The 72,089-nt window shown below is 45.6% G+C and overlaps 1 protein-coding gene and 1 non-coding gene across 2 annotated transcripts; both read right to left on the reverse strand.

Moving 5' to 3' along the window:
• Window positions 1–3,414: 3,414 nt before the first annotated feature.
• Window positions 3,415–3,518, reverse strand: LOC128585287 (small nucleolar RNA U13). Its single transcript, XR_008380004.1, has one exon. It is a non-coding gene; the product is annotated as a small nucleolar RNA U13 (small nucleolar RNA).
• A 33,222-nt stretch (window positions 3,519–36,740) lies between these two features.
• Window positions 36,741–37,772, reverse strand: LOC128584174 (serine/threonine-protein kinase pim-1-like). Its single transcript, XM_053589122.1, is given in 1 exon segment — window positions 36,741–37,772. A coding segment is annotated over 1 exon segment (939 nt). The 5' UTR covers window positions 37,680–37,772.
• Window positions 37,773–72,089: the final 34,317 nt, after the last annotated feature.

The following is a 72,089-nucleotide window of genomic DNA, read 5'->3' on the forward strand; positions in this document are numbered from 1 at the left end:
GTGGAAATCCTCACTCTGGATCTCACTGTGGGCTACCAGCACAGTTTGCTACAGTTGCTGGAAGTAACAGACACTTATTTAAAGTCAAGTGTTTGCCAAAAGATAATAGCTTTCAATGTAAAATTACAAATCGTTAAGGGTAATGTGATACAAATGGCAAGAGAAGCATTAGCAGTGTTTTACTTTGATTTCATTTTTGCTTGCCTTTCATGCCAGCCTTGTCCGAAGTTGCTGCTGGGGACATCCCTTTTTTTTTTTTTTTAATTATTTTGAGACAGAGTCTCACCTTGTTGCCCTTGGTAGAGTGCTATGGTGTCATAGCTCACAGCAACCTCCAACTCCTGCACTCAAGTGATCCTCTTGCCTCAGCCTCCCAAGTAGCTGGGACTACAGGCACCTGCCACAATACCAAGCTAGTTTTAGAGACGGGGGTCTTGCTCTTGCTCGGGCTGGTGTCGAACTCCTGAGCTCAGGCGATCCACTTGCCTCCACCTCCCAGAGTGCTGGGATTATAGGTATGAGCCACTGCACCCAGCCGGAACACCTCAATCACACACGCTTCGCCCTTCAGCTACGACACTGACATTGTCCACTCATGACATGAGTGGAGGCCCAGGAAGCCCCTCCACACAAACCGTGGTTATTTCTAGGAAACCCAGGTCTAATTTTTTCAACATCAGTTTCTTCATATACCCTCCAGGCAGTGCATGGAAATATTCATTTTCCTTTGGGAATTGGAAGTCAATATTAATGGTTACTCCAAAAAGCCTCCCTCATCAAATGCTTAAGGCAGGCTTGTAAGAAACCAGTTGGAAGGATTTGTTTCCTTTACTATCTATGGGTCTCTGTTGGAGGAGGGAAGACTTGGAAACACTTGGTCCTTAAAAAGCCCAACCCCAAGTGTTATGTCCTTTCTTCCCAAGGGATGTGGGAAAATTGGAAAGTGGTCATTTCTCAACTGCTTCCATTTATAGCCACAGGGAGGCAGATATTGTGGGATATCTGTCACTAAGCAGCAAAACCAGAAAAGAAAGGAACAAACAGCAAAAAATGCAGAAGTGTTAAAATGCTCTTCAAGTGTTTTATCTCAAACTTCTTAAAAGGAAGGAGGCTCAAATTGGTAGACCATTCAGTCACTGAAAAGACCCTTACCAACAGAAGCCCAAAGACAGCGGTTGTCTCCAAGGGGTCACTGCTGAGAGGATTTTTGATAAAAGCTTTAGTCACTTAAAAGCGTGTGGGGCTAGGGAGGTGGTGCTCTACTTGGAATCCATCCAACTTTACAACTTGCAAGCAGCATTTTTGGGAGATTTCTTTCTGTTTTTAAGCATACGTAGGTTCCTAGATGTCAGGAGTTAAGGGATGATCCTTTGGTGTCAGCTGAGAACAGTCTCCACAGTTTCCAGCTGACAACTGTCTTCTCGGGGCTGTGTGGCTCTTGTTTCGTCTTCCTCTTTTTCAGCTCCTTTGTGGTGACCTGTTTCCGAGGAGTTTAGTACTCCTAATGACAAGGAAAACCCAGAGACTAAAAATAGAGCTTATTTCCCAGAATCTCAGGTACTGAGAGGGGAGAGGGTGGGGACTTCTTGGACATGAGCTCACATTAGCTGATGAAACGCCACTGCCCTGCGCCCCACAGCTCTGTCCAGTGCCTGGTGACAGGGAAGAAAGCCATTCTGCTGGACAACACCGCAGAGGTTTTTGTGGAAAGGCTTGAGCTTCCACACTCTGGCACCATGGGCCAGACCGAAATGAACCTGTTGCTGAGGCCTACTTTTACTAATGAATGTGCTCCATCAATCCCCAGCCAAGGGAGCTGCATTAGGTCAGTAGCCCCAGAATTCCCACTTTGATGTTTGTTACCTGAGCACTGGAGGTCATCTGTGAGCAAAGTCTGCCAGCCCAGGCATCTCTTCCCAAGACCACTGACGTCTGAAGCACATTTCACATTGGTGTGAAACTTCTCATTTTGAAGAAAGATTTGTAACTTGGCCAGATGATCCTTAGCTTATCATGTTATTACTGTAAACAATCCAGAAGCAAGGTGATCCTAGCTACTAACACTGTTCACAGTCTGGGTGAGGTGAACACTTATAATCCCAGCATTTTGGGAAGTCAAGGCAGGAGAATCACTTGAGGCAACATAGCAAGATCCTGTCCCTCCCCTCCCCAAATTAACCAAGTATGGTGGCATGTTCCTATAGTCCCAGCTACTCAGGAGGCTGAGTCAGGAGGATTGTCTAAGCCCAGAATCTGAAGATATAGTGAGCTATGGTTGGACCACAGCATTCCAGCCTGGGCAATAGGCTGAGGCTCTGTCTTTAAAATAAAAGTTAAAAATTAAAAAACCTGTTCACAGCATCTCTCAGTCAGGACGTTTTCCCCAGCTTCTTTGCTCAGGGACACTGACCTCCCCAAAATAATAATAGCAAACATTATGCATTTGTTCGTCCTTGTTGTGTATTAAATAACCCAGAAACGTAACCACTTAATAATAAACATGTATTATCTTGAACATTTTCTGTGGGTCAGTAAATCAGGAGTCACTTAGTCTGACGTTCTGGTTCAGGGTCTCTTATGAGGTTGTAGGCAATATGGCAGCTAAGGCTAGAGTCATCCTGAAGGCTTGACAGGGGCCAGAGGATTCCCTCTAAGAGGGCGCACTCACGTGACTGGTAAATTGGCTGTTGGTACAAGGCCTCAGCTCCGAAACTATAAGAAGGTATTGCTTTGATTAAAATTTTAAAATATATATTCCACTAAGTAAATAGATGTTTACCAGAGAGATCTAAAATTTCCCTACCCTTGTCATTTTCCAGTTCTCCTTTCAGCTTCTATTGCTTACTCTGAGCACCTTTTATTTCCTCTACTGAGCTATGCCCTCCCCAGGGCCCAGAGCCCTATTTTACTCATCTTCCTAATGCCTGCATCTCATGCCCCTGCTCAGCCCTTCTTCCCCCATTGCTCAAGACCTAACTTCACATGACTCACAGAAGGTGCTTGACATAAAGAATAGAATTACTTTCCATCCATAGTAAGTTCTACAGTGAGGATGTAAGTCTCACCCTGAAGACAATCTCAACCTGTGTTCAATCAGAGTGAGCAGAAACATGGATTTCAATTGTCCTGGTCTGATCTCCCCAAATGAACTGATAACAACAGGCCTGCAGACAGTGGTGGAGAGAAGGAATGAAGGAATGGGAGCAGAGGCCCCAACCATTTCTTGTCTAAGCTGGTCAGGGCTTTCACTCTACCTGTGTCCCCAGGCAGAGCAGACATATTTGAAGATGGCTGGCCACCCTCAAATGCAGTTCTGAGGGCTGACCTGCAGCTCACCAGAATGGAGACATCAATCCTTGCAGAGCTCTGCATGGAAACCAAGTAAAACAAAACTTTCTCTCTCTCTCTGTTTTATGTCGGAAGGGTGACATGCTGATGGTGTAACAAGGTTTGAGGGAGGCACGGCTCACATAGGAGCATGAAAACCCAATCGTCATGCTTATGAACTACAAAAGAATCAAACTCCTTCTCATTTAAAAAGGAAAAGATATTCTATCCAACTCAGATTACTCCCTGTCGGCCCCTCTCTGTGCAGGTATTGGCAGGAATGGAAGGAGGAGAGGGTGTCTCCTCCCACACACTGAGTTACCAAAGAACTGCTAGAAGATTCTTCTCCCTGGGTCTTCCCGACAACATGGCCCTGGTACTTGTCCAGAAAACACCACTTTATCAGGTGGCACTCCCACTGGATGTTTCCTCCCTACTCCGCCTCCCATATCTCTGCGGCTTGCCCACTCTCTCCAGGCAGAACGCTTACCTTGCTGCTGCCCTCTTTGGCCATGCTGGTTCTCTTTCAAGGCCTGCGTTAGTCATGACCTCTTTGGTTGCCCAGAATAGAAACCCACTTTACTCTAGTTTAAGATAGAAAAGGGACGTATGGACACAGAATTGCCATATGACCCAGCAATTCCACTTCTAGGTGTATACCCAAAAGAATTGAGAACAAGTATTCAAACAAATACTTGTACATGAATGTTCATAGCAGCATTACTCATAGTAGCCAAAGGTAGAAAGAACTCAATGTCCAACAACTAATGAATGGATAAACAAAAGATTGTGTATCCACACAGTGGAATGGTGAGGATATACTCTTTAGCCCTTAGAAGGAATGGAGTACTTCACCATTCTACAACATGGATGAACCTGAACACATTAAGCTAAGTGAGACAGTCCAGACACGAAAGGTCCCCTATTGTATGATTCCAGGTATATGAAACTTCCAGAATAGGTAAAGCTATTAGTGGCTTCTAGTGGTTGACAGGAAGGGAGAATAGCAAATAATTGCTTTATGAGTAAGAGGTTTCCTTCTGGGATGATGAAAATGTCTTGAACTGGACAGAAGTGATGGCTGCACAGTCTTATGAATGGAAAGGCCACTGAATGGCACACATTAAAATGGTTAATGGTAAATTTCGTTATGTAAATTTCCTCTCAATAAAAAGAAAAAGAGAAGAAAAACCCCAAGGCTTAAAAAATAAAATCTAATGACAATTTGGGGGAGAAAAAAAGAAACAGAAATATATGGGCTCACCCACCTAAAAAGTCTGGGATGAATCCTGCTGACTTCACACGTGGCTGCTTCCTGGGCTCCAGTCATCATTATCAGGGTTTTGTCTCCATCTTTCAGCTCTAAGTTCACCTCGGCAGCCCTCTTGTGAGGAAGGAGAAGGACACTGCCAGTTCTGATGTCACGTGATGCCGAGCAAATAAGAGAGATTTCTTTCAGGTGTGGATCATACAGACACATGTAGATATAGACACATCCTTGGACTGATCACCCAGGACTCCTGGGTAAATGAAATCCTTTGACTGGCTTGGTTTAGGGTGGGAGCCAGCCCAGGAGGAGGGTGGGAGGGAAAGCGTGTGGTCACCACCACCCAAAGTTCATGGGCTAAAAGGGTAACCATGGAAGGAGGAAAGAGTAATGCCCCAGAGGGCAGAAAAACTGATCTTCCATAGCACCTTCCTGGGCTTTCATGCCCTCTAGCCCTATCTCCCTACCAGGTGCAAAGGACCTGTGCCCACTGCAATCTCCCTGAGCAGCTCTACTGTACTCGAGAGCAGAACCCCAGCCCCATAGGTGCTTGTGTTCGTCTTGCTTTACAGACAATATCCTAAGGGAAAATTCAGCAAGAGTACAAAGACATATACACACAGGGATGGCTCCTGAGTAACTGTCAACAGGAAGATGGAAACATCATAAATAGGCATCAAGTGGAGGGGTTAAATAAACTACAGTGAAGATGAATTAAGGATCACCATGCAGCTGTTGATAAGGTTAACACGTACCCACATTTATTGACTTGTCCATGAAATTCAATTTTAAAAATGAGGATCTAAAAAGCAAATGTAGTATAACCTCATCTTTAAAAACATAACCATTGGCTCAAAGGGGTAGGGCGCCAGTCCCATATGCCAGAGGTGGTGGGTTCAAACCAAGCCCCGGCCAAAAACTGCAAAAATAAAAACAAAAACAAAACAAACCAACCAACAAACATAAAAAAAACATAACCATTATAAACCCTGGAGTTCAATCACTCTATAGGCTTAGTGCATAGCTTAATAACCAAAATTAATACAAAATAAATTCTATTATTTAATCACTGGAAGAATATTAAAAAGGCTCTGGGTCATAACCACATTAGCCCATCTGGAAACCCCTTTCCTCCACGTCCTATTATCTGGCATCCTATAGCTGCTTCAGAGTATGAAATGTGCTAAAATCTAAGAACCCCACTGAACTCCAGTCCCTCAGAGGTCCCCTCTTTCTTGTCCTTCTCAATTGCTTTATCAGGAATCACTACTTGCTTTCCCCTGCAATTATTAACTCTTCCTCTTTCTAGAAGAGAGAAGTGAAGGGAAACCAAATAGGCAAATTCAGGATTTTCTTCAGCGGGCAGGAGAAGGAAGGAGGCTGAGAACCCTCTTATGTTAATAATTTTATCTCACACACAAAAAATAAATAATATCTGCATACATATAAAAAAATTTTACAAAATATATCAGGGCTATCACTGGTGGTGGGATGATAGGTGGTTTTTCTTCCCTTCTCTGTATTTTTTTTTTGCCTTATTTTATTTCTTCTTATAGAGTATGTTCTACTTTTATATTCAGAAAGAAGCTTTTTCTTTTTCTTTTTTTTTGTAGAGACAGTGTCTCACTTTATGGCCCTCGGTAGAACATAAAGGGCCATATGTGGCACAGCTCACACAGCTCACAGCAACCTCCAACTCCTGGGCTTAAGCGATTCTCTTGCCTCAGCCTCCCTAGTAGCTGGGACTACAGGCGCCCACCACAACGCCCGGCTATTTTTTGGTTTTGCAGTTTGGCGGGGGCCGGGTTTGAACCCGCCACCCTCCGTTTATGGGGCCGGCGCCCTACCGACTGAGCCACAGGTGCCGCCCAAGAAGCTTTTTCTTAAAGAAGCTATCATAGTGTGGCATATTTCTTTTTATTCTTTTTTTTTCAAGATCTAGAAAAGGATAAAGAGAATTGAGGCATCAGACCCATCCTCAACACACAAGATGATTTCTCTTTCTTTAATTTTAGAACTTTTAAAAAGTAATCCCCCTTCACACGCAATAGGTAATAAGAATACAAGAACACCCCTTTGTAGGTTATAAATCTTACTCATAACATGCTACTGTGCAAGTTCATTTTTTAAAAAGCAGCCTAAGCATGTGGTTTAAGGACTGGGTTTGCTCTGAGGCCAAGGTCAGTCCCTCCACAGCAGGGGTGGAGGCTGCCTTGCCCTCAACATCTTCCCTGCTAACTCCTCTTCCTCAGCTGGAGGCTGGCCCATGCAGCCAGCCACCGAAGTGTATTACTCACTGCCACGCAGGCATTTCCAGGGGAGCCTCTAGTGGTCCACGTGGCCTTGCCCAGGTGTGAAGCCAGTGGGAGGTCCCTCTGCAACTGGGTGGGGGGGGAACACTAGGGTCTGAGCAGGGTAAAAAATACCCCACTGATTGCTTCCTTCTTCCTGCTGTGTGCCTCCCAGGCTGCTCTACCACCTCTCCTGGGTCCCCTCTGGCTAGCTCAGCTTTTGTGTTTGGGCCAGGAGGGAAAAAGCAGTTGGCTCTGCTCCTTGTTTGTCAGGAGTCCAACATTACCAGGGGTCTCGCCTGGTTTCAAGTATTTCCCTGTGCCTTTCCCCGCTCCGTAGTCAAGTTTCTAGCCAGGATTTCTTGGCTCTGGAAAAGATTGAATGCCTGTCTGAGCCTTCGGGGCCTGTGTTTCATTTGCAGCTGCCTGGCTCCGTACTGGGTGACAGTCTCAACCCTGCGTGGTCAGCCCATCCCCTCCTGCTTGGCCAGCAGATGAGGCCCTTTGTGTTGTTGTCCTGGTGCTTAGGTAGGGGCAAGGCTAGGAATCTCCATTCCCAGCCCTGTGTCCTGGATTTACTTCGGCCCCAGCCCAGTGTCAGGGTGGCACTGCCTTCCAAGAGCAAGCAATTCCTGCCTGTCTGCTAAGCCAAGCAAAGACAAGAGTGCCAACCCCACGTAGCCCTAGCTTCTAACTTCTTCTAAGTCACTCTGGGACCTACTCAGCACCTGGCACTTTCCTTCTAGAAATTTTCACAAAGTTCCGATCTTTCGCACAGGGCTTGGCAAGACTGAAAAGATCTGGAACCAAAAGAATTCAGGAGGCCTATGAAATATCAGGCCTGGGTTCATGGACGTCTCTCCCTCTGCCTGCTTAGGGACCCTTTTGAGGACTCCCCAGTCACTTCCTGCCCTTGGATTCATCCCAGGCAAGGGCCTGATGGGGCTGCCAGGCCCTGGAGTCCAAGCCTCAGGGAAGAGAGAGCATCTCACCTCTATGGCAGGCTGCCAACCCAGTGCAGAGACAGGGTTGGCAACCTGAGCCTTGGCTGTAGGTTCCAGGAGCCGACTAGGGAGCCTGCAGGACACAGACACAGGAGTGAAGAACTCCGTGTGTCTTCATCACCATAGGCAACCCAGGCTCTGCCATCCGAGGAGGCTGTGAATGTTAAAATAACACAGCCCTAACAAAGACATCCTCTCCTCCCTCGTTGAGACTAGAATATACTTCCTGAGCTCGCCTTTGCTTTTCTTTTAGGGACCATGACTAAAGATGCTGATGAATACGTGAGTATTTGTAGCCTGTGGAAGTCAACTGTCAGGAATGCGCAGTTGTAACTATTTGGGAGAAAAGAGGTCTGGGTAAGGATTGTTCTTTCACTCTAGCGAGTATCACACACAGGAGATAAACCAGGTCGTTGAGACGGCACCCTGCGGGTGCTCCATCCGCTAGTCCTACATTTATTTTTGGCCTCCATCCCCCAGGATTGCTAAAACCACCAGCCTGCGCCTGGAGTGAGGAAGCGACAAGAAATGCCTCCGCTGGGGGGGGGGGGGGTTGGGAAAGCTCTGGACCTGATGAGCAAGCTACAGGAAATGCCCCCGTATGGGGGTGTCCGGAAGGCTAAGTTCTCTCCTAGGCTCTCTCTCAGGACCCCGGGAACTCCCCGCAGGGTGGGTGAGGGGAGCTGCAGCCCTGCGCCGCTGTCCACGGTGCGCCCTGGTCGTCTGGGCAGCACCGCGGGGCTTTCACACCCTCCCCTCACACCACCAGCCTCGACTACAGATGAGCAAAGTGAGGCTCAGAGGTTCTACCATTGCCCAAAGTCGCCGAGCGGGTCAAAGCGTGGGCCGGGGGCCAGACGCCAAGTATCCCGGCTCCCGGGCTGGCGAGAGCCGCGGCCGGGCCTGTGTCGGGGCGGGCCGGCCCCGGGGACAGCGCGGCGCGGCGGGCGCTGGCGGGGCCGGGGCGGGAGCCGGGATGGACTCGCGCGCACGGCAGCCCTTCGCCTGGGGCGCCCGGGCTCCCGGGGGAGGGCGCTGGGCGGCGGCGGGGAGGGACGGCCGCGCAGCAGCCGGCCAGGCGGGGCGGGGACGCGGGCAGGAGGGCGGGTGTTGGCCGGGGAGGGAAACCAGACCGCATTTGTACCCGACCCAGTCCACACACTCTGTAGGTCAAGTGTTGTGCTGGACTTGAGCGAGGGCAAATGGTACGGCTGGGGTTTCTGCCCCAACCTGCGTCGGAGTAAGTAAACCCACAAGAAGAACAGAACACACCGGGAAGTAAAGGTCAAAGTCGAGAACCAGGACCAGCCAAAGTTACAGGGTTCCTAGAAAAGGAAGTCTGTTTTCCCGCAAGTCATGTGGAGAGCTCCCACTTTGCAGGCCGCATGTGGCTGCCCAACACCTCCCTCGGGACCTCCCGCCAACCCCCAGATGGCCAATAGGCAGAGATTGCGGTGTCACCTGCTTCTCACTCACCTTCACGCCCCATCTGCCCCCCAAACACACTCCCCCTTCCAGCCAACCCCGACTCCACCCCCACCTGCCCACGCAAACCCTTCCCAGTCAGTCTCCCGGAAGAGGAGCTCTCTTCCCCAGGACACTGCTGTGCATGGCCCTGTCCAGCTTAGGCTCTTTCCTCCCTGGGACCACAAACCTCAGGGCCTGGAGAGCTCCTCCCCCTCACAGTTGAAGTTTCCAAACTGTTTCTTTTTCCTCTTTAAAAAATCCAGCTCCTTAGGGCAGTGAAACAAATAGGTACAATACATTCGTCCAAACCCAAAGAATGGACAAGGCAACTCCAGAGTTGACACCAACGTAGACTGTGGGCTCTGGGTGGTAACAGCGTGTCACTGGCTGTAGGTTCATGCATTAGCAGACGCCGAGGAGGGTGCCAGTAGTGGAGGACAGATGAGAATCTCTGTATTTCCCATTCAATTTTGCTGTGAACCTAAACCTGCTCTAAAAAACCAAAATATTAAAAAACAAAAATTAAAATGTATTTATTTATTTTGAGACATGGTTTCACTCAGTCGCCCTGGGGTTGAGTGCCATGGCTTTATAGTTCACAGCAACCTCAAAGTCCTGGGCTCAAGTCATGCTCTTGCCTCAGTCCTCCCAAACACTACAGGTGCCCACCTCAAAGCCGGCTATTTTTAGAGATGGGGTCTCATTCTTGCTCAAGCTGGTCTGGAACTCCTGAGCTCAGTCTGCCCACTTCAGCCTCACAGTATGCTAGGATTACAAGTGTGAGCCACCGCACCTGGCCCCAAAGTGTTTTAAACTTAAAAAATCTCAACCACCTTGCTTCTTTGGAAGAATGTATGTTATCAGTAACTTACTACCTACCACCCCTCCTGGTTAGTGTCACCTGCCACCCTCCTGGTCACTTCTCCCTCCCTTGATTTTAGCATGGGCTCTTTCTTCTCCTCTGCATCATTTTCAGTAACCTCAGTGTCCATTCTCTATTGTTTTTTCACTATTTCTCCCCTCTTGGCTCTTCATTCTTAGCCAGCTGAGATCTGAAAGCCCTAGCATGCAGAATTTCCCTACAAACACTCTCATCTTCCTTGCACTGGTCTCCCTCCATCATATGCACTGTGTGAAAACCAAACTGTGGTTAAATCAAACTTTTTACTTCATACCTCCACCTGAACAGTTGAACAGCACTGAAGGAAATTACCCAGCTACTCTGGATGGACTCACTTTGAATTTATGGCCATAAAATTCAAATGGGAATTGGAACTACTGAACAATCCTAGTTTCTTAGAAAATTCCTTTTCCTCTCCACAGAACAATAATTTCATACTTTCCCTTCTCTCTACATATTTTCAACACCCCTTCCTCTTTCATTCTCAGTCTAACCTCAGACTACGTTTCATAGAGAAAACAGATACAATCAGACCAAGTGCCTGATCTTCCTACCCAAAGCCATCATAATGCCTATAGTTCTGAATACTCCCCACCCATTGGTGGCCAACTCCTGCATCCATGCCCTTGGCCCTGCCCTGTTTCACCAGTGCAAGAATTCACTTTCTTTTACATGTCATCACTTTCTTCCTCCCGACTAGAGCCTTCCCATTGACATAAAACAGGGCTTTCCCTAAAGCCTTAGCCTCATGTCCCCTTTTTGCTACTGTATCATTTTTCTGCCCTTCTTCAGAGCGCATGTTTGTGAGAGAGTTGTCTATATACTGATATCTCCTCTTCCACACCGATTCCAGCCTCCACCCACTCTAACTCAGCTTTTACCCCTACCTTTCTATTGTAATAGTTCTTACCAAGAATGCTGATGACCCATATCTTGAGGTTACATTAGTGGCAGTTCAGTGTCCTCTGTTCATCTGGCCTGCCAGGAGCACTGAACATGTTTGACCAATTCCTCTGTGGAAGACTGAATTACTGGTCCGATTTCTTTTTGTCAGTTCTTGCCCGTATCCCTTCTTGTGTGACTTTGCAGTCCCTCCCACTAGAGGTAGCTTCTACAATACTTTCTTGCCCCTTGACTTTAGGCTTGATCACATGACTTGTCTGGGCCAATGGAATGTAGGAGGAAGTGACAGCGCCAGTTCCCAAGCTAGGTCTTAAGGCGGCATTCCATCCTTGTCTGTGCCTGTTATCACCATGGAGAAAAACATGCCCCAGCTTGCCTGGTGGTGCAAGGAGAACCAGGGACACGTATGCAGGACAGACCCATCCATAGCTTAAAGCTGCCCAGCCACGGTCACCCTTGTGAGGCTAGCCTCCAGCTGACCCATAGCTGTGTGAGTGAAATAAATATTTACTGTCATGCCATTGAGATTTTTGTGGTTACTTGTTACCCAGCAATAGCAGGTTAATACATCTTCTTAAGATACTTCCTTTGCTCAGTTCGTCGTAATCACAATCTTTTGGTTTTCTTCCATTTTCAGGGGCTGTCTTTCAGTCTCCTTTGCTGGCTTTCCCCCTGACAGATCTCTAAAGTCTGGCTTCAATCTCAGCCTTTTCCTACCTTCTTTACTTTCTCCCTAAGTAAAATTCTCCTGGCCTACTGTTTTGAATACTACTTACACGCTGGTCCTCAAATTTAAATCTGCCCTTGAAGTCCAGACTCAAACACATCAACACATATCTGCCTGATATCTGATAGGTCTTGGCATGGCCCAAATGGAACTTATGATCCATTGCCTGCCCTCAACTTATGCACCTGTCTACCCCCATTAGCCTAAAAATTGAGGCACTATCCTCTGCTCTTCTCTTCTGTCCTAGGTCATACCAACTTATGTACCTGTCTACCCCATTAGCCTAAAAATTGAGGCACTATCCTCTGCTCTTCTCTTCTGTCCTAGGTCATACCATCAGTAAGTCCTTCTACTCTACTTCCAAAATGGGTCCAGAAACCAGTATCATATCTCACCATCTTCAGAGCCACAACCTGAGTTGTTTTTTATATATCCTCTCACCAGCACTTTGGCAATAGTGACTTAACTGTTTTTCTCAGCTCCAGTACCTTCACTGCACAGTAGCCAGCAGAAGCTTCCTAAAAGACAATAAGATCTCCTTCACTCCTCAGCTTAAAACCCTGCAGAGGCTTCTTACTGCAACCATAAAACCCACACTTCTCACCTTGATGTACAAGGGCTCAGATCACCTAGTCCTAGCCTATGTACTCAAGCCCCTCGATTCTCTTTGTTTCATTGCTCCAGCCACAAAAGCCTTCCTGGTGTCTCTCTCTTTTTTTTTTTTTTGGTAGAGACAGAGTCTCACCTTATCGCCCTCGGTAGAGTGCTGTGGCATCACACAGCTCATAGCAACCTCCAAATCCTTGAGTTTAGGCGATTCTCTTGACTCAGCCTCCGGAGCAGCTGGGACTACAGGCGCCCGCCACAATGCCCGGCTATTTTTTTGTTGCAGTTTGGCCGGGGCTGGGTTTGAACCCGCCACCCTCGGCATATGGGGCCAGGGCCCTACCCGCTGAGCCACAGGCGCCGCCCCTTGGTGTCTCTTAAACATAACACATTCCTGCCTCAAGGGTTTTGCCCTTACATCCCCTTCTTTTTTTTTTTTTTGAGACAGAGCCTCAAGCCATCGCCCTGGGTAGAGTACTGTGGCATCACAGCTCACAGCAACCTCCAACTCCTGGGCCCAAGCGATTCTCTTGCCTCCACCTCCCAAGTAGCTGGGACTACAGGCACCCACCACAACGCCTGGCTATTTTTTGGTTGCAGCTGCCATTGTTGTTTGGCAGCCAGGGCTGGATTCAAACCTGCCAGCTCAGGTGTATGTGGCTGGCGCCTTAGCTGCTTGAGCCACAGGCGCCGAGCCCCTTACTTGCCCTTCTGCTTGGAGCACTCCTCCCCAGATCTTCACATGACTGCCTCCTTCCTATCCATAGAGTCTCAAATGCTACCTCTTCGAAGAGGCCTTCCTAGCTGAATACACCCTCAACTCTATTACATTACTCTAGCTTACATTTTTTTTGAGACAGAGTCTCACTTTGTTGCCCTCAGTAGAGTGCTGTGGCATCACAGCTCACAGCAACCTTAAACTTCTTGGGCATAAGTGATTCTCTTGCCTCAGCCTCCCAAGTAGCTGGGACTACAGGCGCCCCCCACAATGCTGGGGGTTTTTGTTATTGTTGTTTAGCAGGCCTGGGCTGGGTTCAAACCCTCCACCCTTGGTGTATGTGGCCAGAGCCCTACCCACTGAGCTATGAGGGCTGCCCTCTAGCTTACATTCTTTATACTACTTGTCTACTCTGTTTCTCCCATCAAAATACAAAATCCTTGAGGGCACATATTTGTTTTAGTCTCTAGTGTATTCTCAGAGCCTAGAACATGTTTTGAACATAGTGAGCTTTCAATAAATGCATGTTGACTGACTGATGGGCTGATAGTAGAACTGAATAGAGAAGGGATATAATTAGCTGGGTTGTGAAGATGGGAATGGATGTCCTAGAAAGGGAATGGCAGAACTAGAGATGGAGAGGTGGAGAGTTCAAGACACAGTATATCCAAGGGGCTATCCAGGCTGGCTACAGGAGGGAATTCATGTGGGCAACGAAGAAAGAAAATTCCACATGGTGGGAGGGCTTGAATGCCATCTCTCCAATTCAGCTGAGTTAGTGGGTGCTGTTGAGGATATGGATCAAGGACAAGGCATGTTCCAAGCAAAGGATTGAGGACGATTAATACGGTTGAAGGTTATGCATTTCTGGGCATCCTTAACTAATTGCTCTTTAGTTAAGACAAAGAATTTTAGGGGTGGCGCCTGTGGCTCAAGGAGTAGGGTGCTGGTCCCATATGCTAGAGGTGGAGGAGGTGGAGGGTTCAAACCCAGCCCCGGCCAAAAGAAACCACACACACACACAAAAAAAGACAAAGAATTTTAGAAGACAAAGACATCTAGAAGAATCTGGGAGCCCAAGGGAGTCACGATTGGTCCCTTTAGATTCCAGATGCAAGAAAAACCCATTACCCGACCTTTTAGGGACCAGAATTGACTTCCCAATTTTGGAAAATCTCTCTCCCTGGATAATTAAAGGTTTGCTTAGCACACAGCAGGCACTCACACACGTGTTAATGAGCTGGTGCCCCAGTGCCCTAGGGCTCGCGCGCTCTCTCTCTCTCTCTCTCTCTCTCACACACACACACACACACACACACACACACACATATTGCTGTTATTCACAGTCACAGAAGTGACTGAACACAAGTTTCACCAACCCTCTATGCCACACAGGCATCCTCAACCCAGCGACTTGCCTTCCCAGCCCCCTCCACCCAATTCCATTGTCAGGGCTGAACAAAAGGCCCAAGGCATCCTGGGTTAAAGGATTTTTAACTCTGCCAATCCCAGGAGGCTCCAACACGAAGCCGCTTCCTGCTGGAGAAAAGTGACTGAGACATCTCCCCAGGCGAAGGGATTCTTTTCAGGTCTGAAAAACACAACCTAGCTGCCACTCAGACACTCCCCCCAGGACCCCACCCCAGGGGCCTCCCAGCAGTCGCAGGGTGTCGGGGTCTTTTCCTCGGAGACGTCTATCGTCTATAGTCTGGCAGGCTTGTTAACGCGCACGTACCCTCGCAGTCCTCTGTCCCTCCGCCTCGCCCGCGCCCGGACGACTGCCCCGTGCCCCGCGCGGCCGGACCCCGCCGGGCACCGCGCGCAGACGGAGCTCGGGGCCCGCCGAGTCCCCTTCGCCAGGCGCTGCTCCCGCTCGCAGCGCCCCTCTCTTCGGGCACCGGCCCGGAACCTGCCCGGTGGGAAGCGAAACCCGTTTTCAGACGAGGAGAATTTCAGGGAAGCCAAGTTCGGGTGTTTGTCTCAAGGTGCCTCGGTCCTAACCCGGGAGTGGGGGCCGGGGGCCGGGAGGGGGCTTACTGCAGCGGCTCTGCCCCAGTCCCAGAGGTTTCTGGAACAAAACTGCATTTGGTGCCAAAACCCCCTTTTTGCCCACCCTGGCACTAAAGTTGAGCGTGCATTTTTTTCCCCTTAAGTTTTTCACGTGGAAGAGATACCCAGTAAATTAGAAACATGTTTGGGAAAGGAGTGAGCAGGAAACGCTGGCATTTAAACAACACAAGAAAGCCCAGGCCAGGCCACACGCCCAGCGGCCGCCGCGCGCCCGGCAGGCGAGCAGCGCCCTCTGGCGGCCGCGCGGGGCTCCCCGCACCGCTCCCGGCCCTGCGCGTACCCCTATTCTCCAGGGCCAGGGAGAGACCCGCTCCCCCAAGTCTGAGAAACGCTGGGGCACCTTGAGAGGGAGGGAAGGAAAGGAGTCCAACGCCAAGGTCCTGGGAAATGTTATTGGTGGTTTCGTGGCTGGTGCTGAAACCAAGAGTCTAGGGAAAGAGCCAACATAAAAGAAAAACCCTTGTTCCATTTTCAATGGGTGCCTGAAATTCAACCGATCCAGCATCAACTCTTTACCTGAAGGCTTCGATTCCTTTTAAAATCCAAATACCTCAAGGAAGGGAAACCCTTAAAACAAGGGCAGATGGCAGGCACCATCAAAAAATCGCCTATGTCTCCAAAAAGATGTGATTATATACCATAACAGACACATATTATAGAGTAATGATATTTAATAAGTAATGCTTGATCTTCTTTTACCTGTTATTGGTTGCCCAGGCATCCTTCTGTACTTTGAACCGCAGTGTTATTTTAGGATGCCCCACCCCCACTGACCATTGCAGTCCATTTCAGTTGGCTTCCTTCCAGTTTCCTTGTATGTGCCAAATATTTCTCCAGTCTTCCTATTTCTTATTCTCAGATTCCTGCTTGATTTAGGCTCACAGTGTCTTATTCCTAATCTGGATCACTGCAGTAGCCAGTGGAGCATCTGGATCCCTTCCATGGCTCGCGGGGTCCCTGGGAGATCCAAGGGGGTCTCTCAAGTCCTCTTTTTGCCCAACACATACAACACCACTGTATCTGTCAAGAGGTGGCCACCGGTGCTGGTTGGGGTTTCTCTTCCTAAATTCAGCAGAGGACCCCTGCTTTCAGCTTCCTCTTTGTCTATCCAGAATTTCTCTCCTTTTGCCACTCCTCCATCCAGCAGAAGCCAGAAGAGGTGGGGGTGCTGGGTTTCCGAAAGACCCAGGTAGGTTGTCCCCCATCCCTCATCTTTGTCCTCTGAAACCCTCTTTTTCCTGCTTTAAGTGTTTCTACTTACCCATACTATCTGGTAGGAATGCCTCCAACTTTATATCTTCCTGTCCTTTGAGGTGTTTCCTGCTGTACCAGCTATCTATCGCTACATAACAAGCCATCGGGTGGCTTAAACTCAGTAGCTTAAAACAATAAACATTTATTTGCTCAGGACTCTGTGGGTCAGCTGGGAGTTCTTCCGGCCTGGCTCTGCTGGGCTCTCTGTGTGTCTGTGGTAAGCTGGCAGGTCACTGGCTTGAGATGGCCTCATCACACATCTGGTGGTTGGCAGGCTATCAGCAGGGGTGAAAGGATGCCAGCCTGCCCTGGCTGCTAGGGTTCCAAGGATGAAAAGAGCAGAAGCTACAGGGCTTCTTGAGCCCTGCGCTTAGAACCGACACACCCTCCGTTCCACCACATTCTCTAGGTCAAAGTAAGTCACAAGGCTGGGCCAAACACAAGGGGTGGGCAGATGGACTTCAATTCCTGATGGAAGGTGCTAGAAAGTACTGCAGCCATGTTTGCAATCTCCCACACTTGCAGTGGGGCATTACCAGTAATGTAAAACACACATAAAATATTACATCCCTCCAACACATCAGTGACAGGCAACCTGACATAATGCATAAGCACACAAATGCAGAAATCACAGGGCCTGGGTTCAAATCCCGGCTCTGCATTTACTAGTGTATGACCTGTGAAAGTTATCTTACCTTCCTGTGCCTCAGTTGCCTAATCGGTAACAATGGGAGAGTTGTAAATATTGAAGATATTAATCCATGTTAAGTGTTCAGGCAGTGTCTGGCACATGGTAAGAGTCCAGTAAATGGCTAGCTGTCACTAGGATTGCTGAAGCCACAGCACCACCTCCAGCTACCCTGAAGCCCCCTCTCACCACTGCTGACACTGGCAGCCCCACTGAGGTGCCAGGGAAATGGCCATGTAAATTCCTAGCAGTCCCTTCACCGGAGCCTTCTAGAGCCTGGACAGTTTAGCTGTCAGAGGGTAGCTGGCCCAGGCTCTGAAGTCACACAGACCAGAGGTTTGCTTCCAACTCTTCTTCCTGAGTTAGACAAGCTAATCTGATTTCTGAGTTTCAGTTTCCCTGTCTGTGAAATGGGACTCATAGAGCATGTGAAGCATAATATGAAGAACTGAAGACCCTGGGTTTAAAAAGTACTGTTGCCCACAGGACACAGGACCATGTTGTACCTGAAATTGCCCACTCATAGGTGAAATTTCTGGGAATGAATACTTATTCCTCAAAAATGTTCTCAGCCACTTAGAAAGCCCTCCCACCCCCCAGTCCACTGAGAGGGGCCAGGATCCAAGAGCACAAGCTAAGCTCTCCCCGTAAGTGTTAATGTTATGCATGGGCCTCCCCAATACTTCCTGAGGCCTGTGCCTTTTATTTTGAACCTAGGATCTCTAATATTTGGCTTAGGGCTTGGCATGGTAGGTGCCCAATTAATGTTTGATGAAAAAATGAACGAATGAGGACTTCATTCTGCTAATTTCTTTTCCTTGGGTTAGACTAACTGCTTCTGGATGGTTTCCAAGCCACATCAACCCACAAGAGGGCGGAAGAGAAGATGTAGGTAAGAACTGGCAGTGCTCTTCAAACATGCTGCTGTCGCAGTCCGAGGAGCCTGGGCCCATCCCCAGAGACCGGGGTGAAATTGTGGGAGCAGCCGTGGCTTGCAGAACTGGGAGAAGCCCTGATTAGAGCTCCTTCATCATTTTCCCAATTTCTCACAGAGTCAAGTCTTCCATAGCTGCCAGCAAAGAATCCCAGAGTTTGCTGAAGGTTGCCATGCACTTCAGATCACAGGAAAGGAAAGAGCTGAGTAGGGATCACAAAGGATAGACAGGCCCAATTCCATCCGGAGTGTGTGTGTACTGCGTGTTGGCCTAGACACAATTAGGAAAAAGTTAGTTGTCATGATTTGATGCTTTAAGCAACTAATGAAATGAGTTGGTATTCACACCCTTAATTGTCACAAAATATGTATGTCCTGCAGAGGAAATGTGAAGGTGAAAGCCAGAGGCAAAAGCATAGGGTGAGGGCAACAGGCTGCAGAGCAGACCTTGGGCGGACTCCCGGAGTCCTGGTAGTAAATTTGTGAGCCAGCCAGGCCAGTGGCTAGAGTTGGGGAGTTGGGGTAGAGAGGGCAGTGTGGCCCATTCTGGCATGAAGGGACTAAAATATCATCCACAAAATCAGGAGGAGAAGGTGAGAGCTGGCTCCTAGGATGCAGAAAGCAGAGTTCCTAAGTCTGCTTTTTTCCCCTGCTGCACCTTTAGCTTGGCTCTTTAGAAAGATGGATATCGCTCACTTCATTTATGAGCATGGTATAGAAGTGGGGAGAAGGCACATGGTGAACAGGGGTGCACAGCCAGCGCCCAGTGCTGGATTTTTTTTTTTTTTTTTTTTAAATAGAGTCTCACTTTGTGCCCTGGGAAGAGTACATGGCATCATAGCTCACAGCAACCTCAAATTCCTGGGTTCAAGTGATCCTAAAGTAGCTGGGACTATAGGTGCCCACCACAATGCCCAGCTAGTTTTTCTATATTTAGTAGAGACGAGGTCTCACTCTCACTCAGGCTGTTCTTAAACTCCTGAGCTCAAACAGTCCACCTGCCTCAAACTCCCAAAGTGCTAGGATTACAGGTGTAAGCTCCGACACCAGGCAGCCCAATTGGAATTTGAGAAGAAAGATGTATTCTTGGTGTGCATAGTTCTAGGAATAAGGAGAAAGGTTTTCACCTTCACCCGCACTTGGGAATGCAGGAATTGAAATTTAGGTTCCCAGGAGGGAGTGATATTGTTCAAAAGAGAAAGGAGGAAGACTAAGATTGTACTGGTTACAAATTGTGCCCTATAGTCACTTTATAACACATATGTTGTGACATATGTGTAACACATGGAGTGTAACACATGGGCTATGATATGTGGACTAGGATAACCCTTGAGGCAAAGAATGGTCATGGGTCCTTTACATCAGAACTAACTGGGCTGTTGGTTAAAAACTTGTTCCTGGGCCCCTCCTGGATCTTCCCAATCTCTTGTTACTGGGAAGTCTGGGGATTGGGCCTGGAGAATTAAAAATTGAAGTGCCCATAGCTCAGTGGTTAGGGTGCCGGCCACATACACTGGGACTCGTGGGTTCGAACCTGGCCTGGGCCAACTAAACAATGACAACTGCAACCAATAATAGCCGAGTGTTGTGGGGGAAGTGGTGGTGGTGCCTGTAGTCCCAGCTACTTGGGAGGCTGAAGCAAGAGAATCGTTTAAGCCTGAGAGTTTGAGGTTGCTGTAAGCTGTGACACCACAGCACTCTACCAAGGGCAACATAGTGAGACTCTGTCTCACAAGAAAACAAAAAAAGAACCCACAACAATTTCAAAGTCAGCAGAGTATCTGAATCAGAAAAAAAAAACCCTCCCCACAGAGAATGAGCCTTTTCTTATGCCTCTACCCACCTTTCCACCAGCTGTGCTCAGGACAGCAGGCACTGAGCAGTTGGCTGTGATGGGGTCCCAGCACACAGACCAGGGGTGGATGCACAACCTGTGTGTGTCTACACCCGCTGGGGCCCTGCTTTCCAGCACCCCTGGCAATGGGTGGACTTGTGGGTAGCATGGTCCTCAGCTCTTAGCCCTCATCAAACCTTCCTTTTACAATAAGCAATTTGATCCTTTTCCAAAAATAACATTGTACGCTATTTACACTCTACTTAAATATCAAAATAAGCAAGTGTCAGCAAGGTCAAATCTCTTTTCATCATATGTAAGATGCTATTTGCCTTTTCCACTCTTGTGGAAAAGTTTTTCCCAAAGCTATGTACTTTTGGGATATCACAGAGTACTGAATGCAAAAGCAGATTTGAGACTCGATCAGTCTTTTATTAAGCTAGACATTTAAAAAAAATTGCAGACATAAAAAAGTGTCATACCACTTACTTTTTTGTTGTTGTATTTTGGAAGATACAGTTGGGTTTTTTTTAGCCAAAAAAGTGTCATGTTAATATGTTGTGGGTTTATTTTTGTAGTAAATAAATATTTTAAAATTCTCAGTTTTAATTTCCAAATTGGTAAATATTGAGATGGAAACACATATAGTGAGAATAATATGGAGTCAGGCAGGCTAAGTGGACATGACACAGCTGGTCTGGTCAGTTGGGTCCTGCCTGAACTTCACCTCCTGTCTCCCATTCTTACTGTTTTGTAAATATAGTTCCCACCCTAAAGATGCCTATCTTGAGTAGTTTAGGTGGATTGATTTAGGAGATTAACTTTTGGAATGTTGTTTTAGGTCATGGATTATACTGATTATTATTTACTCTGGGTCATGGGTTCTGCCAATTATTGCTTAAGATAAGGGTTAACCTGGTCTTCACTTTGAACTTATATGTATAAAACTGTAATTCTGGAAATGGAAGAAGAGGAACAGTCTCAGAGAGGCCACTCTCACTGGTCTCCAGAATCCCAGCCTTCTGACAAAGTTTGGTGGACCTGTCCCGGCAGCCAGACCCTCTTGGTCTGGTAACAGAGAGGTACAATCCACATAAACAAGAAGCTCTTTGAGGCCCAGGGTAGCGTTTAAGAGTCTCCAGGGGTCCTAAGACCAGGGAGGCTGAAAGGGGCTGCCTCACTGTCCCCCTGTGAGGGTGGGAATGGAGCCATCCTTTTGACTAGTTCAGCCAATCTCGGATGGGGCAGCTGGGGATCACTGCCCTCATGGAACTTCCGGTTTTGTAGGAAATGGGCGCAGGTAACACCTGCCCAGGAGATGGCTGTTACTGCTGTTTGCGTGTTGGCAGCTTGCGGGGAGACTGAGAGCTGGGTCACAGCTGTCCTCGCCCTCCCACCGCTCTCTTTCACCACAGCCCGATTCCGCTATTCCGGCCCCGCGCCCCACCTGGTGGCAGTCCTTCTCCTGCACAACTTCCTCCTTCAGAGCGCAGGGCGCGTTCCAACACCTCAAGTCTTGGGGCCTGGCGCTGGGGTCCCTCCCCTGGGATAGCGGAGAGGAGAACCTCTCTAGGTCATGGACGGCCTTTTGTCTCTCTGCGCACGTTTGTCACTTGATGACTAAGTCCAGCCCGCTCCTGCCTCTGTGCCTGCCCTGTATGGGTGCTGGGCATCCTGCCCTGACCAGCCTGGAGAGCTCGTCTTACAGCAGAAATAGCACATGGCGCGGTGTGAACCTAAGTCCTGACAACACGATTCCCAAGTTCCACCTCTTACTGACTTGCCCTATTGTAAATAATCTGATATATTGATTAACTCTGGACATTGGCGGTTGGTCAATATTCTACATTGTGGCCAAGTTCCTTAGTGGGGTGGAGAAAGCTGGGTCCCAACTCTCTGAATCTTGATGACTTAGGCTTCGCTTCTGGGGTGCATGACACTGGTTATGCTTTCAGCATTCTAATGGACATCAGTACCTCAAGACCCGTATGAGTCCTCCTAAAATCCCAGAGTTCCTCAAAGTGAGCATTCAGATCAACACTCACACAACACAAAATAAAGCAGCCACTAAAATCCAAGAACAAAACACCAAAGTAGTCTCTCTTTTAGTCAGACCCTAGACATTCACAATGGGGATGTCCTCAAATGGATAACTATATTGGGAGAAAGAGAGGATATTTCAGAGACAGTGAGGTGTCCTTTGGGACCAGCCTGTGGGTTTCTCCTGCAGTTCTGACCCAGACAGAGTCCATTATCAGGAACTCAACTGCCACATAAGCAAGCTCAACCATCTTAACTCAGTGGTTTCCATGGCAACCATCAAAGAGTAGTCCCCTTTCCTTGCCTACAGATGTTCCTCCCGCCCCCACTCCACCCATCACTTTCAGGCATGACCTAGAATGGGAGTCTATACAAATACTTGCAAAATCGACAGCTTGAGACTCAAAAAAAAAAACAAAAAAAACCCCAAACCCACAAATACTTGCAAAGCATTGTCCCCCATCCATGTTTTAAGAAAGTATAAATCATTTCTTTAATTTGCACTAAAATGCTCTTTAAGAGTAAATCAGTGCTATCAGGTACATGGGGGCTTATTTTATTAGTCTTTCTACTCATGTATATGCTTAAAATTTTTGTTGTTGTTGTTGTTGTTGCAGTTTTGGGCCGGGGCTGGGCTCAAGCCTGCCACCCTCGGCATATAGGGCTGGCGCCCTACTCCTTGAGCCTATGCTTAAAATTTTTTCTAATAAAAAATTTAAAGAACAAACAAGGAAGGAACATTCAAAACACATTCTTCTTTTCAGCATTTCTGAAGAAAATCTGGTCTTTGCAAAGAATGAAAAGAAATAAATATGATTTTCTACAAGTGGAAACCATAGATTCTAAGCCTCAACTCTTTGGGGGGATATAGTGAGGATGGCATAGCCTAAGACAGGGGTTCTCAATCTGTGGGTTGTGACCAATGAAAATACATCCTGCATATCAGATATTTATATTATGATTCATAACAATAGCAAAATTACAGTTATGAAGTAGTGACAAAAATAATTTTATGGTTGGGGGTCACAACATGAGGAACTGAAAAGGTCGAGGCATTAGGAAGGTTGAGAACCACTGGCCTAAGTCTTGAATTCTGAGGCACTTGAAGAAAACAAATAAATTTTTAAAGTATCATAAAAATGTACAGATTTGGAGACAAAGTTTTAAAAGATCAGTTCATCTTACTGCCCTTCTTCCACAACCCCCTTCTATCTTTTTCCCTTGAAGCCTCCTCTCCCTCCCCAACCTTCCAAACTTCCACAGTGACAAGTAGAGCAAGTGTTAAAACCCAGTGCTTTTGTCCTGCGGCAGAGGTAGGGTGCGCCATGGTTCTGAGAACTGTTTGATCCACAGATTTAAAAGCTGGCCCGTGAAGAACATTAAAGATAGTGATTTTGCTGTTGTATATTTAGTTTGCTAAGCATACGAACCAGAAATGGAGACATTAAAATTCAAACTTTGTACCACTGTTTGCTAAATCATTAACATGAAAGTCTATTGTCATTCTCTTTAAATCCTAAATAAAACCACATGTCAGTAGGTCAAAAACAAAAACAGAAATAAACCCAACTGTGATTATGACCTGGTTTTGTATGACCAGCAAAGAACGTGTATTTTATTTACATTTTAAAACTGTTATAAAACAAGCAAACAGACAAAGAATATGTGACAGACGTCTGCCCTCTGGCTGGGTCTGACCTCTGCTGTAGGCTGGCTGGAGCCCTGGGGAAAGGTGGCTTTCCTTCCATCCAGGCAGCCACTGACAAGAGGTACAGCCTTGAAGTTGCCATGCCGACAGGGAATTCAGTTCTTAAAATAGTAGACTGTGCTCAGGCATTTCAGGGTGGGTGGGTTTGGAGGGGGTTGGGGAGAGGGGTGGGAGAGATGATAAACCAATGACTCAGACCCAACTGGCCACAGCTGCTCCATCATCCCTCTGGCAATACAAGGTAGGGAGGGAACAACTCTTGGAAAAGGAGGCCGAAAAGAGACATTTTCCATTCAAAGAGTAGGGACAGCTCAGTTTCCTCACACTGTTTTTCTTCCTGGCCAAAGGAAACTCCCCTCCGCACCTCTTCTCCCTCTAGACCAGTGGTTCTCAACCTTCCTAATGCTGCAACCCTTTAATACAGTTCCTGTGGGTCGCGACCCACAGGTTGAGAACCACTGCAGACACTCCCCAGCCCAGTGGGGAGTGCAGAGAGCAGAGGTAGAGAGAGCCCCAAAGTGATTCCAAGGGCCTGGAGGTTGCTGGGATTAGTCGGGGGCGGGGGGGGGGAACAGACCTTTACCATCATTGTTGTCATCATCATTGTGTCAAAATGAAAGTATATCACTAAAAAGTAAAATGAAAGTATGTCACTAAAAATGTGTCTGTAATCCAGACAGACCAATCAATCAATAATTATTCTTTGAGACTTTTGTTAGCCCTCTGTTGTTTCTTTAATGCCTGCTAAGTCTCTCCTACCCCCAACCATTTTTAGAGAGGGAATTTCACTATGATGCCCAGGCTGGAGTGCAGTGACTATTCACAGGTGCGATCACCTCTCACTGAAGCCTGGACCTCCAGGGCTCACCCCATCTTCCTCCCTCAGCCTCCTGAGCAGGTGGGACTACAGGCACAGGGCTGATCTTTTGTTTATTGTAAAATACACATAACATAACATTTTAACCATTTTTAACTATACATTTCAGTGGCAGCAAGTTCATTCCCATTGTTGTGCAAACATTGCCACTATCCATCTCCAAGACCTTTTAATCACCCCATACTCTGAAATTGAATATGACTCCTGACTCTGTCCCCTACCTCCATCCTGGCCCGTGGCAATCACCAATCTACATTCTGTCTCTAAGAATTTGACTACTTCAGGTAACTCATATGTAAGCAAAAATCATACAATATGTGTCTTTTTACATATAGTTTCTTTCATTTATCATACCTTTTTAAGGTACTTGAATTCAGGAGTTCAAGGACAACCTGGGCAGCAACATAACAAGATCCCACTGCAAAAAAAAAGACAAAGTTACAACAAATTTAGTTTGAAAATTTCAATTAGCTTTATTTGCTATTCTAGAATTGGGCAATGCTTCATTCCATAAAATAGAGTAAGTGTTCCAATGAAACGAGAAGAGCTTGGCTTTATAGACAGAAAAGGGCTGAAGAAAGCAGATTAGATACTTTTCAAAGTTTCTTTCACTGTAAAGTGGGGGCAGAACAACGGAAAAATAACTGGCTCGGTACCTATGGCTCAAGCGGCTAAGGGGCCAGCCACATACACCTGAGCTGGCAGGTTTGAATCCAGGTCCGGCCTGCCAAATAACAATGATGGCTGCAACCAAAAAATAGCTGGGTGTTGTGGCAGGCACCTGTAGTCCCAGCTACTTGGGAGGCAGAGGCAGGAGAATCACTTGAGCCCAGGAGTTGGAGGTTGTTGTGAGCTGTAATGCCATGGCACTCTACCCAGGGTGACAGCGCAAAGCTCTGTCTCAAAAAAAAAAGAAAAGAAAAGAAAAATAACTGATTAGTTAACATAGGGTTACTTCAGACTATCTTTTTGTGTAAGGATTAAAGCAGAAAGAACTTCATTATCATGCCGATCAGAAATAAGAACTAGCCTGTTTGGGAAATTGGCTTTCATCTCTTTCTCCTGATTTCTCCAAAGGTCAGACAAAACTTAATTTGAATTAGGTGATATGGAACTTTAGCATAGATAACTCTGTTTTGATTTTTAGTCTGGCCTATTGGGAGCCAGAGCAGGAGTTTGGTTGAAAACAATAGTAACTATAACGTTTATTCGACAGTGTTAGAATTTCATTCCTTTTTAAGGCTGAATAATATTCCATTGTATGTATCTATTACAGTTTATTTATCCGCTCTTTTCTAGATGGGCATTTGGGTTGTTTTCATCTTTTGGCTATCATAAATAGGGTTACTGTAACATGAATACAAATAGCTGTTTGAGTTGCTACTTTCAATTCTTGTGGTGGCTACTGGGTCTAGAGAAGGGACCTCTCTTACCGACCTGCCAGCTTCCCCCATGCACAGAAATAAAGGAAAAATCTTGAGTTCCTTCAAGGGAAATTCCAGGCACCTGGTAAAGTAAACGAGCAACCTGATAGACAAGAAGATAGTAAAAATAGTGTCCTAAGCAAACCTGAGTCACAAGGTGCTCTGGGCCCTTTTATAAACTGAAAGATAACATCTTAACATATGTTCTTGAGTTGTTTTTCAGAAACCTGGACCCCTACCAGATGGAAAATTCAGGATAACTCTGACTCATCATTCTTTGTTCTAAATTTCTTTCTGAGGGGCCTGGACAGAATCACACCATAGGCCAAACCTTAACATGCTTTCCCACTGACCCTAAGTTTTTGGACAAGGCCTTAATTCTTTAACTAACTGCAAATCATGGAATTTCTGGATCCACTTATTATAGGGTGAAGCCCTGCACAAATAGGGTGGACCCACCTAAAAGAATCACCCCCTTACCCTCTCCCACCGGATGTCCCACCAAGAAAGGTGAATGGGTCAACCGCCTACCTCCCACCGGAAGTGCCTCCTGGGAAAGGTAAATGGGCCAATCCCCACCCTTACAACAGATGTCCAACCCAGGAAAGGGAATGTCCCAACCCCCATCTTCCTGACCTTTAAAACCCCTGTTGCCATTACCCACATGTGGATTTCTTCCCGACTCAGTTGGAAATCTTACCACACCTGTGCCCAGGTGGAATAAAGCCATTTAAATTGCACAAACTGGGCCTCCCTTTTCCTTTTGTCTCGAGCCTCAGAATAATCTTTCATCTTTGGCTCCATAACCTTTCAACTTATGACCCAAAAGCCCCCACTTCAAGATATCCTGCCCTTTTGGGACAAACCAACGTATACCCTCTGGTGTTGATTTATGATTTTGCCTGCAACTTCTGCCTTCCTGGAATCTACCCCTGCCTTTAAAAAGCCTTGCTAATAAGCCACCAGGGAGCTCAAGTCATGTTAGCTGCCCACTCTTTGCATGGTGCCTTGCAATACCTTACCTTTCACTCACATAAATACCTTTCACTCACTGCAAATTTCAGTGTCAGTGTTTGGTTTTGCCGCCCCAGGTGAGTGGACTCAGGTTTGGTTTGGTAACACCAAGTCCATTTTCAGAAAGAAAACAAGTAACAGATTGAGAACCCAGCCAGTGTGCAGAAGATGCTACACCAGCATTTTCGTATTTTTTCCATCCCATCCAGTCGGAGTCCCAGGAGGGCAGCAAGCCCTTGTGTCCTGTCTACCCTCCTCCATACTCCAGCTCTCTGCTCTTGCTGCCCATTACCATAAAGTCAAGGCCCAGGACCTCTGGTCCTAGACCTCTCATCAATGATAGTGGGGAGTGTTAAGGTTAATAACTCTTTCATACTCTTCACAGTTGAGCATTACTAAAGTAAAACTTCCCGTTTTTAATATCAATTGTATACTTTAGCATGATTTCAATGTTTTTATACTAAAGGACCCACTTCCCACCAGAGGCAGGGAATAGAAGGACTGGATGGATGACACATCACTAGGAATTTTTTGGTTGGGAATGGATACAGTTGGCTCACGCGGGCTGACAGAAAGGAATTTTATTTCATGACTGGACGAGATGTTCTCTCTTTTTCTGGATAAGTATCTCATTTGATGTTGATCAAAAGAAAGTTATTTGCACTGTGGATAAAGCTAGCACCTAGAGAGGAAGGCAGAGCTAAGAGAATAGCAGAATGTGGTGCAAGAGCCCTGAGCATACAATGCCTGAAGCCTGCCCTATTCCCTTTTACCTATTACTGAGCTAATAAACTGTATTTTAAGCTTGTTTTGCTAGGGTTTTCTGATCCCCAGGGCTAAAATTATCTTAATAGACTCAATCTTCATGGTGTTAGGATTTTTGTTTTCACTCCAAGAACAGTGGGAAGTCATAAGAGGGTTAATGGAGGGTGAGTCTGTGGAGGGATGTTAAGATCAGGTCTGCATTTCAAAGCATCACGCTTGCTACAGGGTGGAAGGAATTGGTGGCTGGGGTGTCTGTAGTTGGGTGGTTACTGGGGTAGTTTTGATGAGAAGTTATAGAGAAGGAGAGGGGAACAGATCCGGGAGATTTTAAGGAAGTTAGTAAGTGGATGAGCTGTGATGATGCTTTGGTCGAAGGGAAGGGGAGTGTCGGGGTGACCTTTAGATTTGCGGCTTGCTCAGCTGGATGAGGGGGTGCTGCCACCATGACAGGACTGTTGCTGAGAGAAGAGGTGGAACACTGACAGCCTCAGGTGGTAGACTCAGCAATGAATGTTAGCTTAGTGCCAGCCATGAACCAACTGTGGCCCAAGGTGCTGTACATGTATAAATTATTAACATAATGACCTTATTCCCATTTTACAGATGAGCAAACTGAGGCACCGAGAGGTTAAGGAATTTTCCTAAAGTCATGCAACCATCTAGGAAATGGGATTTGAACCAAGGTGGTTTGTCCCCATGGTGTTCCCAAGGAATATGTGCACCAAGAAGGCGCTAATGAGCAAATGGCAAGTAACAGCGATGACACTATTACCTGGGGCCTGAGCCCCCAGCTCCAGTGCAAAGAATTCTAGGAAGAAGGATTTTGAGTCCTGGCCCAGCTTCCCTTTTGTAAGTGTGTACAGCCAAATGGTTTCTGACTAAGCATCCTGGGAAGTGTGCTGTGTTTCACAGCCACCACCCAGACTTGAGTCTCCAACCTCACCGCTATGATCTGGGAACCCTGACTTAGTGGATCCCCAACAGGGCAGGGGGAGAGGCTGTGTGCTTACTCCAGTGCCTGGAGCTGATTCTGCTGTTTCTCCCTGCTGCCAGGAGAGAATAAGAGAGGATATCCACACTGGAAGGAAGACATCCATGAGCCAGCTTCGGGGAAAGAGCCAGTGCATGCTGTGGTTGGCTAGAGAGAAGGGAGAGTTACCCTCAAGTGCTTTACCCCCTTGGAAAGCACCCCCACTAGAAAACAGGCCTGGCTTGTTCCCTGGTCTTGTCTATACATGTACAGATTTAATTCTTCATCAAGGCTTGTCTTGTCATCACCCAGTGCTAACCAGGGTTTTCAACATCCTTCCAGTAGACACAGAGAGGAGTTTCCCAGAGCACTGTCCTGGAACATCCCTCAGTGTAGGTGACTTGAAGGGTCAGTTCAACACCAAAACCACAGGAAGGAGCGGGAGGAAGGGCTGAGGACACAGGTCTGTGTGCCTATCACCACCACCACCGTCATCTTCCTTATCGCCGTCATTGGAAAGTATTCTCACTTGCCTCACTCTGCTTTATACTGTAACTCAAATGGTGATGGAGCTTTCTTTTCCTTTGAGATCTATGTGATATCTTGTTGATATCCCTCCACCTCCAACACACATATAAAAGTTAAAGACAATGGAAATCCAAAAGCTACCTTCCCCTATAGTTATAAATTACAGGGACAGAGAAGTGGTTTCCATTTCTTGTGGCCCTTTCTGCCTTGGGCTCTCACTGCTAGGAGTGGTCTTAAGATCTGCCCACTTAGAGGGGATGTGAATTTTAGCCCTTCCTTGGTTTTCATAGAAACAGCCCCTCCTGTGGACAGTCCTGTTGGGTGGACTCTGCTGTGGGCCAAGGTGGGCTCATGCCACAGTCTCTGCCTCTCATCTTCTTCCTCTCCTGCCCAATCTGCTTGATTCTCTCCCTCCTAGGTTATCAGGGAAGCTCCAATATTTTTCTCCCTTCATGGTAGAGAAAAACTCAGCCTTTCCAACTTCTTCCCCCACATGGGCTCCACAAGGGAGCTCAGAAGAACAAAGATCTCCATTGGGCAATCTTCTGTCCTCAGGAGGCATGTGAGTTATAAACAGAGGGCTTTCCCCTCACCCTCCTGGGCGCAGCGGTCCTCTCGTATCTGAGTGGGACACATCCCAAGACCCCAGTGGGTGCCTGAAACTGCAGATAGTATACTAAACTCCATATTCAGTAAGATATTTTCCCATCCATATATAGGTACAGTAAAGTTTAATTTATAAATTAGGAGCACAGTAAGAGATTAACAACAATAACTAAACTAAAATAGAACAATGAATACCACTTTACGGTAACGAAAGTTATGTGAATGTGCTCCCTCATGTTCATTCCCTCTCTCTCAAAATGTCTTACTTTATGTGATATTTTCGGACCTCAGTGGACCATGGGTAACAAACAGCAGGAGGCAAAACCATGTTTAAGGGGGGTACAATATATGGATTTCTGTCTCTTCCCTCCACTGGATTATAAATTCCTGGAAGGTGCAGGGACCACGTCATTTAGTTCTATTTTGTGCACTGCTCCAGCACCGGAGTTGGCACATATGGGCATCTTATGAAACTGACCAAAGTCCCTAATTGTTCAGAAGCCACTGAGTCATAAGTCAGATTTAAAGTGTCTCCAGGCAGATGGAGAGGTTTAAGAGATATGGCTTCATTGATGGCTCCATTTTGCAGGAAAGACTTGGACCAATTTCAAGTGTATCTGTTGAGCATTTCCTATATGCAGCATGCAGGTTGTGGCACTGGGGCATACGGACAGACGAAATCATCACTCTGCCCTCCAGGATCCCTCCATGGAGGGGAAGACACTCAAGCAGCAGACCAAGGTGGGAGCACTGAGTATGGGCAAAGGGATGGCAGAGGAATGGGATCTGATCTGGGGCAGGAAGGTGCGTTGGGTTGGGTGATACAGGAGGCTTTACAGAGTGGGCATTTGGGACGAAAGTGGAGAGGTGTGGAAATTCCTGGCTCTCCCAGGATGGGGAGTGGTCAGCACAAAAAATGTGCCCTGAGCAGGCTTGGGAGAGCCAGGCAGCTTTGGCAGGACTCTCCCTGTCTTGGGAACATGGGAGTTGGGCTGTTTTCCTATAGGTAATGGTTGGGTGCCCAGGAGAATTCTACCCTGGAGTTTGACATGATAACTTGGGTCCCTTCCTCCCTCCATCTGCCTGGGAAGAGCAGGGGGCAGGGCTGGAGAAAATCTTTAAGATGTTCACTTCCCTTATTCATCTCCCCAGGCCGCTGGCATTCTGGCTCCCTGGAGTCTAACAGGGAAGAAAAAAGTAGACTGAAAATGAGCAAATACTGGTATGAAGGAGTAAAAAGCAGCTGGAAATACAACGCTCATTTGGAGATGGAATGAATACATGAGATAAAATCCTAAATAAATATCTTGGATGGTTCTAATTGCCTTTTAAAAGATGCCACCAGAGAACAGATAAAATGATGCTGTATTTCATTAGTGGCTCCCATAATTCTATGGTATTTGCCAGCAAGCCCTATTACAGCACTCTGTAATTAAAGACCAGTTCTGGGTCCTGTAATTTAGAGCATTATCAAAATACAGCAAGTGACTAGAGGTAAGGAAACAGAAACAAACACAGCTTTTATGAGGTCCCTGTGGATCCCATAGAATGCAAATTTTAAACGTTCGGCCCTTACATGGCCCCTGCCGGTAAGGTTAGTCCACACCAGTGTTTTCCATTTGACAGGTGACTAGTGATGTTTTCATTATCCCAAAGAGAAGTAAATCAGTTCTTTTTATGTGATTTTTAAAAATGAAAATATTATTATTCTTTTAATATAAAATTACCACTTAAAGTGTATAACTTGGTGGTTTTTTTTCTTTTTTTTAGAGACAGAGTCTCACTTTGCCACCCTCAGTAGAGTGCTGTGGCGTCACAGCTCACAGCAACCTCCAGCTCTTGGGCTTAGGTGATTCTCTTGCTTCAGCCTCCCCAGTAGCTAGGACTACAGGTGCCCACCACAACGCCTGGCTAGATTTTTGTTGCAGTTTGGCCGGGGCCAGGTTTGAAGCCGCCACTGCAGTATATGAGGCCGGCACCCTACTCACTGAGCCACAAGCGCCACCCAAACTCAGTGGTTTTTATTATAGTATTAATATAGCCACAATTTTTTTTTTCTGATACAGAATTTCACTTTCTAGAACTTGGTAGAGTGCTGTGCCATCACAACTCACAGCAACCTCAAACACTCAAGCTCAAGCGATCCCCTTGCCTCAGCCTCCAGAGTAGCTGGGACTCCAGGCACCTGCCACAATGCTCGGCTATTTTTAGAGATGAGGTCTTGCTCTGGCTCGGGCTGGTTTTGAACCTGTAAGCTCAGGCAATCCACCTGCCTTGGCCTCCTAGAGTGCTACGATAACAGGGGTGAGCCACTGTGCCCAGCCTTATATTCACAATGATATACAACCATCATCGCTATCCAGTTCCAGAATATTTTTATCACCAAAAAAGAAACTCTTTACTTTTTAGTCCATTCTCACTGCTGTAATAAAACACCCAAAGTCCATGCACGGTGGCTCACGCCTGTAATCCTAGCACTCTGGGAGGCCGAGACAGGTGGATTGCTTGAGCTCAGGACTTCGAGACCAGCTTGAGCCAGAGGGAGACCTCCGTCTCTAAAAAAATATCCAGGCGTTGTGGCAGGTGCCTGTAGTCCCAGCTTCTTGGGAGGCTGAGTCAAGAGAATTGCTTAAACACAAGAATTTGAGGTGAGCTATGAAGCCACGGCAGTCTACCAAGGATAGCAAAGTGAGACTCTGTCTTAAAAACAAACAAACAAAAATAACATCCAAGACCGGATAATTCATAAGTAATGGAACTGTGTTCCTCACAGTTCTGGATTCTGGGAAGTCTAAGATCAAGGCACCAGCAAATCTGGTGTCTGGTGAGAACTGCCCTCCTCTTCCAAGATGATGCCTCTTGCAGTGTCCTCACATAGCAAAAGAGCCAAAGGGAAAAGGAACCAGGGCACTTCCTTCAACCTCTTTTATAAGGCACTAATCCATTCATGAGGGTGGAGAGTTCATGAACTAATCATTCCCCAAAGGCCCCACCTCTTAATGCTATTGTATTGGGTGTTAGGTTCCAATGTATGAATTCGTGGGCACACAGCCAGCAAGCAGTCTGTCCCCGTTCCCACCCACCCACCCCTGGCAACCACTAGTCCACTTTCCGTCCTTACAGACTTGCCTATTGTGTACATTTCATATAAATGGAACTTTCAAGTCTGGCTTCTTTCACTTAGAATGTTTTCAAGGTTCATCTGTGTTGTAGTGTTACAGTAGCATGCATCAGCACTCTCCTTCTTTTTCTTACTTTTTTTTTTATTTTTGAGACAGTGTCTTGCTCTGTTGCTCAAGTGGTGTGCAGTGGTGTCATCGTAGCTCACTGAAACCTCCAATTCCTGGGCTCAAATGATTCTCCTGCTTGGGCTCCTGAGTAGCTGGGACGATAGGTGCATTCCACCATGCACAGGTAATTTTTTCTATATATATATATATATATATATATTTTTTTTAGTAGAAACAGTGTCACTCTTGCTCAGGCTGACCATTCCTTTCTATGGCTAATAATAGTCTATTGTCTAATAATAGTATGTATATCATACTTTGTTTATTAGTTACCTGTTGATGACATTTGAGTTATTTCTCTTTAGCTGTTATAAATAATACTGCACACGCATGTACAAGCATCTGTGTGGACATAGGTTTTCAATTCTCTCAGGACTGGAACCACTGGGTCATCTGACAGCTCTGTGTTTAACCTTCTGAGGAGCTGCCCAGCTGTTGCCCACATAGCTGCACCATTTCACCTTCCCAGCTACATTCTACAAAGGCTCCCATTTCTCCACATCCCAGCCAACTCTTGCTATTGTCCTTTATTCCTTTGTCTTTTTTTTTTTTTTTAATAGAGACAGAGTCTCACTTTATCGCCCTCAGTAGAGTGCTGTGGCGTCACAGCTCACAGCAACCTCCAACTCCTGGGCGTAGGTGATTCTCTTGCCTCAGCCTCCCAAGTAGCTGGGACCACAGGTGCCTGCTACAATGCCCGGCTATTTTTTGTTGCAATTTGGCCAGGGCTGGGTTCGAACCCACCACCCTCAGTATATGGGGTGGGTGCCCTACTCACTGAGCCACAGGCACTGCCCCCCTTTGTCTTTTTCTGTTATATATCCTAAAGGTGTGAAGTGGAATCTCATTGTGATTAAATCTGTCCCACGACCATGAAATGTATTCCTTATGGTTTTTGCCTTTGCTCTATGTGGTAAACCATGTAGATGAGAATCTGCTTTAGGCCAGTGTGACACAGTTCGTTGTCCTGCTTCTCCTGTTCCCTGCCTAGGACACTGGCCTGGAGACCTCCTCTGACCCAGGCAGGACACTGTTGGAGGGAGTCAAGGGGACTGAGTTCAAATCCTTCTTCTGCTCAGTATTATCAAAGGTCAGCTTGGGCAAGTAATTAAACCTTTCTAAGCCTCACCTCTAAGATGGGAATAATTAAAGTGAGTGCTGTTGTCTTTCAAGGACTCTAAGATACACTGTTTTTACCTCTGAACATCTCTGACATGGAAGTATCTTACAGTGTCGGGTCGGGGGTAGTCGTGATGTAGTTGTTCTTGTCTGGATGTTTGCCTCAAAGCTTGTTAGCTACCTGGAGAAAACCCCAGAGCCAGTAGTGAAGCCTGTTTTCAGCCATGCTGCATCACCAACTTTCTTGTTCTGTGGAGAAAACTGGGATCTCAACCCCTGTGAGTCAGAGTGATCATGAGAGTAGCCCCTACATGGGAGGAAGTTTGGGGAATATCTTCACCAATTCATTTCACTTGTATTTTTGCTTCTTTCTGTGATATATGGTAAACATCTCTGTTTAAGTAACTCTAAAGAGTCTTTCAGTAGGCATAAAATAAAATTCTGAGTGCTAAGAAACCCTTGTGTCAATTAATTGGCTTTTTTTCTTTCTTATGGGAGCATAAAATAATGATGCATGTTATTATACACTCAGTGATCTAATACAGGTACGTACCTCCCACACTGCAGGGCTAGTGAGAGAACCAGATAGGGCCACGTGTGTAAAACACTTAACACGCAGCATGGCAAAGAGTGGTGATGTGATAAAGATTGATGGTTAAGAATATCCTTAATAATAATATGCCTATCTGGCTAATATTATGGCATGTGTAAGCACTGCCCAGCTTTCTACAATAAACCTTTCTTCTGATCCTTCAAGATTCATTGATCCTAGAAGAGGAAAAACCATAATAAATGCTCATTTCCTTTTATTTATTTATTTATTTTTGAGTCAGAGTCTTACTTTGTTGCCCTTGGTAAAGTGCTGTGGCATCATAGCTCACAGCAATCTCAGACACCTGGGCCCAAGCGATTCTCTTGCCTCAGCCTCTCAAGTAGCTGGGACTACAGGCATCTGCCACAACACTCAGCTATTTTTGTCTTTCTTAGAGGTGGGGTCTCGCTCTAGCTCCGGCTGGATGCTCATTTCTTTTGTAGTGCTTAGAAAAATCAATAAGTTAGCTGGCCCAATTAATATAAAATTTAACAAATGTTAGTCAAAAGTCCTTTTTTACTTATTTTTTTATTAAAAAAAAATAAGATCTCTTTTATTCCCCTGTACAGTATTTCATTCAGATAAAACCAGCAGGCTACATGCTGCTCAAAACACAGCCCCAGAGAGGATCCAGAAGGCACCCACCCAGAACTTTTTCTTATCTATGCTATATACAGTCAGCAAAGCCCCTCCCCCACCACTCTTGGAGCCCAGACCCACTCAGGTAAGCAGGTGAGGGGCCCCATGAAAGTTGGGGAGCTGCAGCGCTGTCCCGCCTGAGTCCCGTCACCCCGTGAACAGAGCAAGCATTGCAGCCCTCCCCCAAAGGTCCCCAAGTCAGAGGAGGAAAGGAGGAAAGAAAACTAGGGCAGCAGCTGTGGAAGCTTGGAGCAGGAAGGGAACCAAATAAATAAATAAATAAATAAATACATAACATCGACCTCCAGGTTAGAATGCGCATTTTTCAAAACGAAAAACAAAAAACATGTAAAATAACTTAAAAGGCAAACATTTTAAAAAATTAGATCAACTACAATCCTTTTGCATACTACCATGCCACTGTACACACATTTACAGCTTTTCTGTTGATTTGCATTGTTTGTGCATTTTGTGTGTGTGAGGTCTTGGCTTTGAAACAGTTAAGTAAAAACCAAAAAGGAAGACCAGTTCACTGGGAGTTTTACTAAAGGAGGCAGAAAAAGGGCAGGTGGCTCAGCATTTGGCCCTGTAGCCTCTTCCATGACACCTTTCATATGAAGGAGAGGGTCGGGGGGACAGGGATGAAAAATAGGGAACCAAACCCAGGCAGATTTTGGAGAAGCAGCAGGTAAAAGAGGCAAGTTCAAGTATTTCTCCCAGCACAGCCGGAGTCCCCACAGAAGGCACTCAGAAGAGTTGGAAGAGGTGACAGGGACTTAAAATGGTGCTAGTCCTATCCCATCCCAACTTGTTTCCCCCCCTTACCCGACCCATCACGGCATTCAGCAGAACTTGTGATGAAGGGAACACTTTTGTGGCAGGGTTCTGACCCACCCCCACCCCCCAACCCAGGATTTTTGGGAGTCCAGCAATGCTGGACACCTATGAGGAGAGAGCATCTACAGGAGAGGTTGAGGCCTAGGGCGCCTGGAGTGTCTCTCTTCCCCCCTGCTGGGAGGCAGCCTCCAGGGGCCTGGGGTCTGGAATGAGTTATAAATGTTCCTGTATCAAGCACTGTCCTGCTTGGGGAGAAGTGTCACTGATACTGGGGAAGCTGGAGACAGAAGCTTCCCCTCCCTTAAGCATCTGACAGGGAGGGGAGGACCTGACAGAAAGGCTATTTGCTGGGCCCAGGCAATAGGCTGTGAAGATGAATCTCAGCAGTTTCCTGGGGCAGAAGGACATCTTGCATCCACGGATGATTCTGGATTTCCTCGAAGGTTGGCCTATCTGATGGTCTCAGGGCCAAATACCATCTAATGAGATGCTGACACTCTGAAGAAACCCTCTGCCTGAAGAACACTTGGCCCCTGATGATCTCTTCGTCGTGCTCAAAGGGGATATCTCCACACACCGTATCGTACAGCAGGATCCCTAGGGACCGGACAGCTGCCGACCTGCCATGGTAGCGATGGTAGCGGATCCACTCTGGAGGACTATACACTCGGCTCCCATCAAAGTCCGTGTAGATGGTGTCCTTGAGCAGCGCCCCTGACCCGAAATCGATGAGCTTGAGCTCGCCGCGATTGAGGTCGATAAGGATGTTCTCGTCCTTGATGTCGCGGTGGAGCACCCCGCAGTTGTGGCAGTGCCGCACCGCCTCCAACACCTACCAGAAGGAGCTTCGGGCCAGCTCCTCTTGTAGGGCCCCCCTTTCCGTCATAAAGTCGAAGAGGTCCTGCACCGGCTCAGGCCTCTCCAGGATCAGGACGAAACTGTCGGGCCTCTCAAACCAGTCCAAGAGCCTAATGACGCCGGAGAAGCCCGAGCTCACCTTCTTCAGCAGGACCGCTTCCATAGGCACTCGGGTGCCACTGGGCAGCTCTCCCCAGTCAGAAATCCGGTCCTTCTCCACCTGCTTGATGGCCACCGGCAAGTTGTCGGAGACACTGCCTGAGTACACCGAGCCGAAGCCGCCGCTGCCCAGTAGCGGGCCCACCTGGTAGTGGGACTCCAGGGGCTCCTTCTCCTTGCCGGGCGCCAGCTTGGTGGCGTGCAGGTCGTTGCAGGGCGCGGCGCGCAGGTGGGCAAGCGAGTTGATTTTGGACAAGAGCATCCCAACCTCCAGGGTGTCGGCGCAGGGACCGTGCCCGGAGGAGCCGCAGCAGTAGCAGGGATTGGGGTTGTGCCGGTGGCTGCGTCTATGGCTGGGGCTGCGGCTGGCGCGGAAGGCCGAGGGCGAGTCGGAGGACAACTGGGGGCGCTGCCGGGACTGGCCGCGGGAGGGCGCGCCCGCCGGGTCAGGTAGCGCTGGGGGCGGCAGGGTGAGCGGCTCGTGAAGATCATGCGGCAGCACCGTGGACAGAGAGCTGGTGGCTGTTGCTGCTTCTGCTTCCCTTTTTTATTTTTTAAGACAGAGTCTCAAGCTGTCACCCTGGGTAGAATGCCGTGGCATCATAGCTCACAGCAACTCAGGCTCAAATGATCCTCTTGCCTCAGTTTTTTTATTTTTAGTAGAGACAGGGCCTTGCTTTTGCTCAGGCTGGTCTCAAACCTGTGAGCTCAAGCAATCCACCTGCCTTGGCCTCCCAGAGTGCTAGGATTACAGCTGTGAGCCACCTCACCCAGCCCTAGTCAAACGTTCTTAGGGAAAAGGCTTGTCTCATACTATTTGCAAGACTAGAAGGTGACACACAGAAGTTGGCTTCCTCCTCGAGGGTGCTCCCTTGACACCACATAGGGCCATCCTGATCAGCAGTTGATTTCTGGGCCCCCAAGGGTACATATGGTTCAGCAGCTTTCTGGACCTCCAGGCGTGCATGTGAATTAGCAGATTTCTCTCTGAAGCCCAGTAATTGTGCCCTCTGTCATGCAGATCTCCTTAACTTTGAGTTCAGTGACTTCACCATTGGTAGCCTGAAATGGGCCATGCTATGAGTATTTACACCACAGGAATTGGCAAACATTGTAAGTCAGGGTTTTTTTGTTTGTTGTTTGTTTTTTAAAGCAGCATATCACTGCATTAAATTCCTTGGATTGAAGTGGTGTCTGTAAATTCAGTCTCAAAACACAAGATGAGGGGCAATCCAGGTCAGCAGAGACATTTGGGCCTTTGGGGCATTGTGGCACCGGGGACATTTGCCCCCTGTTTCCCTAAACACATATCCTTGCAGCACTATCCATTTCCCGTGGCAGTCTCTAAGTGTGGGCAAGCTGCTGGGAGAGTCCTCCTGCTTCTGCTTCAGCAGCATTTCCATCTTCCGGACACTGGCCAGACCTCTCGAGGCTTCTGTGTGGCTTAGAGTTGAGGCTTCTGAGGGCTGAGGGAGGATGAGAGTGAAGCAGAAACAAAAGCACAACAGAAAAGGCACATAAAGCACATTTCATAGGTGAGAGGTGGGTAGAGACAGGCTTCTTCTTAATTCTTTTGTAGAGGTAGGCTCAACTGAAATTATTAGCAAGGTTGAATTTATGTACTTCCTGCCCACTCTCAACTCCCCAGGCGGAATTCTGTACCCACCAGCCCAATCTCTCATCTCTCCTCTTCCACTATCCTTAGGAGGTTGAGCAGATGTACTAATAAAGACCAAGCAAGAGAAGAAAGGGGCAGGGAGAACACAAAACCAGCTTGGCTAAGGGAGAGAAGCAGTTTGAGGAAGGAGATGCTGGAGCAGCTATGGGGTAGGAGAGAAGTAGACGGGATTAAACATATGGCTGTACTATTTTCAGAATAGGTAATATGTGCACATGGTCTACAACGGCAAACATTCTCTACCTGCCATCACCTTTGTACCAGTAGCCCCATTTCCTTCCTATAAATAACCTCTGTTGTCAGTTCTTTGCATATCTTTCCAGAAATACTCTATAGCAGAGGTTGGCAAGCTTCTTTGTGGATGAGAATCACCAGGAAAGCCTATTAAACAAACTGCTAACCCCAGCCCTGGAGTTTCTTTTCTGAGTAAGAGGCTCTGGGGTGGGATCTGATAATTTGCATTTGTAACAAGTTCTCAAGTGATGCTGAAACTTTTAGCTCAAGGATCGCACTTTGAGAACCACAATTCTGGAGGTATTCCTAGGAACCCTTTCAATACTCTCTCTCTCTCTCTCTTTTTTTTTTTTTTAGTTAATTCGAGTATCTGTTTTTGCCGTGAAAATGTCCCTGACTAAGACAGCATAGGTACAGCACAGTTCCTGGCTATGGGCCTCCCCTATGCGGGTTTCTTAGCCTGGAATATTCTCATCCCTGACTTGTACGTGTCCAAGGCCCAGTTCCAAGTTCACTTCCTCCAGGAAGTCTTCCTTTGTTTGCTCCCTACACTGGAGGAGATTTTATGCTCCTTTAAACTCCCACAGGAGTGTTTGTCTGACTTCTACTAAAGGCACCTGTAATTTATTAGAACAAAATGTTGGGCTTTCTCTGCCTCAAATTTTATAAATTTTTGTTAAGAGGACATCAGAATTTGAGGAAGGTCATCAAATGTAGAGTTTATGTTTCAGGACTCTTGGTCCTCCTTCCCCTGGTCACCTTGGGGACTATAGAATGGTTGAAGGGATTTTTGGATGATTTCTTGAGAAAGGACTATGTGTAAGTCTAGAGGAGAAAATGAGAAATGAAATGGGGCCGTTGCTTCCTCTTCCCGCAGTCTAGAAAGCCTGGATTTCAGTGAGCCCGTTAGAGCTTGCTGCAAGTTCTCTGCAGCTGGGAGACTCCAGGGATCAGGCTGAGATAGCTGAAGCAGCCTGAGGCCAGGCAGAGAGAGGGAAGAAAATGCTGTTTCGTGTGGACCAATGGAAAGTCTCCAAGGCAGCTATTGAGGGGACATCTTAAATCCCATCCAGTACAACCAGGGCCATTGTAGGCCAGGCTGTGAGGCGCCTCAGCTGGAGGGAAGTGGGAGAACTTCAGACCGTCATGGCTCCACGGGGCAGTGTCCTGGAAACTGCTGCTAAGCCCGCAGCTTGGGGACCTCTGAGGCTCACCCAGGGCAGTCATGATCACAAGAGTCACCTTTACCCAGCTACCATCCCAATGACCTGATGACCCTGATGTCTGGAGACAAAGGTACCACCTGGTGACTTTACCCTTTCTCCCTAGAGGCAGGGACCTTGTTAACCTGCTGGTGGGAAAGGGGTTGGGATGGGAGGGAGAGAGAAAAAGCCACCTTCCTCCTTTCTCAGGCAGCTGGGGAGAAGGAAGAAAATGTGATGCCAAATGAAGTTCACGGTTTTTATTTTTATATGGTACTGGACATTCTCCTGACAGGTGGCAGTGGTTGTACCTTAAAGGGCTAAGAACTGAGAGTCTGCTGTTTCCTGAGGGTGGCAAGATAGTGCACAGTTCTGCTGCAGTTTTCTTTTCTTTCCCTTTTTTTTTTTTTTTTTGAGACAGAGTCTCACTATGTCACCCTCACTGTGGCATCACAGCTCACAGCAACCTCAGACTCTTGAGCTTAAGCGATTCTTTTGCCTCAGCCTCCTGAGTAGCTGGGACTACAGGCGCCCGCCACAATGCTCGGCTATTTTTTGGTTGCAGTTGTCCTTGTTGTTTAGCAGGCCCCGGCCAGGCTCCAACCCTCCAGCCTTGGTGTATGTCGACAGCGTCCTACTCACTGAGCTATGGGCGCTGAGACTCTGCTACAGTTTTCATCAGGGCAGGTCAAGTCATCCTTTTAACTGCTATGTATCACATTTGCTCAAAGTACCAGTCACACACACACACACCTGCCCCCATATAGGCCTTTTCTCTCTCACACAATGCTATAAACTCCTCAATACCATGGCTTCTTTTTTTTTTTTTTGAGACAGAGTCTCATTATGTTGCCCTCAATAGAGGGCTGTGGTGTCACAGCTCACAGTAACCTCAAATTCTTGGGCTTAAGTGATTCTCTTGCCTCTGCCTCCCAAGTAGCTGGGATTACAGGCGCCCGCCACAACACCTGGCTGTTTTTCTGTTGCAATTGTCACTGCTGCTCAGCTGGCCTGGACTGGGTTCGAACCAGCCTCTATGTATGTGGCTGGTGCCGTAACCACTGTACTACGGGTGCCGAGCCAATACCAGGGCTTCTTTTGGTGCCTAGCACCATGCATTGTACACCCTGCATATGCAGCAAATAGCTGCCCATTTATTCATCGATTCTTCTACTCAGTATTTACTGAAAGCCCATGTTTAGTGGTGGCAATAGGTTGGGAAATGCAGTGGACATGCCTTTTGTCTGCCAGGATCCTGCTGCCTGCAGGAGAGGTATAAGAGAAGTTTCTGTGCAGAGCCCAACACCACTCCATGGGAGCAGGCAGGTGACATGAATAAGTGAATCAGTCCCCAACAATGACATCCCAGCAAGTGCAAGAAAATAGGCCTATTGGCAACTTTCACAGAACAGGATTCCCTGAGCCCTTAGAAGTCAGCAGCTGTTCTTTATTGTCTCAGGAGACTCCAAACCTGGTATTGCCAGATTGCCCACTTTTCCAAAAAGAGTCAGAAATCTGGATTTTCACGTGAAACCTCCCCCAGAAAACCACATCTGTGGGTCTGTTCAGTCAAAGGGTCACCATTTGGGGGTCTCTGTGCTGTTGTTGGCACTCTCCCCCGGTGTTCTTGTTCATAAAGAGGGGCTGCCAGTAAGCGTCAGCCACGTGCTGCTTCCCGAGGAGTTAATTAGTCAGGGATTTATAGAAGCTTTACACAAAGAACTTAGCTTTATTAAAATAACCCTTTGGCCCAAAGAAAAAATATTTTTAAAATCCCAACCCTAAGTGCTTAATCTGCTAAAATGTACAACAAATAAAATTAACACTCTGGAAAGAGCTTGCTTCCTGTTGCAGAAGAGCCCCTGTGGCCTCTATCATCTGATTACAGAGAAGTGGCCTTTTCTGCCAGGGGTATGACAATAAGCAACAGACTTATAACAAGCCAAGTAACGGTCTGGGAGGAGCTAGCCAGCAAGTTGCATGAATTGCAACTTCAGGTAGCATCCATAGCTTCAGGTACCCATCCATAGTGGGTAGAGTGCCAGCCACATACACAGCAGGTTCAAATCTGGCCTGGGCCAGCTAAAACAACAATGTCAACTGCCCAACAACAAAAAAATAGCCAGGCATTGTGGCAGGTGCCTGTGGAGCCAGCTACTCGGGAGGCCCAGGCAAGAGAATCGCGTAAGCCCAAGAGTTTGAGGTTGCTGTGAGCTATGATGCCACAGCACTCTACCGAGGGGCAACATAGTAAGACTCTCAAAAAAAAAAACGAATTGCAACTTCACTACCTGGAAAGTGATTCTGTCAGTAGATCTAGCGACACCTTCTATGACTGATTCCCCACTGTGAGGCTGTTCTTTGAGTCCCTGCCCTGGCACTGCTAGGATCAGAAGGCCCAGGAGCCAGATGATAAATGGAGCTGGAAGAACTCTGAAAGACACTGCACAGAGTTGGGCTTAAGTGATTCTCTTGCCTCAGCCTCCCAAGTAGCTGGGACTACAGGCGCCCGCCACAACACCTGGCTGTTTTTCTGTTGCAATTGTCACTGCTGCTCAGCTGGCCTGGACTGGGTTCGAACCAGCCTCTATGTATGTGGCTGGTGCCGTAACCACTGTTTGAGACTGCTTCTTTTTGTTTGTTTGTTTTGTTTTATTATAGATTACATTTATTCTCCTTTATATTACAATCTTACATTATATTAACTTTACTGAAATTATATTCGTAGATTAATTATTATCTATAAATTTCATGGCCAGGTGTGGTAGCTCATGCCTATGACCCCAGCACTTTGGTAGGCTGAAGTGAGAGGATTATTTGAGGTTAAGCACTCATGACCTGGCTGGGCAACCTACCGAGACCATATATCTCTACAAAAAATACAAAAATTAGCCAGGCATTATGCTGCACACCTGTAGTCCCAGCTACTCAGGACAGGAGAGGATTGTGTGCATCCAGGAATTTGAGGTTGCAGTGTGTGATGATGATGCCACTGAAATCAAGCTAGGTGACAGAGTGAGACTGTTTCCAAAAAAAGGAGGTCTAGATAGGTTTGGTGGTGTGCAGATAGTCCCAGCTATTCAGGAGGATGAGGCAGAAGGATCCCTTAAGTCCAAGAGTTAGAGGCTGCACTGAGCTATTAATATGATTGCACCATTGCACTCCAGCTTGAGCTCTGGAAATTCTATTTCTTTTTTTTTTCTTAGAAAAAAATTTTTTATTGTTAAATCATAGCTGTGTACATTAATGCAATCAAGGGGTACAATGTGCTGCTTTCATATACAATCTGAAATATTCTCATCAAACTGTTCAACGTAGCCTTCATGGCATTTTCTTAGTTATTGTATGTTGACATTTGTATTCCGCCTTTAGTAAGTTTCGCCTGTACCCATTCTAAGATGCACCGTAGGTGTAGCCCCACCCATTACTCTCCCTCCACCCTAACCTCCCCCCTCCCTTCCCTTTCCTTGGCCCTTTCCTCATAGTCTTGTGCTATAGCTTCATGTGAAAGCTATAATTTAGCTTCATAGTAGGGCTGAGTACATTGGATACTTTTTCTTCCATTCCTGAGATACTTTGCTAAGAAGAATATGTTCCAGCTCCATCCATGTAAACATGAAAGAAGTAAAGTCTATCTTTCTTTAAGGCTGCATATTCCATGGTATACATGTACCACAATTTGCTAGTTCATTCGTGGGTTGATGGGCATTTGGGCTTCTTCCATGACTTAGCGATTATAAACTGGGCTGCAGTAAACATTCTGGTACAGATGTCTTTGTTATATTGTGATTTTTGGTCTTCTGGGTATAAACCTAGTAAAGGAATTATAGGATCGAATGGCAGGTCTATTTTCAGGTCTCTTAAGTATTCTCCAAACGTTCTTCCAGAAGGAACGCATTAGTGTGCATTCCCACCAGCAGTGTAGCAGTGTGCCCTTTTCTCCACATCCATGTCAACATCTTTGGTTTTGGGATTTTGTTATGTGGGCTACTCTTACTTGGGTTAGATGATATCTCAAAGTAGTTTTGATTTGCATTTCTCTGATGATTAAGGATGATGAGCTTTTTTTCATGTGTTTGTAGATCGTGCGTCTGTCTTCTTCAGAGAAGTTTCTTTTCAAGTCCCTTGCCCACCCTGAGATGGGATCATGTGTTCTTTTCTTGCTAATACATTTGAGTTCTCTGTGGATTCTGGTTATTAGACCTTTATCGGAGGTATAACCTGCAAATATTTTCTCCCATTCTGAGGGCTGTCTGCTTGCTTTACTTACTATGTTCTTGGCTGTGCAGAAGCTTTTTAGTTTGATCAGGTCCCAGTAGTGTATTTTTGATACTGCTTCAATTGCCTGGGGAGTCCTCCTCATAAAATATTCACCCAGGCCAATTCCTTCAAGAGTTTTCCCTGCACTTTCTTCAAGTATTTTTATAGTTTCATGTCTTAAGTTTAAATCTTTTATCCAGTGAAAGTCTGTCTTAGTCAGTGGTGAAAGGTGTGGGACCAGTTTCAATCTTCTACAGGTTGCCAGCCAGTTCACCCAGCACCATTTGTTAAATAGGGAATCTTTTCCCCACTGGATGTTTTTAATTGGCTTGTCAAAGATCAAATAATGGTAAGTAGCTGGATTCATCTCTTGGTTCTCTATTCTATTCCAGACATCTAATTCTCTGCTTTTGTGCCAATACCATGCTGTTTTGATCACTATCGATTTATAGTACAGTCTCAGGTGTGGTAGTGTGATTCCTCCTGTTGTGTTTTCATTGCTGAGTAATGTTTTGGCTATTTGAGGTTTTTTCTGATTCCATATAAAATGAAATATTATTTTTTCAAGATCTTTAAAATATGACAATGGAGCTTTAATAGGAATTGCGTTAAAATTATATATTGCTTTGGGTAGTATAGACATTTTAACAATGTTGATTCTTCCCAGCCATGAGCATGGTATGTTTTTCCATTTGTTAACATCTTCAGCTATTTATTTTCTTAAACTTTCATAGTTCTCTTTGTAGAGATCTTTCACGTCCTTTGTTAGGTACACTCCCAAATATTTCATTTTCTTTGGCACTACTGTGAAAGGAATAGAGTCCTTGAATGTTTTTTTGGTTTGGTTATTGTTGGTATATATAAAGGCTACAGATTTACGGGTGTTGATTTGGTGGCCTGAGACATTGCTGTATTCCTTGATCACTTCTAAAAGTTTTGTAGTAGAATCCCTTATGTTTTCCAGATATATGATCATATCATCTGTGAAGAGTGAAAGTTTGATCTCTTCTGACCCTATGTGGATACCCTTGATCGCCTTTTCTTCCCTAATTGCAATGGCTAAAACTTCCATTATAATGTTAAAGAGCAATGGAGACAATGGGCAACCTTGCCTGGTTCCTGATCTAAGTGGAAATGATTTCAATTTAACTCCATTCAATATGATATTGGCTGTGGGTTTGCTGTAGATGGCCTCTATTAGTTTAAGAAATGTCCCTTCTATACCAATTTTCTTAAGTGTTCTGATCATGCAGGGATGCTGGATATTATGAACAGCTTTTTCTGCATCAATCGGAAGAATCATATGGTCCTTATTTTTTAGTTTGTTTATGTGCTGAATTACATTTATAGATTTACGTATATTGAACCAGCCTTGAGACCCTGGGATAAATCCCACTTGGTTGTGGTGTATAATTTTTTTGATGTGTTGTTGGATTCTGTTTGTTAGGATCTTATTGAGTATTTTAGCATCAATATTCATTAGTGATATTGGTCTATAATTTTCTTTTCTTGTTGGGTCTTTCCCTGGTTTGGGGATCAAGGTGATGTTTGCTTCATAGAATGTGTTGGGTAATATTCCTTCTTTTTCTATATTTTGGAAGAGGTTTAGTAATATAGGTACTAGTTCTTCTTTAAAGGTTTGGTAGAATTCTGATGTAAAGCCATCTGGTCCTTGGCTTTTCTTTTTAGGGAGATTTTGTATAGTTGATGCTATTTCAGAACTTGATATAGGCCTGTTCAACATCTCCACTTCATTCTGGCTAAGTCTTGGTAGGTGGCGTACTTCCAAGTATTGGTTGATTTCTTTCAGATTTTCATATTTCTGAGACTAGAGTTTCTTGTAGTATTTGTTAAGAATTTTTTGAATTTCTGAGGGGTCTGTTGTTATTTCATCATTACCATTTCTGATTGATGAAATTAGAGATTTATTCTTTTTTTCCTGGTTAGGTTGGCTAAAGGTTTATGTATTTTATTGATCTTTTCAATAACCCAAGTTTTGGATTTACTGATCTGTTGTATAATTCTTTTGTTTTCAATTTCATTTAATTCTGCTCTGATTTTGGTTATTTCTTTTCTTCTGCTGGGTTTGGGGTTGGAGCGTCATTCCTTCTCCAGTTGCTTGAGATGTCCCATTAAGTTATTAACTTCCTCTCTTTCCGTTTTCTTGAGGAAGGCTTGCAGTGCTATAAATTCCCCTCTTAGGACTGCCTTTGCAGTATGCCAGAGGTTCTGGTAATTCGTGTCTTGATTGTTGATTCGTCCAAAAAATTGGTGATTTCCTTTTTAATCTCATCTATAACCCATCTATCTATCAGCATAAGGTTATTTAGCTTCCACGTTTTTGTATGGATATGCAGGTTACTGTTGTTATTGAGTTCAACTTTTATTCTATGATGGTCTGAGAAGATTTAAGGAATAATCTCTATTTTTTTAAATTTGCTGAGGTTAGAATTCTAGGATGTGGTCAATTTTGGAGTATGTTCTGTGGGCTGATGAGAAGAATGTGTATTCAGTTTTGTTGGGATGAAATGTTCTGTAGATGTCTGTTAAGTCCAGATGTTGAACGGTTAAGTTTAAATCTAAAATTTCTTTGCTTAGCTTCTTTTTGGAGGATCTATCCAGCATTGCTAAAGGGGTATTAAAATCTCCAACTACTATGGAACTGGAGGAAATCAAGTTGCTCATGTCTGTTAGAGTTTCTCTTATAAATTGAGGTGCGTTCTTGTTGGGTGCATAAATATTAATAATTGAAATCTCATCATAGTGAATATTACCTTTAACAAATATGAAGTGTCCATCCTTATCCTTCCTTATTTCGGTTGGGTTAAAGCCTATTGCGTCTGCAAATAGGATTGCAACTCCTGCTTTTTTTCTGCTTTCCATTTGCCTGGAGTATAGATGACCATCCCCTCACCTTGAGTCTATGTTTGTCTTTTAATGTAAGATGCGATTCTTGTATGCAGCAGATATCTGGCTTGAGTTTTCGTGTCCAGTCAGCCAACCTGTGCCTCTTTAGAAGACAATTTAAACCATTTACATTAATTGAGAATATTGATAAGCCTTTTGAGAGTCCGATGGACATTTTTAATTCTTTTGCGACTGTGGAAGTTGGAATTTGATCAAAATTTTCTGGGTGGGTTTACTTTTGTGGTGGAGGATTATGCTGGTCTTTATGGAGGATAGGTCTGAGAATATCCTGGGGAGCTGGTTTAGTTATGGCAAATTTCACCAACATGTGAATGTCATTGAATTATTTAATTTCTCCATCATAAATGAAGCTCAGTTTAGCTTGGTACGGGATCCTAGGTTGAAAGTTATTTTGTTTTAGGAGATTAAAAGTCGATGACCATCCTCTTCTATCTTGAAAGGTTTCAGCAGAGAGATCTGCAGTTATTCTAATATTCTTCCCCTTGTAGGTGATGGTTTTCCTTTGTCTGGCTGTTTTCAGAATTTTCTCCTTCATATTAACTTTAGTGAAATTGATTATGATATGTCTGGGAGATGCCTTATTTGTGTTGAGTCGTGCCGGAGTTCTGAAACTGTCTGCTATCTGAATTTCAGAATCTCTTGGCATGTCTGGAAAGTTCTCCTTCATAATCTCATGGAGAAGAGACTCTGTGACTTGTGAAGCCACTTTGTCACTTTCGGGGATCCCTATAAGACAAATATTGGTTTTCTTCGAATTATCCCTGAGCTCTCTGAGAGAGTGATCTGTTTTTGCCCTCCATTTCTCTTCCTCTTTGAGAGTTTGGGAGCGTTCAAAAGCTTTGTCTTCAATGTCAGGAATCCTTTCTTCTGCTTGCTCCATTCTGTTACTGAAGGATTCTACTGTGTTTCTCAGATCTTTGAGGGCTGTAACTTCTTGTCTCAATGTGTCAAAATCTTTGGTCATTTGGTCTTTGAATTCATTGAATTCTTGAGATAGCTTTTGGGTTACTGCTTGGAATTCTAATTCAATCTTATTTGCTATCCAGATTCTGAATTCGATTTCTGACATCTCAGCTATTTGTTTGTGCATGGGATCTCGTGCTGTATCTGCCCCATCAATCCTTGGGAGAGTTGATCTACTCTGATTATTCATATTGCCAGAGTTTTTCTGTTGATTTCACCTCATGATTGTTTTTCACTGTTGCCTCTGGCCATCCTCAGAGTTGGGGAGGTGTCTCTCCAAGATTAGACCCCAGCAGGATCACTCTATTGTTGCTGGATCTTTGTAGGGAGTGATCCTGTGTAGTTCCTCTGGGGCTGCCCCAGCCAGGGATTTCTGGTTGTGGAAGCAGCTCTGGAGTGTGACACACCTGGATCCAGCAACAGGGCAGGAGGTGGTGCTCACCTTTCTGGGAGTGCCTGGTGCCCAGTGACTTTGGCACAGAGAGCCCAAGGCTCCAGCAGTCTCTGGCCAGGAGAAGGGCTCTGCGCAGGGGGAGGGAGGGTTCTGGAGGGCACGTGGCTACTACAGTCCCTAGCCAAATGAGTGGGCTGGTGTGGAGGCTCCTGCAGTTCCTTGTCAGGGCATGCAGAGGCCTGGCGGGCATGGGTCCTGGGTCGGGGGTCACGGCACAGCTCTTATGGAGGTCTGGGCAGCGCCAAGCCCAGTAGTTTGAGGTTGCTATGGGTTGTGACACCATGGCACTTTACCCAGCAAACAGCCTGAGGCTCCATTGTGCCAAAACCAGTCTCACTCTGCCCCTGAGGGTTAAGGCTGTAAAGCAGCACAGTCCCACCTTTAGGCTGCTCAGTCACTATGTTACTAGCTCCTGCCCAGTCCTTGCTCTGTGACCCTGAAGGTGGAGCTTGCTTGGGCAGTACTCTCACAATGGCTCCCTGCGGCCCACAGGCGACCACTATTAGCTCCGTCTGGCTCAGTGGCTCAGTCTGGGGCCCTAGACAATGCCCAAAGTTCTCCACACTCCTGCTCAAGCTCTCCCCAAGGCAGTTCAACTGAGTGCCACGTCCAAAAACACCAAAACAGTTCACAGGTAAGGCCTTTCCGGTTTTCAGTCTCACTGCTGCTTGTACTTGAGGCTGCCGGTGGAATTAGGTTGATCAAACACATGCAACCACTTACTAGTTTTCCACTGTTTTTGTCCTCCTCTTGGGGTCCAGAAGTCTCTTGCTGACTGCCTGTATCCTCAAAGGGATGATTATAGGCAGATCCCACCAGCCAGAGATGCCTGTAATCTTATCTCCCCAGACTCACCGTGCCCTGTTGCAGGGAAGCTGTTACTCAGCCACCATCTTGCTCCACCACCACCACCACCCCACCACCCCGAGACTGCTTCTTGAAACACCTTCTGTCCATGGTCTGTGTTCTGTTCTGGGGACACAGGCATAGCACTCTTTATTTATTTATTTTTTTTGAGACAGAGCCTCAAGCTGTCGCCTGGGTAGAGTTCCATGGCATCACAGCTCACAGCAACCTCCAACTCCTGGGCTCAAGCAATTCTCCTGCCTCTGCCTCCCAAGTAGCTGGGACTACAGGTGCCCGCCACAATGCCCAGCTTTTTTTGGTTGCAGCCGTCATTGTTGTTTGGCGGGCCTGGACTGGATTCGAACCTGCCAGCTCAGGAGTATGTGGCTGGTACCTTAGCTGCTTGATCCACAGGCGCCGAGCCTTTTTTTTGTAGTTTTTGGCTGGGGCTGGGTTTGAACCCACCATCTCCAGCATATGGGGCTGGTGCCCTACTCCTCTGAGCCACAGGCACTGCCCAGGCATAGCACTCTTAACGAGTATGATCCATGACTGCCTGCGGGCACAAATATAGCCACCTTTATCATTTTTATCGTTAACAACTCCCATCTACCTTTGTTAGCAGGAAAGCTAATCACATGCCTCTTAAATGTCCCTTTAAACTTTCTAAGAATCCTAAGCACTTGGTTCAAAGGGGTCAGTATTGACACAGAGAGAGGATGAGGAAGCCCAGCCAGTTCACGCAGTTCACCAGCACTATTGTTTCAGCTGTTGCCACAAAGTGCTGCTATTGAAGATTGTTTTTGTGCAGCCCAGCACACACTTGCCCTATAGTTTGGGTGATGCCCTTGCTGGTGCAGGTCCTTGCTGGCCCAAAATAATACCAGACAGTGTGAAGAAAAGTCCAGAGGTGTAGACTAGCTGGAAGACTTTTGCTGTAGCACAATTGTCAGAATGGTGAAGGTGTGTCTAACCTGATTCCTCAACTGGCAACTCTGGGATATCAGGCGGGCCACAGGCAGTTCTGTTTTCATAAAGACATCATAACTTCCTAGAAGAGGCTGACCTGTGGGCTTAGAAAATGCAGTGGCAGTGGTAATAAGCACAGATTTTGGAATTGGACCTACCTTAGCTCAAATTTTGGTCCTTTAATAGCTGTATGATTTGGGGCAAGTTAATGTTCCTGGGTTCTGTTTTTCCGTCTATGAAATAAGGATGAAAATGCCTATTTCACGGGATGGAGAGCTAAGCTGTGTGAAAAGCTGAGCATGGTGTCTGACCATGCCTTATTCACAACTGAAATGGTCTCACATAGATGTTTTGTTTGGGTCTCAGTCACCCTGATATTTCTTTTTATCAAAATAGACCTATCATAACTTGATAACTGCAGATAATGAATATATTTTAGCTTGAAGTTTGGGGATAAATTGGATGTATTCAATTTAAATGGGATGTATTCAACCTGTTTTATATTTTAATGACCAAAATTATAGAAAAATTTTTACTTTCAAATCCTATTCAGGGGCAGCCTTGTGTGGTACTTGACATAGAGTGAAATTGTGAGTGTCTGGTTTTTAGCTCTTATGTCCTTACACAACACAAACACAGACAGCCATGGGAAGGATGCCCAGTCCACTCCCACCACTGAACACTACATAAACCCTCCCAGGTTTGCTTTATGGCTCTAGATTTATTTCTCATAAAGGACCTCACCTCCTTCCTTGCTGAGAAAATAGAAGCCACAAGCCAGGAATTGCCTCAACTTCCTAATGCCAAATCTCAAATCTCCTGTCTTCAGCGCTCCCCCTTTGCCTATCCCCTGTCCGAATGGAGTGTGTGCCCCCTGCCACCCCCTTCCAGTGGGGGCCTAGGCCCTCTTTCTCCTGCCTACTTAGGACCCTTGTACTAACCATCATTCTGGATCACTCTCCATTTTCAACCTCTCTTTCTTCTAGTTTCTTACAATTAACCTTGGAACATGTTCAAAATTTATTAAAAACAAAAAAGTGAAGAAATTTCTTTCCACCTGTATTAATGAAGAAGCAAGTTTGACTGTTATAAAGACACCAAATAACTGAACCAACTGAAAAACTTTAACAAGATAAAAATTTAGTTGTTTCTCACATAAGCAGCCTAAGGCTGGCAGGGCAGCGTTGTAGTGTCAGCTACTTAAATTTCCTTGTCCCACCATTCCTGGGGAGCTGGCCTTGTCTGCATGGTCTGTGGTCACTCACACTCCTGCCAAGGGAGTGGGGAAAGAGGGTTGGGGAGATGGGGAGCCCTTCCATGTAGGACCAGGAATTAGCAACATGGCCATGCCTCGCCATAAGGAAGGCTGAGAAATAGAGCCTTTATCCTGATGCCCAGTTAAAATACAAGAGCTATGACTGCAACAGAAGGGAGAATGGATACAGGGTACCACAAGCAACTTCTACCACCTCACACCATATCCCTCTGAAGTATAGCCCAATCTCAATTTTCTCTTTTTTGCCCTAACTTTTCTTTTCTTTTAAAACAATGTTTTCTTTGTACAAATTTATGGTATACATGCATGTGCAATTTTGTTACATGCATCATAGATTGCACAGTGGCCCAGTCAGAGTTTCTATGGTATCCACCACTTGGGTAGTGAACACTGTACCTTTAGCTAATTTCTTATCATCTGGCTGCCTCCTGCATGCTTCTGAGTCTCCATTGTCTATAATTCCACACTGTACATCCATGTGTACACATTTTTTGGTACCCACTTATAAGTGAGAACGTGATATTTGACTTTCTGTGCCTGGTTTCCTTCACTTAAGATAATGACCTCGAGTTCCATCCATGTTGCCACAAAAGACATCATTTTATTCTTTTTTATCTGCCCTAACTTTTCAAATAAGTTGTTCACACTCATTATTTCTATTTTCTCCTGGTGTTTGTTTTCCATATACATGAAAGTTTGCCAAAGACTTTTGGAGAAAGGGAGACTATTACACAAGTCCATGCCTTGAAGGTGGGGCATGTCAGGAGTGGAATGGGCTACTTGAGAAGACTGAGTCGGGATGGGATGGGGAGGTCCAGGCCTCAGAGGCCTGGTTATTGTCCAGGTTGCCCAGGAATGTGCTAGGTCAAAGAACAAACCTGGAAGCATGACCAGGAGGCAAACCAGGCCAGAGGCAGAGAGATGGGATCTGGTGTTAAGATCTGGAGGAAGAAGGAGAGGGCATAAAAGGTGGAAGCAATGAAGGTGACTTTCAAATTCCTGATCTTCTGTTTGTATATGTGGTAATGGGGGGTAATCTCTTCCCGGAACAGGATAGCCCCTTAAAGGAGACACGCAGATTATAACAAAATTCTTTTTATTTTTAAGCAGAGTCTCATTAAGTCGCCCTCAGTAGAGTGCCGTGGCGTCACAACTCACAGCAATCTGAAACTCTTGGGCTTAAGTGATTCTCTTGCCTCAGCCTCCCAAGTAGCTGGGACTACAGGCGCCCACCACAATGTCCAGCTATTTTTTTTGGTTGCAGTTGTCATTGTTGTTTAAGCATTGTTGTTTAAGCCCAAGCCTGGGCTCGAACCTGCTGGCTTTGGTGTATGTTGCTGAAGCCCTAACCACCCAGGTATGGGCGCTGAGCCCCCCACCCCCCTTTTTTTTCTTAAAAACAGAGTCTTACTATGTCACCCTTGGTAGAATGCTGTGGCATCACAGCTCACAGCAACCTCAAACTTTTGGGCTTGAGTGATTCTCTTGCCTCAGCCTCCCAAATAGCTGGGACTACAGGCACCTGCCATAATGCCCGGCTATTTTTGGTTTTTGTTATTGCCATTGTTGTTTAGCAGGCTTGGGCTGGGTTCGAACCCTCCAGCCTCAGTGTATGTGGCCCAGCGTCCTACCCACTGAACTACAGGCACCACCCAAAATTCTTTTTTTTCAAACAAAAGGTCTCACATATTTATTACTGCACCAGCTTACTTGCAGATTACTGCAAGAGCATCTAACCAAAGAGAAAACTCATTTTCCTAATGAAGTGTGGCAACTGTCCAAGTGATGACATTTTCAGCTTGATATGGTAAGATGATAGTGACTGTGGTACAGAATAAGCAAGTGCCGTCTCGTGTGCAATTCCTTATAGACCCAGCTTGGTTCTTCTCCAGTGTCTCCTCTTCCAGTTGTACCTGATTTTGTTCCCAATTTTCATTTGAATCCACCGGAGAATGGGATGATTTTGCTTTTGTTTCTTGGCCAGAAAACACTTGATCCTGAAAGTCTTGTGAGAGGACATGGCAACAAACAGGACTGATCACACGCACCACAGTGGAGTAGAGAGAGGGCTAGAGCAAAATTCTTATGTGCTCTGATTCCTTTTTGCTTAGATCTGTTTCTACTTAAGATGTTTATAAGGTAACACATATTTGGAGAATTATAGATGAAAGGTGTGAAATCTATGAAAATACAGCATTTGATATCAAAGCAAAGCACATGTTAACATTAATCTGGATGATTTCTGAGTCACACTGTCTGGGATTGAATCCTATACGAATTAGCTCTGTGGCTTTGGGCAAGTGACTTATCCCCTCTGTTCCTAATTCATAAAGTGGGGATGATAATAGTACATTTAATTTCAATAAAGTTGTTGAAAGAGCAGAAAATCCAATGCATCTGGGCTTTAACAGTAAAAGGGAAATTATAGGTTTATGTAACTCAAAAGATCTCATGGCAGGGCTCAAGTGTGATATGATCAAGCTTCCGGTTTGCTTTCTCTGAGATTTCTTTTGATTTTGAGCATGGTAGCAAATTAGGTAGGAATTCAGATTCACCGTTACACACTGTGCCTTCTAGGAAAGACCACTTGCACCTTGAATTCCTGGTCACAGTTCTAAGGCTCACTCTAGCTGAACTGGAGTCATGACTGCCCTATAAATGCAGGAGAGGTAGGCGGAGCTTACTCCCTAGGCTCCACCCCTGCTAGGTATGGAATTGGCTTCCCTGGAACCTGCTGAACTCCTCTCAGGAGTCAGAAGAAAGGAAAATGCAAACATGGGCAGTTAAGCTGGAGGAATGTGCTGTGTCATACCCATTGATTTGATCCAGGACTCTTACCCCTAGCAGTTATGACCTAGGTGTCCTGAATAACCTTAGAAAGTAACTGGGGAAATTTTGACATATGCATAAAGGAAAAGACATTATAGGTCACAGCCATGCTATGTGTCTACTCATGTCCAGGAAGTACACTGTTACCCAGACTTACATCAGTTATGAAACCCTTTCTCTAGCGCTGCAATATGACCTTTGTGGGTCACCATTTTTGCCTTCATGGTCCCCTTCCTCCATAAAAAGTATTACGAATTATATTTTATTACTGAGTTGGTATTGATGGGATTCAGGACATGCTACCCCAAAATATTGTACCTTAGCCTATGAGAAAACAGCAGAAGTGGGAAGGTCCTTCTCCTCTTCCCCTCACCCTACTCCCCAAATGGCTCATAAAAGAATTCTCTGACCTTCCTTTGAAGAAAACCTTCATTCCAGAAGCGCCCCTCCAACTCTCAAGGAAAAAAATGTCCTTATCTCTGGAGACAAAGGCGTACAATGAAGAATCTAGACAAACAGGCCTTGCTAAGGCCCCAGTTTATTACACAATTTTTGCACAATTTTTGTTCTCCAACAATACTTCTGCACAACTGTGTGTAAAGATACATAGTTTTCTCTTTGGATCTTTGTTTCTGAAGGCTCCCCTGTCACAAAAAACATATTAAATAAATTTGTATGCTTTTCTCTTATTTGTCTTTTATTGTAGGTGCCTCACCGGTGAACTTTGTGATATATGAGAAATCTTCCCCCCTATAGTATAAAGATAACTAAATTAATCTTATATATTAAAATACTGTCCTCTAGTTTAAAAAAGAAATGAAAGCATTTTCATAGGGCCTTAAAGATATCACGTGTTCTAGGCACTGTACCAGCAATGCCTGATGGATAGGCCCATCATAACTTTATTCCCAATGCACAACAGAAGAAAAGGTTTTGATATCCTCATCACCAAGAATTTTATCTTCTTTATGTTGGCTGTGGCATTTTCTGATAATCTCAGTTTTTATTTTATTATTATTATATTTTTAATTTAATTTAATTTTTTTATAATTTATTTTTATTGTTAATTCATAGCTGTGTACATTAGTGCAATCAAGGGGTACAATGTGCTGGTTTCATATACAATCTGAAATATTCTCATCAAACTGTTCAATGTAGCCTTCATGGCATTTTCTTGGTTACTGTATGTAGGCATTTGTATTCTGCATTTAGTAAGTTTCACCTGTACCCATTCTAAGATGTACCGTAGGTGTGGCCCCACCCATTACCCTCCCTCCACCCTAACCTTCTCCTTCCCTTCCCCTTCCTTGGCCCTTTCCCCATAGCCTTGTGCTATAGTTGGGTTATAGCCTTCATGTGAAAGCTATAATTTAGCTTCATAGTAGAGCTGAGTACATTGGATAGTTTTTCTTCCATTCCTGAGATACTTTGCTAAGAAGAATATGTTCCAGCTCCATCCATATAAACATGAAAGAGGTAAAGTCTCCATCTTTCTTTAAGGCTGCATAATATTCCATGGTATACATATACCACAATTTGCTAGTCCATTCGTGGGTCGATGGGCACTTGGGCTTCTTCCATGACTTAGCAATTACGAATTGGGCTGCAATAAACATTCTGGAACAGATGTCTTTGTTATATTGTGATTTTTGGTCTTCTGGGTATAAACCTAGTAAAGGAATTATAGGATCAAATGGCAGGTCTATTTTTAGGTCTCTAAGTATTCTCCAAACATCCTTCCAGAAGGGACGTATTAGTGTGCATTCCCACCAGCAGTGTAGAAATGTGCCCTTTTCTCCACATCCACACCAACATCTCTGGTTTTGGGATTTTGTTATGTGAGCTAGTCTTACTGGAGTTAGGTGATATCTCAAAGTAGTTTTGATTTGCATTTCTCTGATGATTAAGGATGATGAGCTTTTTTTCATGTGTTTATAGATTGTGCGTCTGTCTTCTTTGGAGAAGTTTCTCTTCAAGTCCCTTGCCCACACATGACCTGAGATGGGGTCATGTGTTCTTTTCTTGCTAATGCGTTTGAGTTCTCTGTAGATTCTGGTTATTAGACCTTTATTGGAGGTATAACCTGCAAATATTTTCTCCCATTCTGAGGGCTGTCTGCTTGCTTTACTTACTATGTTCTTGGCTGTGCAGAAGCTTTTTAGTTTGATCAGGTCCCAGTAGTGTATTTTTGATACTGCTTCAATTGCCTGGGGAGTCCTTCTCATAAAATATTCACCCAGGCCGATTCCTTCAAGAGTTTTTCCTGCACTTTCTTCAAGTATTTTTATAGTTTCATGTCTTAAGTTTAAATCTTTTATCCAGTGAAAGTCTATCTTAGTTAATGGTGAAAGGTGTGGGTCCAGTTTCAATCTTTTACAGGTTGCCAGCCAGTTCACCCAGCACCATTTTATTAAGTAGGGAATCTTTTTTTTTTTTTGGCCGTGGCTGGGTTTGAACCCGCCACCTCCGGCATATGGGACTGGCGCCCTACTCCTTGAGCCACAGGTGCCGCCCTAAGTAGGGAATCTTTTTCCCACTGAATGTTTTTAATTGGCTTGTCAAAGATCAAATGACAGTAAGTAGCTGGATTCATCTCTTAGTTCTCTATTCTGTTCCAGATATCTACTTCTCTGTTTTTGTGCCAGTACCATGCTGTTTTGATCTCTATTGATTTATAGTACAGTCTCAGGTCTGGTAGCATGATTCCTCCTGCTGTGTTTTTATTGCTGAGTAATGTTTTGGCTATTCGAGGTTTTTTCTGATTCCATATAAAATGAAGTATTATTTTTTCAAGATCTTTAAAATATGACAATGGAGCTTTAATAGGAATTGCATTAAAATTATATATTGCTTTGGGTAGTATGGACATTTTAACAATGTTGATTCTTCCCAGCCATGAGCATGGTATGTTTTTCCACCTGTTAACATCTTCAGCTATTTCTTTTCTTAAAGTTTCTTAGTTTTCTTTGTAGAGATCTTTCACATCCTTTGTTAGGTATACTCCCAAATATTTCATCTTCTTTGGCACTACTATGAAAGGAATAGAGTCCTTGACTGTTTTTTCAGCTTGGTTATTGTTGGTATATATAAAGGCTACAGATTTATGGGTGTTGATTTTGTAGCCTGAGACATTGCTGTATTCCTTGATCACTTCTAAAAGTTTTGTAGTAGAATCCCTAGTGTGATAATGTCAGTATGGAGTTTGGTCTACCACCTTGCTTGTGAAAACCCAAGTTGTCTATTGCTTACCTGACAGAATGAGGAATCCAGTGACCACCAGGGCTGTAAAATGTTACGGGCAAGATGGAGGCATGGTAGAGATGAACTAAAATGATTAGCCAGACTCACAAAAGGGCAGAAAGGGAAGTGTTCTGTGCAATGCTCAGGTGTTGAAGCTGTTCTGTCATTGAATGAGGAATAGGGAAGCCTAAAATAGTCCCGATAGCCTGCACCCTGTCCTCTTTTCTGTTAAGCTTCTACAATTTGGGGTATGTTTATCCTGTTATAGAAAATTTAACCATAACCAGGTTAGGTTGTGCTGTAGTAACTAGCAATGCCAAAATCTCAGTGTTTAAAACAACAGAGATCTGATGGGTGTGGTGTCTCATACCTGCCAGCTAAGTAGGGAGGCTGAAGTGGGAGGAGTTCCGTAGTTAAGGGTACTAGGAGGTGGGATGGCTCCAGTGCACTCCAGCCTGGGCCACAGAGTGAGACCCTGTCTCTAGTAAAAAAATAAAATAATATAATATAGAAAAACAATGAACATTTATTTTGTATTTGTTCTTTATGTCCTTTTTTTTTTTTTTGAGACAGAGTCTCACTATGTTGCCATCAACATGGTGTCACAGCTCACAGCAATCTCAAACTCTTGGGCTTAAGTGATTCTCTTGTCTCAGCCTCCCAAGTAGCTGGGACTAACAGGCACCCACCACAACTTCCAGCTGTTTCTTTTTCTTTCTTTCTTTCTTTTTTTTTTTTGTAGTTGTCATTATTGTTTAGCTGGCCAGGCCAGGTTGGAACTCATCAGCCCCAGTATATGTGACCAGTGCCCTAACCACCGAGCTACAGGCACCGAGCCTCTACATGTCCTCCTTGGAGTCCTCACTCAGGGACCCAGGTGGACGAAATGGCAGCCATCTGCAATGGGGACACCAGTGGTGGCGGGAAGGAGGGAAAAGTGGAGTCTGGCAGGTTGTGAATTGGCTATAGAGACTGCCACCTGGAACTGACCTTGTAACTTCCACTTACTTTTCTTTGGCTTCCAACACTCATTAAGAAGGTGAGAAGTGACATGATTGCAAGAGGGACTTTACCTAACAATTGCAATCAGTGTAACCTGGCTTATTGTACCCTCAATGAATCCCCAACAATAAAAAAAAAGAAGGTGAGAAGTGCAAGTCCACCGTGTTTCCAGAGGGGACGAGTGAGATTATGGGTGCCCGCCCTGATGATTACTATAATAATTTTAACTCCTCCCTGTTTTTTCTTTAATTTTCACAAACCCTGTATATGGCAACTAATAGTTCCATTCTAGGGTTAAGGAAACAGCCTGGGACCCTGGGGACAGTAAAGCACCCACTGGCAAAGCTGGTGGTGACACCTTGTGGCCGCCAAGAAGCACCACCTAGAGCCATCCCAGCACTGGTGAGGCCTGCTGGGCTGAGCAGCTTCTGCAATGAGGCCTTGGGATTAGAAAGGGCCTGGAGGGCAGAAAGGCTTCTTAAGACGGCATCCAGGGGACATGGGCTCCTTCAGTAGTAAAAGGAATGTGACCTCATTTTCTGCTCCCAGCCAGTTGAAGCAGGGCATATCGTGATGTGTGGTAATCTGCATAATAAAATCTCTGTGCACATGCGTGGAAATTATGGATAATGACATTGCATCATGTCCGTCCCAAAAGCTAAGTGAAAGAAGCTAGATACAAAAATATGACTACAGATGGCAGTTTTAAAAAAGAGAGAGAGTGTGTGTAGCAAGTATGAATCCGTCTACAAACAATATAAGCAAGAAATATTTAATACCAGCTGGGTGTGGTGACTCACGCCTGTCATCCTAGTACCATGGGAGGCTGAGGTGGGTGGATTGCTTGAGCTCAGGAGTTCAAAACCAGCCTGAGCAAGAACAAGACCCCATATCTACTAAAAATAGAAAAAAATAGCCAGGCATTGTGGCAGGCATCTGTAGTCCTAGCTGCTTGGGAGGCTGAGCCAAGAGAATTGCTCAAGCCCAGGAGTTTGAAGCTGCTGTGAGCTATGACACCATAGCACTCTACCCAGGGAAACAGAGAGAGATTCTGTCTCAAAGAGAGAGAGAGAAAGATTTAAATCCTTTATGTTCTTTGAATCAACTTAATTTTTTCTGACTCTGAGCCCTCACTCATTCTAATGAAAATTTACCCTCAGCTATTTTTAGGGCTTCCCATTGCCACAGTTGTTCTGGGGTCCCTGACTCACAGCAGCAAAACACTGGGGTGCTGCTGTGATTTTGGCCCCCTGATACAGCCTCTTCTAGTACACATGGGACCCACGGGCTCTAGCATCTGGCTGGGGAGCAAGAATCCTGGTGGGCCTGGGCCACTCTTCCTCAGATGCACCCTCTGAAGTGCCACCCCCAAAGTCCTGCCACTCCTCCTCTCCCCCTTCATCCCTAACTCTCTGCCACCTTAAGACCTCACTCCCACTGCCCCCCTTCAGTTACTTCTTCAATGGGTTTAAGTTTTTCAAAAGGAAGAAGTGTTATTAGCTTTGCTAAAATACTTGAATAAAGGAATACCAGCAACATGGAAAATAGATGACTTAAAAATCATCCTGCTACAACTCCCAGAAGTGCTGAGCTTTCAAGGAGAAAAAAAGAAAAAAGGAAAGAGAAAGCACCAGGAATCAAGTCCAGAGCCCAGACTTCATTTCCCTTTGGGATGTCAGAAGCAATGGTGAGCAAAGACACAGGTAAAACAGCGAGTACATCTACAAAGAAAATTATAAAACTAATGTAGGGTATATAAAAATGAGATGGGACTAAAAAACTGAATAACAATAATATATAAGATGGGAGGGTGATGATCTAACTTAATATTTTGATGCCATTGAATTTTGTAGGAGGAGAATAAAGATAGTGGTTCACTTTATATTTTGTAATGCCAAGTATACATGTTTGAAGTTTAGGATATCCATTAAAATAATAAAAACTGAGTGCACCTTAAGGAGGCTCTTGATTTCCATCTGAAAAAGGGAGGTGGAGGAAAAATACAGAGAATAACACATGAATTAAGAGTCAGGAAGAAATCTGCTGTGCATACATATGTGTATGCTGTGCATAAATATGTGTAAGGAACTATTAATAACCACCTCCTAATGTTACGGTGATTATTTATGAAGAGCGAGATTCCAGATGAGTTTTATTTTCTTTTTCATAGGATAGCCAGCTTCCCCAAAGGCCCTCAATAAGCCCACCTCCTGGTGTTTACATCCTTTGTGGGCTTCTCCCACACTGTAACTGACCAGTAGAATACACCAGAAGTGATGCTTTATCAATTCCTATTTAGGCCACAGAAGGCTGTGGCTTCCATCTTGGGTTCTTCTGTCCTTCTCTCGAATCATTTGCAATTGGTGGGAATTTTGTCCTGAGCAACCCTTCAAGAAGCCCACCTGTGGCCTCCTGCCAACAGCTGCATGAGTGAGCTTAGAAGCAGATCCTGCAGCCTCAGTCAAGCGTTCAGATGACAGCAGCCCTGGCAACATCCCAACTGCAGCCTCCTGAGAATCTCTGAGTCAGAAACACCCAACTAAGCTGCTTCAAGTCACTGCAAGATAACAAATGTTTATTGTTTAAGCTGCTAGGTTTTAGAGATAATCTGTACACAGTAATAAATAACTAATGCAATACTTTTTCTGTAATTTTCAAATTCTGTATAAAGTACATATACTGCTTACAACCAGAAAAAAAATGTGCTAAATGATCAATCAAGTAAATCTCTCATTCCAATGTGATAAAGAGCAACCTGTTTCATCGTCTTGTTAACCCTCAGTGCGTGGCACATCTATATCAACTTACATCTGTGTGATGAGACCCCAGCTACATGCCAGAGAGGCCTGAACAGGCTCTGCTCTTAATTTTGGTTTTGCCAGACACATGGCCTTTTGAAACATACCCAAAAAGGAGATCCTTTTCATGTGATTCAGGTCTTGCAAATATTGTGAAAAATCAAGTAATTTCATCACGAAATTGGACAACTCTTAAACTTGGTTAATGGACTCAAATAGTGTATAAGCTAACAAATATCATTTGATTCCAATATACTAGCTACATGGTGTTCACAGAGGATTTTCAAAGGTCAGGGACATACATTCTTCTTTTGAAGGCCAATGGACCTCAAACAAAGTGTGGCATGAAGGGAGAGTCCCTGCGTCTGAAGCCTTCCCTCTGCTGGAACCCACTTTCCTCATCTGTAAAACACTCATGTTGAAATATGTTACATCTAATGATGCTAAAAATCTGTTAACCAGCAGTCCTGCTTTAACCAGCCCTTGAATTCTGGCTCTTCTAAGACAAGCCCCTCAAAGCCAGTCTGCTGTCCAGTATAGAAGCCACTAGCTGTAGGTGGCTACTTAAATTCAAACTAATTTAAATGAACCACAATTAAAATTGAGTTGTCTTTTTTTTTTTTTTTTTCTGTAACCACCCGTGGCCAGTGGCAATGTATGGCACAGTTCGAAGCTAGGGCACTTCCACCATCAAAGAAAATTCTGTGGGACAGCTGCTCTAGGCCTCGCCTCTCCAAGCATCAGCACCAAAAGCACCAGCAACACCTGGGAGCCCTCAGCCATATAGGATCGTGCGCCCAGTCCCCAGATGCAATTCATCCTCAATGCACCCTGCATGTGTGAGGGTTTTATTGCTTTTGTTTTTGTTTTCGAGACAGTCTCACTTTGTCACCCTCGGTAGAGTGCTATGGTGTCATAGCTCTCAGCAACCTCAAACTTTTGGGCTCAAATGATTCTCTCTCTCCCCCCCGCCCCCCCCCCCATTTTTTTTTTTTTTTTTTTTAAAGAGGAAGGTTTTTATTCAGCCAGCAGCAGAGAAGGGCAGAGAAGAATTCAAAATGACTGTTCTCCCCGACTGGCTTGGTCTTTCCCTTTTTATCTCCAGACAAAAAGTTCCAGCCCACAGTTACCTTTCTCATTGGTCAGTTTGAATCATGCAGGAGAAGCGGACTCTAGCTCTTACAAAACCTTGGATTTTATAGAAACTGGACCAAGAGTTAGTTTTCAGGTCCCAGGAAGTTAAGTATACAAATTCCTAAGAGCTGAGTCACCACAGGAAGGACCTTGCCTGTGTATCACTTGGGGTCTCCATGAGAAGACATCTGTTCTTTTAGACCTTACTTTTTCTAGGTATCCTCCCTCCCCCCTTTTGAGACTCCATATATATTTTAATTTGGGGTCTCAATATCAGCTTGCTCCTGCAGGAGCCCGTAGTGTTTTATATGACTTTACTTGGTTATTAATTTGCAAGACTAGCTCCAAGGTCAAAGGATTCTCTTGCCTCAGCCTCCCAAGTAGCTGGGACTACAGGTACCTGCCACAACACCAGGGTATTTTTAGACACTGGTCTCACTCTTGCTCAGGCTAGTCTTGAACTCCTGAGCTCAGGCAATCCATCGCCTCCACCTCTCAGAGTGCTAGGATTAGAGGCGTGCGCCACTGGCCAGGCCTTTTCACGCGTGAGTTTGAGAAGGCCCGTTGTAGGAAGGCATTCTCCACTGACTGGGTGGCTGGAAGGGCAGAGTGGTGGCTGATGTGTGGCCTCTGCGGTGGCACTCCATGGACTCAGACTGGCTCTCTCATTGACTGTGGGACATTAGGCACATTCTTTAAAGGTTTCGTGGCCACAGCTTCCTTAGTGGTAAAATAGTACCTATATCCATAGGAAAATCTATAACAAGGTAACACAGTGATCACGGTGGCTATCAGACACCTAGTAAATGCTCTTTAAATGGCGGTTGTGCTTTCTGGAGTCCACCAGGTTTAGGGCTCCAAGTCGAGCTCCAACGCAGACGACCGGCCCAGCGCGGCTCTTCCTCTCTCCGTCACAGGGTGGCGCTGTGGCCCTAACGTCCTCGGCTCCCTCAAAGGAAACCAGAAATTTGCCGAGACGTCCCGCATCTCTGTTTCGGATTACCAGGCACGACCGGGCAGCCGGACGCTGATCCAAGCATTCATCTGGCAGATAATGGAAAACCAGGCCTCAGCTTTGTGCCCAGTCGGAATGCAAAAGTAAGGGCAGCACAAAGGGTTGAATGAGGGCTGTGTGAAAGTCCTCGAAGAGGTTCCTGTCCGAGAGCTGGGGGAGGGAAGTTTAGGGTTTTCTACATCGGCTGCCCAGTGGTTTGGGAATGTGTCTTCCCACACGTTCCAGTCGCTGCCCTTTGTTGGCCAGTCTCGCGCGCGCGCGTGTGTGTTTGTGCGTGTATGTGAGTGAGAGAGAGACAGAAAGAGAGAATGGGGGCTGGGATGGGGATTTTTTCGGGAGTCTATTTCTAGAATTTCTCTGACGTTAGCCTACTTCGCAGTCACCTGGAGGGCTAGACTGCTGAGCCCTGCTCCTGGAGTTTCAGTTCCGTGAGAGGTGGGGGTGGCCTGATAATTTGCATTTCAAACAAGTTCCCCAGTGACTGAGGCTGCTGGTCCAGAGACTGCCCTTTGGGAACCACTGCCCTAAACTCCTGAGAAGCTCCTGGAACAAATTATATACTCTTAGTTCAAGAGAAGGCCACTACTCAAAGGCAGTTACTCCAACCCCACACACATGTGACGCCCTCAGCACTCTCAGGAACCCCTTAAGGCACCCCTAGCCCACATCTGGATACTTTGCAGTCTGGATTCAGCGTGGACAGGAAAGATGGCTGAGGGGCTCGAGCCAGGAAGGGCTGGGAGCCAGGGTTATTCCCAGGGGAAGCCTCCCTGGCTGTTAACTCGGAATTCTTGCTCTGTCCCAAGAAGGGTGATCAAGGCACTAAACCTGCAGATTTTGTTGCCAGTCCAAAGCAGGGTCATTTTCTTCCAGAAATAGGTGCAGACAGCAGAGGTCTGGATAATTTTGTGGAGTACATTGGACGTTTTCAGAAGGAACACAGATGGGAGCCCTGGTGGTTGATATGGACTGACTGGAACTCTCCTCACCAGAAGGGGAGACCTAGGGAATGGCCTAGGTCCCATCTCTGAGCTCCATGGGCACCTGGGCCTCTGCATACGTGGTGCTGATCCCAGACTACCTGGTAAGGACTTGTGAGCTTGGCCATTGTTTAAAAAAAGGGTGTGTGCACCGCTTGTGAAACACCAGGCGCAACACCAAGCTTTCATGGGCTGCAAAACCAAAGGCTTTCCCTGATGGGCCACAGGAGCCCACACCCTGCTAAGGGAGAAGGCACAACTTCAGAAGCCCGTCCATGCATCAGGCCTTCTGTGCAGCAGCCAGACTCTGGGCCTTCTCTGAGTTTCCCTAAAACAGAGTTTCCCAGAGAGCTCAGTGAGCCCACTGGTGGCCTATAGGGTGAGTAAGGGGACTCAGAAGTTAATTTTTTTTTAATTCAAATAATTTTTAAAAAATAATTTTCTTTTAAAGATTGAGATGAAAATGAAGTGAATGTGATGAAAGTGAAATGAAGGGATTTAGAGAAAAATAATAGGTTCTAGAATAAGTGCTTATCTGAAGTTCAGGAAACACTGCTGGCAGAATTTACTCATGTGAAAGCACAGATGAGCAGTAAGGATTTCACTGGAGATTTCAGAAGGGGTCTTTCTATATCACAGCCACGGCCCACACAGCCATGACATCTCACAGAAGTAATTTCTGTTCCTGCCAAGTGCAACACAACCACACAGTTCTGGATCTTTTTACTACCTGTTTTTCTGCCACAAAGTTCCAAACTCCTGGCTCCATCTAGCAACCCTGCCCACCACCATCTCCAGCCTTTTCCCTTTATTATGAAGAAGATTGAGCTCTCCCCCAACTTCTGCCCCAGACCCTGGAGATGATGAAAGCTTGTAAAGTTTATATGTAGAAATCAGCACATGCCATTTAAGACCATTTAAAAAAAAAAAAATCACTTTATTGGCTTGGCGCCTGTAGCTCAACAGCTAGGGTACCAGCCACATACACCAGAGCTGGCGGGTTGGAATCCAGCCCAGGCCTGCCAAAAAACAATGACAATTACAACGAAAAAATAGCTGGGCGTTGTGGTGGGCACCTGTAGTCTCAGCTACTTGGGAGGACGAGGCAAGAGAATCGTGAGTTTGAGGTTGCTTTGAGCTGTGACACCACAGCACTCTACCGAGGGCAACATAGTGAGACTCTGACTCAAAAAAAAAATCACTTTATTAGTGAAGACTGTAATGTGAAATAGTGCAACTACTTGGAAAACAGTTTCTTAAAATGATAACCATGTGCATACTATTTATGCCATTCCACTCCTAGGTACTGTATTTGCCCAAGACAAGTGCAAATATATGCCCATACAAAGACCTGTGCACAAATACTCACAGAAACTTTCTTCATAATGGCTAAAAACTGAAAACAACCCAGATCTCTACCAACAAGTGAAGGGATGAATAAATTGAGGTGTATAAATTCAACAAAATACTCTCAGCAATAAAACAAGAAATTGACTATGGGTATATTCAGTGGTAGGTATGAATAGCAAAATGAATTCCAGTTGAACAAAAATTGAGTAAAAGAAGCCAAGCAAAAGGAATATATACTGTATGACTGTGTTCATATAAAATTTCTTCACTAATTCATGGTGACAGACAGCAGATCGCCGGTTGCCTGGGCATAGGGTGATAGGAGAAGCATGATGAAAGGAGGACTGATTGCAAAGGAGAATTTTGTGGAGCAGTGGGGGGTGTTCATTTCCTTATGTCAAACTTTTCAACTGTTCATTGTAAATATATGCAGTTTATTGCATATCATCTATATACCAACAAAGTTCTTAAAAACAGTAATGTAACTCAACAATAGCAAAACACACAATGAAGTAAAAAATGTTCCAAAGACATTTTATCCAAAGAGGATAAGAAATAAGCACCTGAAATGATCTCCAAAACCATTAGACATTAGGGATATGCAAGTTAAAATCACAGTGAGAGGCTCGGTGCCTGTGGCTCAAGCAGCTAAGGTGCCAGCCACATACACTTGAGCTGGTGGGTTCGAATCCAGCCCGGGCCCACCAAACAACAATGACAGCTACAACCCAAAAATAGCCAGGTGTTGTGGAGGGCACCTGTAGTCCCAGCTACTTGGGAGGCAGAGGCAGGAGAATCATTTGAGCCCAGGCGTTGGAGGTTGCTGTGAGCTGTGATGCCACAGCACTCTACCTAGGGCGATAGCTTGAGGCTCTGTCTCAAAAAATATATATATATAGCCGGGAGTTGTGGCAGGCGCCTGTAGTCCCAGGTACTTGGGAGGCTGAAGCAAGAAAATTGTTTAAGTGCAAGAGTTTGAGGTTGCTGTGAGCTGTGAAGCCACAGCACTCTACTGAGGGTGACATAGTGAGATTCTGTCTCAAAAAAAAAAAAAAAATCACAGTGAGATATGCGCACCCATCAAAATGGCTACAATTAGAAGACTTTACCATACTGAGTTCAAGTTTTTTTTTGTTTTTTTTTTGAGACAGAGTCTCAAGCTGTCACCCTAGGTAGAGTGCCGTGGCATCATAGCTCACAGCAACCTCAAACTCTTGGGCTTAAGCAATTCTCTTGCCTCAGCCTCCCAAGTAGCTGGGAATACAGGCACCCGCCACAACGCCTGGCTATTTTTTTTGTTGTTCTTGTAGTTGTCATTGTTGTTTGGCAGGCCTGGGCTGGATTCGAATACACCAACTCTGGTGTATGTAGCTGGTGCCCAAGCCGCTGAGCTACAGGCACCGAGTCCCAAGTTAAAGTTTTGAAAAGGACATGAAATTATTGGAACTTCCATAATTTCTATAGAATGCAAAATTGCACAGACACTTTGGGAAGCAATTTGACAATTCCTTATAAAATTATATATGTACTTAGTATTAATTTATAACTCAGCAATCTTATACCTAGGTATTTACACAAAATAAATTATATTCATATAAAAACTTATACATGAAGGTTTATAGTCACTTTATTCATATTTGTCAAAAATTATGAACAAAGTAAATGTCTTCCAAGTTGTGAATGGTTAAACAAACTGTGATATATTGATGTGATAGAATGCTACTCAACAATGAAAAAGGAGTGAACTCCTGATACATGTAACAACATGAATGAATCTCAGAATAATCAGGAGCCAGACTCAAAAGGCTAATGCTATAGTTTCCCATTTACATGACATTCTGGAAAAGGCAGTTCCATAGTGATCAGTGCTTGCCAGGGTTTGGGTAGAGAGTGGTGGCCTATAAAGGTTTTTTTCTTTTTCAGGTGATGGAACTTCTGTGAATCCCGATAGTGGTGGTTAAACAATTATCTGCATTTGTCAGAACTTATAGAGCTGTACACCACCAAAGGGAGTGAATTTTACTCTCTGTAAAAAAAAGTGTAAAAATGATAATTCATGTTGTTCTAGAAATTTCAAATGAAATTTGAAATATAGAAGTATAGAAAGGAAAAAGTATAAGGGCCCTTTCCACATACCTGACACAGAGCTTGGAGCCTTCTCCCCAGAGCTAAGCACTGCTAGCTGTTCACTGAGCGTCCTCTCCGACTTTCCCATGAACACACAGGAATTTATGTAGAGGTTGTGTTTTTACAGGAATGGGCTGATATTGTACGTCTGGTTTTGCTACTACATTGTGCAGTATTGTGAGGGCCTTGGAGAAATGAAGTTTAGCCCCAATGTTTAATTTGACATAATTTGCTCCTTTTCAAGTGAATATAAATGAATATGCTGTCCCTATGCCACAGGCCCTGGGTCTAAGCCAAATCAGGTAGTGACTCTTAAAGAAAATATAAAGCTAACTACTCATCTCCCCATTTTATTAGCTTCTCCCTAGGGGTGACAGTTGATATGCTGTAGGGAGGGAGGCTCAGACATCCCTCCAGAACTGGGGTGTGGGAACATCTTTGGGAAAGCCTAATTAACCACTGGCAGGGGCTGACTGTGACCAGGGTGAATAGAGCCAATGTCATTTTTCTAAGGTAAGAAAGAAAGTTTTTATTAACACAGCAGAACATTTTAAGTCTGTTCTTTGGGAACCTGTGATGTACTTGCTTTGCCTTCATAGAGTCTAAGTCATGTTCTGTCCTCAGGGGGAGCTGGCTGTGTGGTGTGGAAGGAGACCAGGCCCTGCAGTAGAGCAGACTGGGCTGGAAGCCCAGCCCTCAACTTTGCCTGCTGGGTGACCTTGGCAAGCCATGTGATCTTTGCCCTTGGCTTCCACAGGCTTGTGGTGGAGGTTCATGCTGCAACAGTGGTAATAAGTGGTTGCCACTCAGTGGCCCCGCAGGAAGCTAATTTTACTGCTGTCCTATTATTATTACTTTCTGTTGAGGCCACTGACCTCAGGTCTGAGAAAGATTCAACCTCTCTCTTGGGGACTTAGAGTGGCTATTACGGAGGTCTTGCCAACAGCCTCTCCCTCCCCCAGAGGCAGTTGAGACCCCTCTCAACTCTCAGTTCAGCGCCAACTGAGACAGCTAAAACCTTCAGTGACATCTTGGCTAGTGGGGCCTGCATTGATTTTGTTCTTAAAGCCTTTCAAGTAGCCGCTGCCCCTGTGATCTCACTGAAAGGCCCAGTTACAAAACCCACCGGCTTCCATGAACGGCTGCTGGAGACTAGTGTGCTTCTAGAAAGAAACCCAGGCCCCAGGGTTTCCAGAGTCAACCTTGTGTTTATCTCAAAACCCCAAGGTCTCCGAGCTCAGCATTTTTACCAGGTCATTTAGTGCCTACGCAGATAGTGGCTGAGGAATGTAGTCTAGGGCCTCCTGTCTCTTCACCTTTCTTTCAACTGCCCGGTAACAAATATTGATCATGTGTGAACAGAGCTACACATAGTGTTCCCCCAGACCTTTTACAGTCCAGCACTGCTTGTTTGGCCAGGTCATTGGTAAACAAAAGGAAAGCAACCTTCGCCAGGTCCCTGTCTTCATTCTTAACAAAATTTAAACCAGGTCAATTTTTCTGGCCTGGCTCACCCTTTAACTCCTATTGTAGCTGAACTGTTTGCTGATCCTGGTGGCTCAGCCAGGGCCTGGGAAGGGAGGTGGCCCTGCTGGGAGCCTTCAGGTGGGTTGCTGCTCCAGCCTCAGCACTAACTGGACGTGTAGCCTTCAGACAAGTCACTTACTACCTCTGGGGGATGTTTTCATTTTTATCACTTATCATTTCCTAACTTTTGTGGAAATGAGACCATAGTCTAAAATTCCACACTAAATGAACAAACCTCTTCCAGAAGTTTTTGCAGCAGCCCACACTCTGGTGTTGTAAACCAGGTGCTTGTGAATTGGGGTCTGCCCACATCTAGAAGGCAGATAGTTAACATAGATGGTTGTAACAGAGAGGTATTTCCATCCTCCGAGGACCTGGCTAGGCAGGAAGGTCAGCTGAGAGAAGAGAAGAGATATGGAGCTGATGGGCTCATCCTGGGGTCAGGGCTACCAGTGGGGATGGGTGGAGAAGACGTGAGAATCCCAGTAACCTACAGCCACAGAACCTAGCACTGGCTGAGCTAGGCAGAAAGGAACTTACAGAGAGGATATTGGGTAGCCGTAGAATGACAGGAAGATAGAACTGAGTCTGCAAAATGGGGAAGAAGAAGGGAGGTCATAGAACCAGAGCCCAGGTCACAGTCCTGGAGGCAGCTTGTTCTGGCATCACTGCCTGTCGGGTCTGGATATGGTGGCCACCCCTGTGGGCACAGCCAAACTAGATTTCCTTCCCATTTGACGGCTGATACAGGTGCATCCAGTAAGCCAAGTCCTAACCACAAAGAAACCTGCAAGAGAGAGTGCTTGACCTCAGCAGTGGTCACTCACGTTGAAAGGAATTGTTCCAAACCCAGGAAGAGGCTGGGCAGGCACAAATTCAATAAATGTGCCTTAGAACCAAAGGCCAGCCAATCAGTCTCTCGCTCTGTGCTAGCCAGAGATGGAGGCATTCAAGGGCAAAAGAGGCTCCCACCCTATAACCAGAAAGTTATAGGGTATCTAGGAGGCAGCAAATGGGGGAGAAAGCTTCATGCCAGTGATTCTCAGTCAAGGACAATGTGGTCAATGTCTAAAGACATTTGAGATTGGCAGCACTTGGGGGAGGGGTGCTACTGGATCTAGTGGGTAAAGGCCAGGGATGCTGCAATGCACAGGACAGCCCCACACCCCCAACAGAGAATCATCCCAGCTAAAATGTCAACAGTGCTGAGGTTGGGAAACCCTGCTTTATCCAGAGGCCATCACAGGTCAACTCACCAGGCATGTCTGCACACAAGGGACAACAGCCGGGCCACTCAGCCGGGATTTATGGGGAGACGCTACTCCTGCGGCAGGGATGGGGGAAACGAACATGTGTGGAAAGGGCAAAGCAGGGCCCCCATTAGAAGTGACTAGAGCTTCTGGGTGGGTTAGAAAGACTGAGACTCAGGGACAAGGACTCCCAGGGATTCGCTTACAAACTCAACTAGCATTCAGGATGCTGGAACAGGCAGATACTAGATATGCACCAGGCCTCTAGGAAGGCTGGGAGTCTGGGATTGGCTGGGCCCAGAGGTGGGGTGCTGGGGAGGAAGACACACGAAGGGTAACGACCCAGGTAGCACGAGCAGTTTCTAGTCAGGCCTCACAACCAACCACAACTCAGTGCTTGAGTCCTGCTCCTCAGTTAAGTTGCCTTCTCCTTAAACACACAATGAGGGTGGGGCAAGAGGAACAAATTGAGATCTCAAAGGAGGCAGGAGTTTGTGTAATTGGGAAATCAGACCAATATCTATTTGTTTTCATAAAGCAACAGGCATAAACTAAAGCTCAGCATAATTTTCTTGGTTTGTGGGATATTATTGAGAAACCTGATAGAGAT

This window comes from Nycticebus coucang, chromosome 4 (assembly GCF_027406575.1).
Source record: "Nycticebus coucang isolate mNycCou1 chromosome 4, mNycCou1.pri, whole genome shotgun sequence".
NCBI classification, from domain to species: Eukaryota; Metazoa; Chordata; class Mammalia; order Primates; family Lorisidae; genus Nycticebus; species Nycticebus coucang.